This window comes from Apium graveolens, chromosome 1 (assembly GCF_009905375.1).
Source record: "Apium graveolens cultivar Ventura chromosome 1, ASM990537v1, whole genome shotgun sequence".
NCBI classification, from domain to species: domain Eukaryota; kingdom Viridiplantae; phylum Streptophyta; class Magnoliopsida; order Apiales; family Apiaceae; genus Apium; species Apium graveolens.
This window is the reverse complement of record NC_133647.1, coordinates 184,185,073-184,257,161: the sequence shown is the minus strand read 5'-3', so window position 1 is coordinate 184,257,161 and position 72,089 is coordinate 184,185,073. Positions and strand designations below refer to the sequence as shown.

General features: G+C 34.8%; 6 protein-coding genes across 8 annotated transcripts; 4 read left to right on the top strand and 2 right to left on the bottom strand.

The window, feature by feature from the left end:
- Positions 1–16,969: 16,969 nt before the first annotated feature.
- Positions 16,970–17,995, top strand: LOC141713150 (uncharacterized). Its single transcript, XM_074516442.1, has one exon. It carries the CDS (start codon positions 16,970–16,972, stop codon positions 17,993–17,995), a length of 1,026 nt encoding a protein of 341 aa, XP_074372543.1.
- A 27-nt stretch (positions 17,996–18,022) lies between these two features.
- LOC141713140 (uncharacterized) lies at positions 18,023–20,796 on the top strand. Its single transcript, XM_074516430.1, has 7 exons — positions 18,023–18,430; positions 18,575–18,620; positions 18,932–19,088; positions 19,205–19,583; positions 19,695–19,993; positions 20,457–20,595; positions 20,689–20,796. The coding sequence occupies exons 1-7, from the start codon at positions 18,023–18,025 to the stop codon at positions 20,794–20,796; spliced, it is 1,536 nt and encodes a 511-aa protein (XP_074372531.1).
- An 8,406-nt stretch (positions 20,797–29,202) lies between these two features.
- Positions 29,203–31,324, top strand: LOC141673175 (expansin-A1). Its single transcript, XM_074479909.1, has 4 exons — positions 29,203–29,360; positions 29,500–29,633; positions 29,757–30,069; positions 30,596–31,324. The coding sequence occupies exons 2-4, from the start codon at positions 29,504–29,506 to the stop codon at positions 30,900–30,902; spliced, it is 750 nt and encodes a 249-aa protein (XP_074336010.1). The 5' UTR covers positions 29,203–29,360; positions 29,500–29,503; the 3' UTR covers positions 30,903–31,324.
- A 3,605-nt stretch (positions 31,325–34,929) lies between these two features.
- LOC141713136 (uncharacterized) lies at positions 34,930–35,665 on the bottom strand. Its single transcript, XM_074516417.1, has 2 exons — positions 35,210–35,665; positions 34,930–35,109 (listed from the first exon to the last, which is right to left on the bottom strand). The coding sequence occupies exons 1-2, from the start codon at positions 35,663–35,665 to the stop codon at positions 34,930–34,932; spliced, it is 636 nt and encodes a 211-aa protein (XP_074372518.1).
- A 1,068-nt stretch (positions 35,666–36,733) lies between these two features.
- LOC141673155 (uncharacterized) lies at positions 36,734–40,084 on the top strand. 3 transcript variants are annotated; one of them, XM_074479902.1, is made up of 5 exons: positions 36,740–36,911; positions 37,140–38,649; positions 38,763–38,916; positions 39,447–39,859; positions 39,949–40,084. In XM_074479902.1, the coding sequence occupies exon 2, from the start codon at positions 37,147–37,149 to the stop codon at positions 37,813–37,815; it is 669 nt and encodes a 222-aa protein (XP_074336003.1). In that variant the 5' UTR covers positions 36,740–36,911; positions 37,140–37,146; the 3' UTR covers positions 37,816–38,649; positions 38,763–38,916; positions 39,447–39,859; positions 39,949–40,084. The 3 variants fall into 3 exon arrangements, with proteins under 3 accessions (XP_074335998.1, XP_074336003.1, XP_074335991.1); XM_074479890.1 differs by having other exon boundaries at positions 38,763–39,859; XM_074479897.1 differs by having other exon boundaries at positions 36,734–38,649; positions 38,763–39,859.
- Positions 40,085–56,655: 16,571 nt separating this feature from the next.
- Positions 56,656–57,660, bottom strand: LOC141713121 (carboxylesterase 1-like). Its single transcript, XM_074516393.1, has one exon. It carries the CDS (start codon positions 57,658–57,660, stop codon positions 56,656–56,658), a length of 1,005 nt encoding a protein of 334 aa, XP_074372494.1.
- Positions 57,661–72,089: the final 14,429 nt, after the last annotated feature.

Below are 72,089 nucleotides of genomic sequence, written 5' to 3'. Positions count from 1 at the left end.
CCCCAGGTAGGTGAGATAATTGCTTCTACAACTCCTACTTCTTCCAACCCCTCTATTTCTTTATCTTCTAGTGTGGCCATGAAATCTGTGTCAATGCCCCAACAGATTTCTACCAAGGTCACCAAATCTAAACTTTCAAAATCCAAGACAAAGAAAACCACCTCTGTTGTTTCTCAAAAGACAACAGTTGTAACAACAACCATTAACCCTGAGGGAAGTGAACAGGGTGTGAGTGGTGAGGGGAGGGGTGAACATCAAAGAAACCCCCAGGATAAGGAAGGAGAGTTGAGTGCTTCCCAAGCTAGCCAAGCCCCAGTTTCTCAAAAAGCTGTGGTGGTTGAAAAGGTTTCTAGCACATCCCTAGTAGCATCCTCCCAAAAGGATGTTACTATTGAAAAGAGTTCCCAACCAGGAACACAGAACAAAAGAGGGAGGGACACTAAAGCCAAACACTCACCTACAAAAGCTTTTATTAGAAGGAAGAAGGCTAGAACCCAATCTTCTACACAGGGTGCACACACTGCACAGATACATCCATCTGTCTCTGTGCCTTCTCAAACTCAGTTTGATGTGACTCCAATAAATGTGGAGTCACAGCCCCATTCTCTCACAATAACTACACATCAATCACCAAATACTTCTTCACCATCTCTGGATGTGGATATGTTATTCCCATCAATTCCTGATTCTCCCTCTTTACAACTCAGGGAGGAGCCCCACTCAAATACAGGTGATCATCATCTTTTAGATGATTTGTTGGATCACCCGCAAATTCTTTCAGATATAATTGAAGGATCTGTATCAACACATATCAAATCAATCTATACAGATTCAACAATTATATCACTTTCAATTTCATCTTCTTTTCCTTCTTCAACGGATATCACTCATCCGTTGACAAGTGGTTGCTCTTCAACGGATAAGCTTAACAGCAGTTATCCGTTGATAACAACAGTTTCAACTTCAACGGATATTCCACATCCGTTGATAGTCTCTACACAAATAACTGAAATGATTCCAAGTGTAGAAGACATGAATACTGTGCAATCACTTTTAGGATTGAGGGCAGGGAGTGAAAATTTGAGTGAGAGGCTGGGTTGCTCCCAGGCAAAAGGAGAGATTGAGAGCACAAAAATGCATGCTATTTCTTCCAGCATGGCAAAAGTCAGTGAGTGGAGTACCACCTTAGAAGGTGAAGGTGAGGGAGTGAGATGTGTGAGCCAGGGGGAGCCCCTGATGCAAGAACATAGAGAAAAAGAGAGAAAAGCAGGTACAGTTGATACAAGGGTGGAACCAGCCATTGCTCATGAGTCAATGATTGTGGATGATGCTGAAAAGGAAAGACAATTTCAGCAACATTACAAAGCTGTAATTGATAACATTTCCTTGGATGCTGACACTTTTACTCATCCTGTGACAGCCTATCAACTGTTGGCTGCTCAGGGCAATGAGGAGGCAGAGAGGACACTACATCTAGTGCACTCAACAGAATCTCTTCAAAGGGATAAAGCTGCTATTAACAGGATGCCTTCTACAGCTGGTGAGCCATCTGAGGAATTTGGAGTAAATTCTGATGATGATGACTCTATTTCTTCTGATGGAAGCATGAACATAGGGGGAGATGAAGACCCTAATTCCATTCCTAATCTACCTGAATGGGCCTTGACTAAGGAGCATAGAACAGGTGAATTCAATGTCCACTTGGTCAAACAAATCATCACTATTCAACAGGCCATTCAGAACACTTCAAATGCAAATATCAAGGCTATCCTCCAAGCTCACCTGGACTCACTGCATCTCATAAAGTTGCAGAAAGTAAAGCAAGATATGAGTCTAGATGATCTCAGGAAAGATATTGCTGACTTGAAATCCTTCACTTCAGAAAAATTGGATTCAGTCATGCCCTATGGTACTTTGCAGGACTTGGTTTCGAGATTGAAAAAGGAATCAGTTACTGAACAAAGGCTGGCCAAGTTGGAAGACAGAGTTCAAGGAATTGAAGATTCTGTGGCCACCCTTCTTCTCAACCAACAATCTCAAACCAATCTCCTAATGCAGCTGGCAAAAGCACAAGGCTTGACCCCTCTCCTTGATGATAACAAAAAGGGGGAGAATAAAAGGGAAGGGGAAGGAGAGCCCTCTACAAAGATTCAGATATCTAAAGTGCTAGTTCCTGCCATCACTACCTCTCCAATCATTCAAATCAAGGGAAAACCTGATGGAATTGATTTGATTCAGCTAGCAGCAGCTGAAATACAAATGAAAGAACAATGGAGGAGAATTGATGAAAGGTTGCAATTGGTGTTTGGTTCTACACAAAATAAATCAACATCTGTGAAATTTAGCACAAAGATTGAACCAATCAACATGGAGCTCAAGCCAGTAGGGAGAAATAAGGTTGGAGAGACTTCTTTCAAGAATTTAAAACCTATGGTTCTAAAGCCTAACACTAGATCCAGTATGGACTCCACAAAGAATCCCCTAGACTTTGCTCAGATGCAGGAAGTAGACTTTCCTCTTCCAAAACCTGATGGAGACAAAGTTCTAAGTGCAAGCATCATAAAGAAGAAGGAGACCAAGGACAAGGGTGAGAGAATGGACATGGCCTTTATCTATAGAGAGGGAAAGAGTATCTGTGTGATGCAAGGACATCCCAAATTTCTAAAGGCCAAAAGGGAAGAAACCAGAAGGTTGAAGAAAGAAGCTGTAAAACTCAAGGCTGACAAAAGAGCACAAGCAAAGCTTGAAAAACAGCTAAAGTCAAGCCAAGTTGAAGAAATGAAAGGAATTGAAGTCAGGGGTGAAGAAAAGATTGCTAACTTAGATGAGGTTCTTGGGAGCATATTTGGTGAAAATATGGAAGAAAGAGAGGAATGGCAGAAGGGAAACAGAAGAAAGGCCAAGGCACACAGAAGGAGTGAAGATAACCCTGAAGATACCAAATCTATATCTAAACCACTACCTTCCATACCTAAACCTTTTGTTGCTGATCCCTCTATAAATATCCATGGTGAACCAATCATTCCAAAAGAGGAACCTATTGATTGGGACAACATCACATTGCCTACCTTTTTAACCACTCTACCACTACCAAAGAAACAGAAAAGAAAATCTAAATCTACACCTCCCCTAACCTCTAAGAAATTCACTCAAAAACAAAAACCTAACCCTAAGCCACCCATTTCTAAAGATGATTATGTTCACATCTGTGACATAAAAGAAGCTTCAGACATTAATCTCTATCTGGATGAGCTGGAGGAAGTAAGGGGAATAGCTGCCTACAGACAGCTACCAGAGAGATTGGTTTTCAGATATAAGGGAGCTGGGGAAAGAACATGGCCTCTCTACAGGATTCTAAATGAAGGCTACTCTACCTTGATCAGAGTCTTTTCAGCCATCAAAAAGGATTCTGGCTTTACCAGAACAGCCAAGACTGAAATTCTCAACAAGATTGCCAACATAAGGAAGACTTGGAGGGAACCAAATGCTTTGCCCAGAACCTTACTCATACAAGAAAGGGGAACTAAAATTCACAAATCACCTCATTGGTTGATGGAATTTAGAGATGACAAAGGAGTCAGAAGATTTTTCAGACTTGAAGACCAACTCAAGATTGCCAGCAATGAAACTCTCAAAGAAATGCAATCTAAGTTGGATATCAGTGATGAAGATGAAGCTGAATTCTTCAGACAACTCCAACTCCAATTTGAGGAAAATGACAAAGGGCTAGGAAAGAAAACCAGGGAACAAAGAAGAAAATAATGATTTGCTCAGGCTAGAGGAGCACCCTTGGAAATACTGTAAATCTTCAATTACCTCCTAGTACATACACTTTTGCAGCACTTTTATATTTCTACTTAGTTTCAATTCAAATATTTGTTAAGTGTTTTGTTATCATCAAGTTAACCCTGAATTTATGCCTACAATTCTTATAAACATAAATAGGGGGAGATTGTTAGGAATATATGTGCATTAGTTTGATGATATGTTTAACAAAATACTTAAGTAGAAATTTAGTGTCAGTAGCCTCAACGGATAAGACCACTTTGGCTATCCGTTGATGGTGTAGCTTTACTTAGAAATAAGTCTAGTATTGTAGCATATTTCAGTCTCTGTATTTAAAATGTAATTCTTAGAAGTTGAGAGAAACTATAAGTCATGTTGACTACTAGATGATATGCAGATAGGAAGGCCAATTGTAAATATTTCATGCCTTGTAATTTTGTATAAATGAAGTGGTATCAACGGATGACTTAAAGACCTTCAACGGATGAGAAGCTAAGCTTCAACGGATGTCTCTAAAGCTTCAACGGATAACATCCTTCAACGGATGAGAGCATCAACGGATAAATGCATCAACGGATGAAAGCTTCAACGGATAACATCCTTCAACGGATGAAGTCATTAACGGATGAAAGCTTCAACGGATGTTCTGCTAATTAGCCGTTGATAAGTGGTAGTTGTACCTACAGACAGAGGCACATGGGTTGACAGAGAAAACTGAGATGTGGTAGCCGAATTTCAGGATCAACAGAAAAAGCAGCCGTTCTTCTTTAGTACAAAGATGCAATAGTCAACAAAGTACTGGAGTGAACAGGAAAAGAAGCAAGTGAAGAACTTATTTTACTATTGTAATTTTATATTGTTTTTCACTTGTACACTTGGTAATATATAAACCAAGAAGAAGCTAGTAATTAGAGAGAGATTTTCCAGAGCTGTTAAGAAATATCTTGAGAGAAAATTCATCTAGTTTGTACTAGGATGCAGCTGTGATCAACATTGTTGAACACAGATTTTCTAATATACCATCTCTGGTGGAACAACAAATCCACCAGAAAAGTTTTTAAAGTTTGTTGTGTTCTTTACATTTTGTGTTTGAATATATATCTGTCTGCATTAGCTCAAAGCAATTCATACACTTGTTCATCTAGAACACACTGCTTTAATAAACTTCTCAAAACCTGAAAAAGTTTTGAGATTTACATTCAACCCCCCTTCTGTAAATCTCATTGTTAGTCCTCTAGGAATAACATTTTCAAATCGATTATGTGCAAACCCTAGATTCTTTAATTCCTTGTTTCGAATCTTTAATCCTAGATTAGTAGATTTCGTGTTCGATACTTTTTAGTTGTTAGTTACGACTTACAACTTACTTTATTTGGATCTTTGTTATTTACTATCTTGTATTCATCAGAAATCTTAAAATGTTGTATTTTTGTTAAATATCATTCCGTATATAGTTATTCTGTATGAACTAATTATGATTCCATTGTTGTTACTTGTTAGTTCGTAGTTGTTCTTTTTTCCGGTATTTAATATCATAATATGAGTCTGTGTGTGACAAATCGATATCTTTTCTATATTGTGCAACCATGTCTTCACAATCAATTCCTAATTCCCAGTTTGTATCCGATGAAAATTCTCAACCTTCGTCAAATGAGTTGCAATCTGCCAACAAAGACAGTAACTCAACCCCTGATCCAGATGTTATATTAATCGATAATAATGATGCTACTGCCGAGTGTAAAAAAATTGTAGAAGGAGGTTCAGGAAGGGAAAGGAGTAATGTTTGGAACCACTTTACTAAGCAGGTAATTGACGGTAGTTTGAAAGCTATTTGTAAATATTGTAAGAAGCAAATGAAAGGTGATTCGGGCAGCGGGACATCGCATCTGAATAATCACTATGTCAAGAAACATAACAAGAAGTCTCAAGAGAGTATAAGGCAAAAGCTTTTGGAAAGCAATTTCAATAAAGATCATCCGGAATTAGCTGCTTATAGCTTCAATCATGACGCAGCAAAATAAGAGCTTGCAAAGATGATTATCATGCATGAATATCCTCTATGCATCGTTGATCACATTAGATTCAAAAGATATTCAGCACGGCTTCAACCACTCTTCAAAGTGCCTAGTAGAAATACAATAAAAAATGAGATTTTTCAGATTTATGAATATGAAAAGGTGAAGACCTCGAGTTTGTTGGACAGTATTTCGAGTCGAGTAGCAATTACAACTGACATGTGGACTGCGAGTGATCAAAAAAAGGGATATATGACGGTCACATCACATTTTATTGATGATTCCTGGACTTTACAAAGTCGCATAATGAGGTATATAATATTATATATAATATAATGTAGTACTTTGCTTCACATAAAATTGATATATGGCTGAGTTTGCTAAGACACGTTTTATTTTATTTTTTTAGGTTTATATATATGGATTGGAATATGGATACCAAAATTTCTGCTCTCACTGTAGATAATTGTTCCATGAATGATGCCATGGTTGAGACTTTATTGGAGAAGCTGGATAGTTCATCCCTAATTGCAGGTGGTAGTTTGTTTCATATGCGATGTTTGGCTCACATTCTGAATTTGATTGTTAAAGACGGATTAGATGTCATAAAAATTGGAGTTGAAAAAATACGAGATTCGGTAGCTTATTGGACAGTAACTCCAAAAAGGGAGGAGAAATTTGAAGAAGCAGCCCGACAATTACGCAATACAAGTACAAAGAAAATAGGACTCGATTGTGCTACAAGGTGGAACTCACCGTATTTGATGCTCGAAACAGCTTTGGGTTATAAGGATATTTTTGGTCGATTAGGTCAACGGGAGTCTCAATACAAATCTATGCCTTCAAGGGAAGAGTGGGAATTTGCTCAGAGTGTGTGTGACAGACTGGAATGTTTTTATATGGCGACCGAAGTTTTTTCTGGGACAAAATATCCAACTGCTAATCTGTGTTTTATAAACATTTGTGAGATTCATCTAGCAATTACAGGATGGCGTAGAAGTTCAGAATTCGTGATTAAGACTATGGCAGAAAAAATGTTGATTAAATTTGACAAGTATTGGCACGTAATGCATGGTGTTGTTGGAGTTGCAGCAGTGCTAGATCCAAGATACAAGATGGAGGTACTAGAATTTTATTTTGAGAAAATTTATGGAGAACGATCTAGTAATAAGGTTGAAGTTGTTCGTGATCTTTGCTATTCTTTGTTGAAAGAGTACCATGAGAGACAAGTTGTAAGTAAGGAGGGAAATGGCGAGTCCAATTCAATAATATCTGATTCTACTTCTGAAAAAGTGTCTCAATATGATGTGTTCATCAGCAAAAAGAAGCGTAAAAGAGTTGATTTTATAAAATCTGAATTGGATCATTACTTGGACGGGGATGTCTTGCCCAAAACCGAAGGTTTCGATGTCTTAACATGGTGGAAAGCAAATGCACCTAAATATCCAACCTTGCAATACATGGCTCGCGATTTCCTAGCCATTCCGGCATCTACCGTCGCATCTGAGTCAGCATTTAGTTCTAGTGGTAGGTTATTGAGTCCACATCGTAATAGGCTACACCCCAAAACAATAGAAGCACTAATGTGTGCTCAGAGTTGGCTATGGGCTGCTGAAATGAAAGGTATAAGCTTTAAATTCTGTAATTTATATCATATTATGCATTTAATAATTTTATAATAATTGTTTAACGTATAGGTGAGTCATCCGTGGGATATGCAACTATATACAACGACATGGAAGTAGAAGATTCTTGTCTGACTCGACATGTATATTTTAGTTTTTGTTTCTAAATTAATGAGGACTGCATAAACTGACTGACTGACTTGTTATTGGTTTTCATGATTTCATGTAGTTCTGATCATATGATGATCTGATCAATGTAGGCTTTAGACTCTGTTCCCAGAATCCCATGTGACTAGACCTGCAGCTTGGAGCAATTCCCACGTGATCACGTCCCCTTTTAAGCATGGCAGATTTTTAGTTTCTTATTAATGATTATAAATCTCATTGTCTGAACTACTTGTAATTTCATATTGTGAACTACAGACTAGTGTTTACAAGTCCAGCTGGTGATTTACTATGTTTTGAAGTGTTAAACTAATGTGTCATATTGGTTGGATTTAATTTTTTTTAATTAAAATGCTAGCATCATGTTTACAAGTTAAACTAACAGTGGTATTGAGATGATATCATGGAGTACGAGCAGGTTCACTAGATTTTCGGGTTTGGATAAACCCGAACCCGGTCCAAAATCCGTGAATCGGATTTGAATTTTGGATTTTGAAATTCAACTGGGTTTGGATCGGGTTCGGGTTTGGTAGAAAAATTCGGGTTTGGATTTGGATATCTTAAAAATCTAACCCGTTGCCATCCCTATGAATGAGTTTCAGTATACACATTATAAACAAAATCACTGCAAAACTTAAACCAAAAGCAGTGTAACCGGAGTTTTTTTCTAAAGAAATACGTTGAGATAAGGCATGTGCTCATGAGTTCCATCATTTTAATTCATTTTTAACTAAATCAGAGTAATTAGAAGAAGCACTTGTCTGGCTACTAACACTAGCAATATGAATAATTAATAGATCGAAGAAGTACTGTTCATTGCGAGCTGTCACTATAACGAAAAATTTTGCAAGTAACTTTATGACGGAAGGTAAAAATCGTCGTAAGCATTTGTGACGGAACAAAACTTAGTATTTTATTAATAAACAGGTTCTGAACAATTTAAAAAAAAAAGAAAAAAAAACAGCATAAAGGGAAACGATATAGTATTAGTTAATGCAGTAATTAATCAGCAGATTCAAAAAGTACCTGTCTACTCCCAGTACGAGAATAAAAGAACATGTGTTAGGTGCCCACATCTATAATCCAACCTGTACATATATAGTATTCGATTTTTAAAGGATCTTAGATCTGTAATCCCCGAATTTTATGTTAAAAACGACAAGATATATTTGTCATCGAGCATAGTTGCGTATTAAAAAAATGTGTATAGTCAATGCCTAAATAGGTTATAATTGACCCCTCAATGGCCATGAATTTTGCCCAACTCCTGCTTAAGCTGAACTGAACTAATAGGTAAAAATTCTTTCAACGGTGAGATATTCTTTTTGAAACTTGATTAATTAATATTTTGTTTTCGATTATCATATCATCAATGAATTATACATAACTTAACCTTTCAATTTTTCCTTTCTTGTTTAGAGCCTGAATGCAATGATCGATGGAAAGAGGTACAAATATGACAGACATGCACACTGCAAACTACGATTTTATAGAAAAGCCCCGAGGCCTTACAAATGCTATGGTTGTAAGATGCCAGGATTTGGTCCATGTCTCAAGTGCACAGATCAAAAATGTCAATTCTATCTCCACCAAGTGTGCTACAGATTACAACACTTACCTGATCTCCGTCATCCTTTCTTTAGCCACTGCGTGTTTAAACACAATATTAGTTCCGCTAGGGCTTCTGATCAATGTGACGATGTTCCTTATTGTGATGCATGCGGATTAGATGTGTTAGGGTACAGATATCGCTGCAGTCCCGACATTTCTCATTGCCATGATAATCATGATCTACATCCGACTTGCGCGCATCTCAATCTCAAGAAAAATATTATTCTGAATGGCCTCGAATTAGAGCTTCGAGACAAAGTGAAATCCAAGTGCCTGCATTGCGGAAAGAGGGATCCTGTTGAAGAATGTGTACAGTTTACGGGTTGGAAATGGGTTCCCAAAAGAAGTGTTTGGGATTTTCTCCATTGTTTTACTGGTAAGAAAACTTGCTATCATCTCAAATGCATGAACACAGTTATAAAGGGCTCTCGCTAAATATCTTCGTTCTTTTTTGTGTTTGACAATTGAATGTTGATGACGAAGGCCTACAATTTCGATCTGGCACTAACAAAGATGGGCTGCAATATCTTATTATTGGGCCAGTCTTTCCTCAATTAAGAATGTTATCAAATGGGTCGATAAGCATCTACACAAGATTACATATTTAGGAGTCCAAACCCTTGATTTTTTTTTAAAACATCTCATGTCATTTTCCATGCATTTTCATGTTTAATACTTTTGTTGACATCCCCAACTGTATATATCTTAAAAGCATGCAAAGTTGCAATAGAAAGTGGGAACTGGGAACATCACACAAAAATTATCTATAATCCATTCAATATTTATCCATCTATCCTTAATCAACTTGTCATGCAACTTAACTATCCATAGCAAGGTGCCCACTTATCTAAAACATAGTATTTCATGGTCCATTGAATTTGAATATCAAGAGTGCCCTAGCCTAGTGCATGAATGTGTAAACTTAGATGAAGAATAAATTCTTCAAAATTCTTATATGCATTGTTCTTTATTTCAAGATAAACAGAAAACAACTTAAATAATTGCTTACGAATTTTAACCAAAACTTGAAAGTTGACGTTTAAGCTGAAACTTGGACATTCGACCTCTTTTGCGTGTTAATCTCAAAACAAGATATGATTTTGGAATTCACAAACGTGGAGGAATAGTAGCAAGAAATAGTAAAATTGAACAAGAGTGTCCTTTGTGGCGTGGCTATTGTTAAGTCTGCTAAACTAGATTTGCATGTGGTGCTGGGACCAAATATATGTAATGCAGGTGCTTTCACTGTAACTGTAGTATAGAATGGACACGCCCATCATTTTTGAAACTCCGAGGGGTAAGTACCTAAACATGTTGTTGGGCCTTCCATGTGAGGTTTGTTCCCCCAGTTGTATCTTTCATTTTCACAATATTTACAATGTGGCAGAATTATAGCCAACTGACTGGGTTATAAATTTATAATTCATAATCAAAATTCCGAATAGCTTACTATGATACAAATGAATCACTGCAGTGAACTCGAATCCAATTTGAACACGACTAAATAGCAAGTATGGAAGCAATGAATGTTAATCTAGTGTAAAGACGAAAGGCATGTAAAAGACAAGTACAACAGTAATATATAATTGACCATAATTAAATTGATTGACAACTGACAAGCGATGAACGGGAAAGCTGAGAATAACCTTTCACAAATATGGGTCATAGGCAGTAGCTTACAAAGATACATTTTTCAAAGTTCATTTAAAATATAATTTCATAATATTTTTTTAAAATTTTTTTAAATTAAAATTTTATGTTTAAACTTGTATTCAAAAAAAAAAATTTAACAAAAACATTATAAAACTGTATTTTATAGAATTCTCGAAATACGTGCAAATAGTGAACGTATAGAATCTACGGAGGTAGTATTGTAATGACGTAAAAATCATATTTCTGATATAAAAAATTAAAAAAATAATATTTTTAATGAGATTTTATAGTAAAATCAACAACTATTTCCTGCATTGTTTGCCGCAAAAGTTTAAAATCAGTTTTTTAAAAAAAATATGCGGGGACTTATTATTTCTAACAATAATTTTTGAGTCAAAAACATTTTTCGGAAAATCAGTTTTTAAAATTTATCAAATAATTTTAACTATTTTTAACCAAAAATTATTACTATTATTATATGAAATAACAATACCAAGCAAACCCAAAGTAAAACAAAATGAAATTTGCACTTTCTGACCAAGCTTGCTCTAACGAGTCACGGTGCACAAATTTAAATCTCAAAAGCGTGAATCACTAGTGAGATGACTACCAAAAGTTATTTAGAAGCATCGGCTAATTAGTGGATCCTAATCACACAATTATCACTAAATCATCCAAATAACTTTAATTATACTTTGTCCCCCTTAGTGAAATGTATAAAGGTAAAACCTTTAATATTCTATAGGAAATTTGGGATCCTCCATAACTTACTAATAAATCTTCAACACTTCATAAAAGCTGCCTCCAAATCTCATTAGGTGGTTGAACCTGCTTTTAAAAAAGCTTAGGCAACTGTTTAAATTTAGAAAACGCTAAAGTGCAAAACAGAAATGAAAAGTAAAAGCATCAAATATCTGTATTAGTGAAAATTAGGTTACCTACATGAGGCAGTTACTAGAAAATGTATACTTTCAACATTTCCACTCTTTTGTTTGTCGGAGGCAAGTATTCCACTAATTACGGGGACTTGGTTTTAAATAATACCGTTATTTTAATTACTATATTTGTAAGTAGACTTTAATTTTATGGGCTTAGAATAAACTATAAAGTGTATAAAGGGGTTGAGCACGTTATCATCGTTTACGAGGGGGCAGTGGATTCAAATGTGATGCTCAATTTCACCTCAAGATTAAATCTAGTGTGTGGAAAAGCACTCACTTGACAAAGCTGGTTGTACAATGTTCTGATTCTTTGCTTCTCTTTTAATTTATTCTCCAAAGGATTAGTCAACTCAGTGCATGTTCTCTCTTGATGAAATCATGCATGGTTAATGGTTTAGTTATTAAAAAAGTCATTACCAACCTTGTTCGGTCATATGTAATCTAGACACTATTATACCGGTTGCATTTTTCGGTCAAAATGATCATAAATCTGTATTTTATGTTGACCGGCATTCAATATACAAAAAAATTATTGGTATAGTCCCTCCGTTTCTAAAAATATTTTATGTTTGTGTTGAACATATTTGACAATGCATACTTTTGATTATTAATATTTTTAATTTCGTATTAGTATTAAATATAAAATATTCATTGTATTAAAATACTCATAAATACAAATTTAACAAAATCACTTATTACTATGTTTGGTCTTATAAATTAGACGTAAATTGGTAGTTAATCGTTTACCATAAACAGTACAAAAAATCAAATTATGAACAATATTTTGGGACGGAGGGAGTAGTATTTTTTATGTATAAATATTAAAATTTATTTAAAATAATTTAGCTATTAATTAGTGGAAAAACTATAAAATAAATTTATTTAAAACCAAAAATTCATTCGTGACCTTGGTTAATCCTACTCTACATATAATAATTACTAGCCTATAACTCGCGCGATGCACGGATTGCTTTTAATATTCGACAGTTTTTAATAATATATTTTATAATATAATTTTCAATAATTAAAAAATATAATAAATTATAACAATATATGTTTGATAATAACGAAATCACAAAACAAACGAATATAGATACATAGTATAGATAGATAGATATCGTTCTACATTAAACCCTACCCTATCCGTACACATAAACACCCACTCATATTCATCCAACTTTTTTTCGGAATATAAAATATTTGATATTGGCATTTGACCTCGCTAAAGATGTGAAGAATCAGATATACAAATGGGAGTAAAATCTAACTAAAATCTGACGAGGGAAAATTTGCAGAGACAAAGTAAAAAGAGAGAAAGCTAAAAAGAATCAAACACCTGACATTGCGTTGCAAATCAAAACAAGGAATATCACAAGTATTTAGTTTGTGGATAAATGGCGATTTAGATGATATGCGAAATCCGAATAAAACTATTATGCGCCGCTCAAAGGATGTCAGTACATTGTGAAACCGTTATTGGCCGTTAGATGATTGAAACGGACATTTTCTTAGCTACTAAGTGTTACTTCCTCTCTTCCATTGAGTTTTTCCATTGAATTTTATACGTTATTTTTCGGCACGCTTTTCAATGTTTCTTTAAAATATAATTCCATAATATTTTTTTAATTTTTTTTTTAAATAAAAGTTTTATATTTAAATTTTTATTCAAAAAAAAAAAAATTTAAAAAAACATTATGAAATTATACTTTATAAAAATCTCGAAATACGTGTAAATACTAAACGTAGAGCACCCGATGGGACGGAGGTAGTATAGTTTTCTTTGTACATATACTACTTATATTTGGACTCGAACTTACTCTGTAGTCTGTACTTGCCGGCTGATGCTGATTGTCATGCCCACCTAGAACTGTTCACGAACTGAACCGAGCCGAAACGAGTTTTGAGATAAACGAGTCGAGCTTTTATTTTTTTCTAACGAACCAAGCCGAGTCGAGCTTCTTTATCGAACAAAAAATCGTGTTCTAACGAGCCGAACTCGAGTTTGTTCGCGAACATATACGAGCCGGGTCGAGCCCGAGCCGAGCCGAGCAGCTCGTTAATGAATTAAAAAAATAGCGTTATTGGCCCAATTAACTAGTTCAAACCCAACCTAATTATAAAATCTTTTATCAAAGCCCAGCTACTAGCCCTGTATTACCAAAACCAATTCATGCCTCAGACAAATAAAATTATATGTTCCTCTGTTTGTTCCTTTCTTCTTCTTCTCATCTCTCTGTTTACCTTCCCGCTAAATCTCAATACCCTCTAAATATTTATTATGTTTTAACTCACACGCAATACACACAATTGTATTAATAAAGTGCGACTTCAGATTCAAGATTTTATCAACAAAGTACAGATCCAGATTGGGGGTTTTATCGATCCAGATTGGGGGTTTTATTGAGAAGTTACAGGGGTATGTAAGCGGATGTTTTGAAGAGATTGTTCGATTTGGTTGTGTTTTACATTTAGTTTTGATTTAAATTTGGTTTTGATTTATCTGTGCTTTGAATTTGATTTGGGTTGTGCTTTTCTCTGTACATCTCTTTGATATATGCGTATATTTACCTAAACTAAACCAAACTAACTGTTGCAAGTATAACTCAAAATATTCTGAAAATGTTGTTTTTCCAAGCTTTAACGAGCCGAGCTCGAGCCGAACAAGTTCGAGCCGAGTTCGAGCCAAGCTCTAGCCGAACATACTAAAACTCGGCTCGAGCTCTTTTACCTTATCGAACATATTTTTGTGTTCGAGCTCGAGTTCGAGTTTTTAAACAAGCCGAGCCGAACGAGTCCTTACCGAGCCGAGCTCGAACTTGTTCGAGAACAGCTCGGTTTGTGAACAGCCCTATGCCCACCTGACCTCAACTTACATTTACATTCAAAATATACAAATACGTAGTAAAACAGTACAATTTTTATTGGGCGATAATATGCTAAGAAACTGGGACACCGAAGTTGCATGTATAATTCTCGTGTCAGAATATTCTAACACACGTATTCCCGTATAGGATATGCAGATTCTTTCACGGTATCAATCAAATTATTTTTTTCCAAAATTGTGGTCAAAATATATTTTACAAACTACATTAACAAAATTAAGTATTTATATCTATTAGTTAGTACGAAGTTACCGAACGTCGTATTCATTTTGTATAAATTAAATAATTTTACTTGTATTTTTATAGTTTAGATTACTAAATGAAACATTCGATTCATTTTTCATGCAATTTTTTATTTTTAGTAGCACTACTTCAAAATTAAACTTGGGAAACACAGCTTCAATAGCGTTTATTCTATGTGCTATAGGAGATAGGTACTTACATATCATTTTTAAAATAACTGCTATAAAAGAGGTTATAATAAACTAAAAAATAAATAGAAAATAAATAGAAAATACTAATATAGCGTTGAATAAAGGAGTGTTATGTAAGTGACAACTTGGATAACGCTTGAGCACGAGCTATGCAAGATATAGAGAGTGTATTTTAAGTCCTTTTTATATTTTAAAATTGAACTCGTTAAACAATTCTAAGTAATACATATAGTATCCCTACACATACACTTAAAAACACATATTATACGACTCATCACATCCTCCAAATTCCACGTTCCTAATTCTACTCAACAAATCATCACGAAAATTATTATAAGTGCTGGGTTTTGATATATCTTCTTTGACAAACTCAATTTAATTTGTTTGCGCTTCTTGGAGAGTTATAAGTGTTAGGTTCTCAGGTATCTTAATTTGTAGGTCTTGAAATTTCAGAAACCACATTTCAACCATCTCTGCCTTTATCTCAATTTGTGAGTATTCAGTTGTTCAATTATTAGTTTTAGAGTTTTTAATTTTTCGGTTTCATTATCTAGGGTTCTTAATGTTGGGTATTGACACCTGGAGATCTTTTGTGTAATTATAGTACTTAATTAAGTTTTGTGATGAATTTAATTTGATAAATTAATTGAATTATTAATATTGATACTTACATACCTTTGTATGTAGGAGGTTTTAAAACTCTGTAGTAAAAATAATTATCTCAATTTGTGAGTATTCGGTTGTTCAATTATTAGTTTTAGAGTTTTCAATTTTTTTGGTTTCATTATCTAGGGTTCTTAATGTTAGGTATTGATATTCCTGATTAATGGAGACCTTTTGTGTAATTATAGTACTTACTTGAGTTTTGTGATGAATTTAATTTGATAAATTAATTAAATTATTAATATTGATACTTACACAACTTTGTATATAGGAGGTTGTAAGGCTCTGTAGTAAAAAATAAATTTATTTTTACTACAGAGCTTTAGTCAAGGTGCCAGATTATTTAATTTTCCTGTAATGATAAATTTGATATATTGCTATTAGTGGTTGGTCTAGAACTAATTTTTCCTCGGCAGTACTTTAACCCTCTAGTTGATTAGGCTTCCAAATTGCTTAATTATGAAGGTGTTTGCTCTGCCTCCATGGTCAACAAACACAAATATGCAGGCCACCTAATAGAATATTGTTGTATTAGATACCAAGCACATAGACTTCTACACACTGAATTTTATTTGACATGAACATCATTGATGACACCCCACAATATTTATTAATAATGTATTTGCTTGAATTAATTATTATAAAATTGCTTCTACAATATTTTGTTAGGTCAGTTTTGATTAGTTTATAAGTCAATTAATATATATGTAGTCTATATTAGTTTTAGAATAAATTGGAATTTTTTTGGTAAGAGACACAAATTTAAGTTGCTTCTACTGAATTTAAGTGTATGCATATATATTATCCAAATTGTGTGCTCCAATTAATATGTATTTTAAATAATTATAATAAAGAAAATTTATTTATCTTCCAAAGCTTGTATATGTGTAATTTTTAAAATTTCTTTGCATCACGTCCTAGAGAAAATGTCATAAGTTAAACTTTTCTGGTTTTACATTCTTTAAATTTATTTATAAAATATCAAAGCCAAAATAAATAACTACTAAGCATTGACCCGGTAACAGTTCAAGATGTAACACTTTTTGTGATTTTTACATTCTATTAGCTCATTTTTAAATTTTTTGGTTATGATTATTCCTTATTATTTGTTGTGCAAATTAATGTGCGGAACATAATTTAAATATAAATGACCTAATCATGCTCATCTTCAGGTTATATATTGTTGGTAATTTAATGGACCGTAATTGGGTTAAAGCAGATCGTATGTCAAAAGAATATAAACATGGCGTGAATGACTTCTGTAAGCATGTAGGTAAACATGCTAATGATATTCGGTTTATCAAGTGTCCATGTTTGAAATGTTTGAATATTATAGAAGTTGACGGCATGGACAAGTTGAAGGAACACTTGATGTGTGAAGGTATTGACAAAACTTATACATGTTGGACATATCACGGTAAAAATAAAGGAGAACGCCGATCAAGTAAGTTTGATTCGAATTATCAGTTCGGAAATAAAGAAAATATAAATTTTATGGAAGACATTGAAAGTAGCAATTCTAGTGATAAAATTGACATCGGGAACATGATTAATTCAGAGTTACGGGATCATCCTGATATGAATGAGAGACTAAAGGATGATGTCGCATTACCGTTATGGCTCGGGTGTACCAAGGCTTCTAAATTCTCGGTCGTGTTGACTTTGTATAACTTAAAAGCTGGACATCAAGTTTCTGATGTGTTCTTCACGGAGCTACTCACAGCTGTTAGTGAACTATTGCCAGATGGAAATGTCATGCCTCGTAGAACTTATGAGGCTAAACAAATGCTCAAATCTATTGGATTAGTACTTAATAGGATTCATTCTTGCCCCAATGACTGTATTTTATATCGAAAAGAGTATACAGAGCTTAAAGTTTGTCCGAAGTGCGGTTTAGAACGTTATAAGAATGATAATTCTCCCTCCAAGGTCATGTGGTACTTTCCCATAATACCCAGACTTAAGCGATTGTATGCTAATATGGAAGATGCTAAAAATTTGACATGGCATCATGATGGGAGAGTTAAAGATGGGATGTTAAGACACCCTGCCGATTCACCACAATGGAAAACATTTGACGATAAATATAAGGATTTCGGGAAAGAACCAAGGAATCTTCGTTTAGCACTTTCAACAGATGGAATAAATCCTTATAATCTTCAAAATTGTTCTCATAGTACGTGGCCTGTAATTTTGATGATTTATAACTTGGCACCATGACTTTGCATGAAGCGCAAATATATGATGATGTCTGTTTTAATATCGGGGCCTGTACAACCTGGTAATGACATTGATGTGTACCTTGTACCTTTAATAGAGGACTTGAAGCTACTATGGAAAGAGGGCATTGAAGTACAAGATGCATACATAAAAGATCATTTCAAGTTGAAAGCCATGTTATTCGGAACAATAAGTGACTTTCGAGCTTATAACAATCTTTCAGGATATAGTGTGAAAGGCTATTATGCATGTCCTTTGTGTGGTGAAGAGACTGATCATATTCGATTAAAAAATTGTAAGAAGTGTGTTTACATGGGGCATAAGAGGTGGTTGAGATCAAACCATCCCTATAGAAATATGCCATTAGCATTTAATGGTGAAGTGGAAGAACGAGGTGCTCCTCCTATACCATCAGGTGATGAAGTATTTAGTGAGGTTGAAAATCTAAACATATAGTTTGGTAAAAAATTCGCAAAGGATGTTCTTAGCAGGGGTTGGAAGAAGCGTTCAATATTTTTTGAATTAAGTTATTGGAAAGACCTTTATGTTAGGCATTTTATCGATCTTATGCATGTGCAGAAAAATGTTTTCGATGGCCTAATTGGTACAATGCTTGGTGTCAAAGGTAAAACTAAAAAGATGGTCTTAGTGCAAGACAAGACATGGTGGAGATGGGAATAAGAGACAAACTAGCCCCTTTCCAAAAACATGGAAAATCAACACCCTATTTATCTCCTGCTGCTCATACTCTATCTAAGGATGAGAAGAGAGTATTACTACAAACTCTCCATTATGTCAAGGTGCCAGAAGGATACTCATCCAATATGAAGAGACTTGTTTCCTTGAGCGATTTAAATTTAAAGAATTTGAAATCACATGATTGTCATGTTATCATGGAAAATTTGCTTCCAATTGCTATTCGTTCTATTTTTCCAGATAAAGTGCGGGTGACGATCACAAAGTTGTGTTGGTTCTTTAAATCAATGAGTAGCAAAGTCATTGATCCAAGAAGATTGTTGTATCTACAACGACAAATTGTTGAAACACTTTGTGAGGTTGAGATGTACTTTCCGCCATCATTTTTGACATCATGGTTCATCTAACTATACACTTAATTTATGAGACTAGAATGTGTGGTCCTGCTCGTATGAGATGGATGTACCCAGTTGAACGTTATTTGAAAATTTTGAAAGAATATGTGATGAACAGGTCTCGACCAGAGGGTTGCATCGCTGAACGCTATTTAATACAAGAAGCAATAGAGTTTTGGCCAGAATTTATCCCAAACGTCGAAGCAGTTGGTTTGCCAATTGATCGTCATAGTGGTAGGATTGATGGTGAAGGTGTAACTGGAGGTCAACAAGTTGAGATCGATAGTGCGCAATGGCATCGGGTGCACCTTTGTGTTCTACACAACTTTGTTGATGTTGTTCCTTTTGTAGATTTGCATAAGGAAACTATTAGTTCAGAACATCCGGAAAAAAGTGCCAGTTGGATAGAGTTAGAGCATAATCGCACATTTATTGAATGGTTCAAAAGTCACACCACGAATGAGTTACTGCAAAATAGTGGATCAATATCAGATAGAGTAAAATGGTTGGCAAGAGGCCCTGATCCATTCGTATATTCTTACAAATGATATCTAATAAATGGATATACTTTTTACACTCTAGAACATGACGCAACGAGCACAATGCAGAATAGAGGAGTCGCAGTTATTGCAGCATCATTACACCAATCATCGAATAATAAAGATCCAGTGTTGTCTGATACGACATACTTCAGATGGATTGCGAATATTTGGGAGCTGGATTATGTAGGATTTAAGGTGCCAGTGTTTGATTGCAATTGGGTTAACAATGTTGATGGTGTATATGTTGAGCAATCAGGGTTTGTACGGGTTGATCTTGCTAAGGTTGGGTACAAAGATGATTCATTCATAATGGCAACACAGACCCAACAAGTTTTCTATGTTACAGATCTTGTCGATAAAAAATGGTCCATCGTTGTCTTGTCAAACAAGTTAAACAATAGTTATCAAGTAAATGATGGTGTAGATGAATAAATTGATAATATAGACGATCCTTTTTTTGGAGTAAATATTTCTACGGGTGTGGACAACCCTGATGATTATGAATTCTCTTATTCTAGAAATGATCATGATGAGGGAGAATATGTGAATCCGGAATTCTATAATGTGCGTGGACACGAAAGATCAAAGCTTACTAAAAACGTAAAAGAAAAAGTAAAGCAAAGAAATGTATGTTGCTTTCTCATTACCTTCATATCTTATAAATATCATATGTTATTTCTTGTTGTATTTATTTTTATATATAAACATGTTGTATCTCGTAGTATAAATTTATGTATGCTTACTTAAATATTGTACCAAGTGTCGTGCTTATTTCTTTCTAGATTTTTACTGATCTTATGTTAAATATTGTTTTGTTTGCTTGTTTAGGATTATGACTTCCAGATCCAACGGCACGAGTGACACTAATGGCACCAATGGTAGTGGTATTATGGAGAAAAGTTCTAAACGGGGTATAGTAAATATGCTCAAGGTCAAGAAAGCTAGGACTAAAGGGATGGTACAGAAGGTAATTGAAGAGCTAATAAAAATAACCAGCAATACTTGTGTATATGCACGATACTGTCAATTTATAAACCAAATTTCTTTTATAAATTTGTAGGTCATTTGGAATGAGATAGGGCAACCAATTGGCAAAGAGTCAGTGACTCTAACATTTTTCATCGGCTCTTATGCAAGAAGAAATATTCCAATCACTTGCAATGATTAGCGCAAAAAAGAATGTAATATTGTAAAACAAAATTTGTGGGATAAAATTAAGGTACGTTGTTTTGTGAACAAAAAACTCTGTATAATCACTCTGTAGCTTTACTATTTCCATTACTATTCTGAATAGATAACTGTTATCATGCTTCATTATTATGAGATTCCGTCATACGATCATATCGACCTTCTTAGTTTCTTGGTAGAAAAATATGACAGACCTTGAGCTATTCTATTAATTTTAATATTCGATATAGTGCTTAGAAAGCTGCTGATATATTGTTATATTATTCTGCTACTCATCAATATATAAGTTTTTTCTTTCAATTGTAAATGAAATTCTTATCATACAAAGGCCATCGCTTCTTTTCTGGTTAAAAAATGATTTTATTTTGGTTATATCTTCTTAATATAACCAATCAAATTGACAGATGTCACCGTTCTTTAGATGGCCGAAGTACTGTTTTTCTAAGTACCTGCTTAAAAAGACAGAAGGTAAAATTTTACTATTATTAGCATTACAAATTCGGAAGGAAGCTAAAAGCGTCCCCCTTCAAAATTTAATGATGAAGTTAGTATATTTAACCCATATGCAGTGGGGTTGTTTGAACTTTTAAGTAGTACAGTACTGTATTTAGTAGTATCATTAATATTGAATCTGAATGCACTGATAAGTTACTTTTGACATTTCTGTGTAAACAGACAATTGTCGTATACTATAAATGTTAAATAATTAACAGGGTAGCAGTTGCTCATCTTGAATCAACAAAAGTCACTGTTGGGTATTTATTTACATTATGGTGCCTTCGTAGTAGTAAAATTAAGTTTGTCATTTTAATAAAATAAAGAAACGCTATGCAGGTACTCTGTATATATAGAGAGAGAGGGGGGGGTGAGAGAGAGAGAGAGTTAAGTTCTATGGAGTCCTCATTTTTTGTGGAATCCTGAAGTCCACTTACGTTCTGCAAATAAAATATTACGTAAAATATTGCTAAACATATTATTTTGTGATTAATCTTGCATAACATCACTATTTTGATGAAAATTATGCAAAACACATATAATTTATGAGTAGAAAATTGCAAAACATATTATTACACAAAACATGTTTAGTTTACAGAACATACATCTTTACATTGCAGAAGATACGTATTCTACTTATAAAATATATATGAGATTTGCAAGTTTTTTATTTGAATAAAGATATTTATATAAAATTATTCGCAAAATAACATGTTTTGCATTATTTTACGTAATGTTTTAATCGTAGAATGTAAATGGACTCCAGGACTCCACAAAAAATAAGGACTCCATAGAACTTCTCTCTCTCTCTCTCTATATATATATATATATGATATTTTTGTTTATTTTTTTTGTATTTTCTCGCACCCGAATCCCCATATTATTATATTAGTCAAATTTTCTTATTACCGCACTACACACTCGTACTTTCATGCCAGATTCACACTCCCACGTCTGTGTTGTAGGGGTGATCACGGGTTGGGTCGGTCGTGTTTAAGGTAAAAATTGACCCAACCCAATATAGTCGGTTTGTAAAAAATTCAACCCATTATCTCAAAATTAGTTGTCGAATCCAACCCTATTATTTATATGTCGGGTTGGGTCGGATATGATCGGGTCGAATGGGTTTATTATCCTGTCAAAATTTAAATTCAAAACAGAAGTACAATAAATTTTATCAAGTCAATATAACATAAGTTCAACAAAATATTAAATAAAATAGTGTCAATCCACAAATCCATCATCCATGTTCCATGCCATGGAAGAATATTACATCAATAAGTTCTTACAACAAAAACTAGTTCAAAGTTCTAAATTCTAATACCATTAACATCAGTTTCATAGCTCTAAGCATTATGACGTTTGATGTAGCAGGATCTTTTCCCTTGTCCATGTTATTTGCAAATTGAAAAAACAAAATACATAAGCAAAGGAAAGGAAAGGAAAAAAGTTCATTTTAAATCAGATTTATTAAATATGTTTATCTTCTTCCAGAAACGCGTAAGAATGAATATCATCTAAAATATTTAGATTTCATCCCATCATAACGCCCCTTCAACTAAGTCTGCGTGCACACTAGCACCATCTTCGGACTCAAAGAACTTTGAAAAGGATCCAATATTCGACCACTTGTACTGAAGGCAGATTCAAATGCCACAATTGATACCGGAACAACAAGAACGTCTCTAGCAATCAAAAATAAAGTTTTATACTTGTTCCCATTATCTTTCCATCAAAGTAATATGTCAAACGAGAACGCCATTGGATTGATAGAATCTTCAATTATATATTTATCGACATCAGTTTTGCTCTCAGCCGTATCCAGTTGTTGCTGCATATAATTTTCCAACAATTGCCTCCTACGACTTTCTTTCGGTGCAGCAGACTTTGGCAGAGAATCAGTTCCAGCATCCTGCTAGATATTAAAATTTGAAATCATGTCTAATTCAACAATACTACTTGCATCATGTATTAACAATGAAGCAAACAGAGGCATCACATGATATTAAAATATATGTAATATGACCTACACTTAATAACAAGTGCTGTGAGCAAATTAAGATGGCACTTATATAACATCAATCATTTACTTGTCATGACCAATTTTTTGCAAATGCTTTTTGCCTAAATATACTGGTTACTATTTGAGATTTAGATAGATCTTATATACCAACAAAGAAACAGTGCCTAAAATTATACTTAGATATCAGAAAAACCTTTAGACACAGCACCTCGAAATTGCATAATAATCTTCCATTGTAGTTTCTTTAATCAGGTTCCTAGCTACATGCCCCCAAATTCGTTGCGATTTGATTAATAAATTATTAGATGTTTCCCATGCCATATAGTCTAGAACTCAACATTTTCAAACTCTAAAATTTAACAAATACAATTTAACCAAAAATTATAAATTACATACGAACCATTATTTACAAATTACATACCAATCATTTATAAATTACAAACTAAAAATAAAAATGGCATCATGGTGTCATAGATAACGCAAACTTTTCCAAGGCATTGCGACATCGAATTTTATTAAATGTTATTGCCAACAAGTTCGACCCACCATCAGCTGCTTTATGAAAGCTCAACACCTTCTGCCTTTTATCAGCTGCCCTATAAGAATTCTTCTTGCTTTTCTTCAAATGATGACATAGGCTACTCGTTCCAACTCGTCTACAATGACACACATAGTCTGCACCACATTATTTACAAGTGCATCTTGGGTCAGCCGAATCTCCGCCTACAATTTTAGTAAAATGATCCCATATATTCGAGGTTCGAGTAGGTTTTTTCTTGGAAATGCGTACTTTATCATCAGCTTCTTTTTTAGGTGACTTAAGTTCTCTAGGAGCAACATCATCTTGGATAATCATTGATTCATTATTTACGGCTGTTTGATCAGTGTTTGGGACTTTTTGGATAATGTTTGGGGATGTTGGGTTAGTGACTGGGGTCGGGCTATTGAATCAGTGTTTAGGGTAATGTTGGGATCAGTAATTGGGGAATTAATGACGGTAGTGGTATTTGGGAAGTAGTTTTTCATAGCTTGATTCCTGAAATTTAAATCAAAATCGTAACCGAGTTACATAAACAATATAGAAGCTAGAACTTACTACTTAGAACACATATCTTAGACAATTTTACACAAACAAAAATGTAAATTTCGAGACATATGACACTAACAATAAAATGATACACAAGAAATAATCAAGTCATACAAGAAATCTAAATATCATATTAATTAAATCTAAACATCTTACAAGTCTCTAAAATCTAAATTTCTAAAGAAATGTCTAATTAAATTCTACACATACAATAAATGAAATGAAACCGAAGAAAGTGTTAATCTAAAGTAAGAAATTACAAAGACAAAGATTTACTTACAGTCTAGAAAAATGATATTAGAGCTGAGATAGAGAGAAGATAGAGGAAGTCGACTCTGTTATTTTGTTAAAGTGGAAAGAGTGAGTGGCGAGGCCAGTCGAGTGTAAAACCTAGGTTAAAATTTTAATGGGCTGGACTAATAGTATTAGTACATGGGCTGGCCTGATGCCTGATGGTATATACTATATACAACTATATTTAACACAATTGGGTTGGATTGGGTGACGGTTAAAATTTACAAAACCCTGACCCAACCCAACTTAATCGGGTTTTTTAAAAATTGACACGTTCAATATTCGATTTGAAATGGGTCGGATTATTCAGCTCGAAAAAGGATTGGGTTTATTCGGGTTTTGCCGGTCAACCGGGTTTCGTTCACGCCTATCGTCAGGGCTGCATATGAGTCGGGTTGGCCGAGTTGGAGACGATTTTACAACCCGACTCAATTAACTCGGTTTGAAATTTTTTAACCCAACCCGTAAAATATAAGTTCGTAAATCAAACCTACCCGTCCTAAATCGGTTTAGGTTGGGTTAGGTCGGTTTGGTTTGGATGAGTTGAATGATTCGATAAAAAAAAGTTTCAATACTATTTATTATCGCTCATTTTAAAAATTTAAATAAAAAAGAAATGTGTATAACTTATAATTATAGTACTAATATTTAAATTTGATTAAAATAATAATTTTAGGAATGTATATCATATCGTAAATCATATGCATACCCAAATAAATTAACCATACATCTGTAAACGAAAATGAATATGTAAACATAAATTGAACAAATAAAAATTCTATAATATTTAATAGAAATCTTTATATGATATTAGAGATGAAAAAATTACACAACTCATTTAAGATATTGTAGTAATAGCGTGAAAATATGAGAAGAGGTGTAAATACATGTCAAACTCAAAAAATTAAGATATTGAAATAGTTATGTGAAATATCTATGAGAAGATGTGTAAATACATGTGAAACTTAAAAAATTATATAAAATTATGGATGATATAATAATGAACCGGGTTGGTTTGGGTTAGGGTAAAAATATTTGTATGCCATACTCAGCCTATTTATGTTGGGTTGACAAAAAATAAATCATATATAATTCGGTTTATGTTGGGTCGAATTTTTTGGATTGAAAAAAAATTAAGTTGGGTCAGTTTGGTCAGTTTATTTAACCCATATGCAGCCCTATCTGATAGAGCTGAGCAAAAAAACCGATTTAAAAGCGAAACCGAACCGAAATCGAAGATAACCGGAAAAAACCGAACCGAAAAAACCGATCCGAGACCGAAAATTAAAAAACCGAACCGATTTAAATGGTTCGGTTTCGGTTATATATTCTAACCGAACCAATAAAAATAGAACTGAACTGGTTACTAACATTAATAAATAAATATTATATTATATATATAATACTTATATTATTTATGAATTTTCTAATAATTATAATAGTATTATCATATTATAAAATTAATTTGTAATTTTTGTTAAGACTTACAATGAAACAAAAAAATATATATATATATAGATAAAAAATATGTGAAAATCGTACAAAATCTTACTATTAAAATAAAATTTAATTTTTTATATTAATTGGTCAAACTTGAGTAAAGAATACTTCGAAATTCCATTTTAAAATTAGAATCAAACTAGTAATTAATTAAAGTAATTATTAATTAATCTGTTAAAAGATACACGTTTTGTTAAAAAAATATTTGTGATTTTGTTATTAAACTTAATTTTATTTTATTTTACCCCTTTTGATAATTACCCCCTTTTTAAATTATATATAAAATGTTAAATATTATAACGTTTCCTAGAAATGGGCTTGAGCCTAGACCAAATTAAAATCAGCCATCTTCCATTGCGATTAGTCGATTACTGTTCATTTAGGATTAGGTCATTCACTGGTGGGCGGTGGCAGTCTCTCACTCTCTCAGTCCGACAGGCGACAACCACGAAATGTCCGGGAATGAAATATCTGAAGAAGGAGCTCATCAGCAAGAAGAAGCTTAATATCAAACAGTTGGAGAGGTTTTTATATTTGAATATATGTTGATATATACGTGCGAATTAGATATTATATATACCTGTGTTTCGTGTATATATGTATGTTTGTGTATAAATCAAATTTTATTTTGTACCACTTTGATTTTATCTACTTAGTCTTATGGATTGTGCTCAATTGCTTTTTTTTTTTAAACTGAAACCGAACCGGCAGTTGCGGTTTTCAATTTTAGAATCCGAATAATTATGATTGCGGTTCCGATTTTATCCAAAAATCGAGCCGAACCGACCCATGCTCTCCCCTACTATAACGTGTGGTCCTTGCTTCCTGGATAATACTTCCCGGAGTATATAAACATTTCTACCAAGTCAAATAGCATTTATATCAACAATGCTAGTCGTCTTCGATTAAATGACACCTAACTATTTTTTGGTTAGGTCTAAAAATCCCGAAAATCTCGCCCCAAGAATTCTGCAAATTAGGAAGAAACTAAGACTCACAAAAATACATCTAGATTTCGTATGGTTTACACTTAAATCTCAATACATGACCTTGCATGACAGTTCTTTTGTTTATACATCAGTAAAAAGTTGCATGCATTTATTGAAAAATGTAATTAATTTATATTTATCACCAAAATGCACGCAACATCATAATTTATTTGTAAGAGTTGCTTGAGAAGGTTTTTTTTTAGATTAATGATTAATGAATGCACGTAACACTGCAGAAGAACTGACGCTTGCTGCCGGAAGTGGGAAGATCTAAATTTCAAGTTCCAACTATCCCCGAATTAGAGGTCTCTAACCATAAAATATGTTGTAGTTAACGATTCATTTCACCTTAAAATCGGTGCGTATTGTAATTCGAGCAAACCTTGTACTCAGTTTATTTGAGCTCGGTTCGGCTCGGGCGTGTATAAAAGCCGAGTAAAATATAAGTCCGAACTCGTTTAGCTAAATGAATTAAGTCGAATCTATGTCAAATCCGATTAAATCCGGTTTAAAACTAGAAAATTCAGCTCGACTTCAAGCTCAATATTTATAATTACATTAAATTATTACAAAACTATATATTTATCATTTATAACTTATTTTCTTATTTGTTTCAAATTAATGGCCTCATATATATATATATATATATATCCAGCCGGACTCTTTTAAACTCAATTTAACTAACTCGTGAGTAACTCGACTCAACACGACCCGTTAATTATACAAGTTGAGTTTTGTCAAGATTTAAACTCGTTAATGTTAGATAAACTGCTAGTCTTGTTTAAAAATACCCATTCTTGTATTTGTTTATTAATTTGTTGGTTGGGTTTGACTCGAATTACGAATCTAAAGACAAGCAATTAGTTAACTAAAGACTCGTGCAATTAGCGCATTATGTGTAAATTATTTGAATTCAATTTATCGTTTAATATTTTTTATAAAAATTAATTTATTCGTAAATATATTTTTAGATGAATTGGTAAATATACATTAAATTAATTCATGAACGAGAAAGGACAAATTATATAAAAACAAAAGGGGAAGAAAAAGGAAGCAACTGAAACAACGGTCGTTGTAAGTTGCATGTGCATTTTCACGATTTCTAACTTTCACCAAAGATTACTTGGTCCCCTCCCTAGATTTACTTTGGATTTTTGCTAGAAAGGACCATGTCATAGCTATTTGTTTATCCTGTTTTTTTTTCTGTCATATTTTCCATCGTTTATATGCATCGTCTTTATGTCATATCATGTACCTCTTCTGCCAACGACCCCTTGAAATATATTATACTAATTCGTCTTTAAAAACACATTATAACTATAAATTCATCTTATCACTCTATATCTTTGTCTTGTTAACCGTACTAGAAAGCTCATCAATTTCATATTTAGATTTCACTTATTTATTATTTTATTATAATATGTTAGAGTCCCAATATTCCTCTTTAAAAATAAAACACACGAAATTCAAAATTTGTCAAATTTACTTTTCCTTAATTTTTTATTACGAATATAATATTTTGTAGGTGTAGCCTAGACACCTAGCATTAACTCTATGAAAATATGTACACATTTGGTATCCTTTTGTTTTATATATCAAAAAGGATTAAATTAAGTCAAACTTAACCTTCTAACATCTTGATTCTCAACTGGATTTGTAAGCTGGATATTAGAAATTTATCTGCATATTGTTTTTACTACATGTTAAATCCTCGTTTGTGTGGACTGTGGAGAAGTTATCTTAATCCCGAATCTGACTAAAATTCATACAAATGAAATTTAAATTCTGAATAATCTCCGAAAACAGTTATAATTTTAAAATCAACATGGAGTAACTGTTTACGCAAGACAATACATCATTCAACCAAAACCAAAACGAGACAGCCAGTAAGAATCACTGAAACGGAGTGGCCTCCATGTCTGCCTCCCTTTTTCCCCAGGCCGGCATTAGCATTTTGCTCAATGCTCACACTGTGCCTTTATTATTACTATACTTAAATATTTTACATTTTTCTAAAATACTGTGCCTTAAAGAAAACGACCTCAAAGCCTAACACTTTTTCTATTTATATGCAACATATCTTCCTACATTTTCCTCATCACATTCCTTCCTTCAAGCCTTCAATTACTTCTCTCTCCTTTCTTCTATATCACTCAGTAATCATCTCTGTTTCCTTTTTCCTTTTTTCCTAGCATCTATTTTTTTCCTACTTTTTTAATATTTAAATAGCTAAAAATGTTACATTTTTTAGTGTCAAATGATCAAGAAATGTGCTAAATGTGTTGTTTTGTGCAGGAAAATGGATTTGTGTGGGATTTTCTTGCTGGGACTTCTTTCAATGGCATCCTCTGTTCATGGATATGGTGGTGGTGGTTGGACCAATGCTCATGCAACCTTTTATGGTGGTGGTGATGCCTCGGGGACAATGGGTATGTATTAGTCTCTCTCTCTCTCTCTCTCTCTCTCTCTCTCTCTCTCTCAATTCCCTGATTTTCTCCATTTTTACTAGAATTAAATGTTCTTAACTCAATATGCATGTTGTTCAATTGCAGGAGGGGCTTGTGGTTATGGAAATCTTTACAGCCAAGGGTATGGTACTAACACTGCAGCTTTAAGTACAGCTCTGTTCAACAATGGTTTGAGCTGTGGTTCTTGCTATGAGATTAAGTGTGTGGATGACCCAAGATGGTGCTTGCCCGGTTCCATTTTAATCACAGCAACTAACTTCTGCCCACCAAACAATGCCTTACCAAACAATGCAGGAGGGTGGTGCAATCCTCCTCAGCAACATTTTGACCTTTCTCAGCCTGTTTTTCAACATATTGCTCAGTACAGAGCTGGCATAGTCCCTGTTTCTTACAGAAGGTATTAATTTAACTCTATACTCTAAATTAAGGAAAATTTTATACACAGAGCAGTATTTTTAGTTCCAGAGCAGAATCTTTTGAAAAGACAAAACTGCCCCCATGTTAGCACAAAAATAAAAAGCAAATAAAAAAAATAATGAGAGCATTTTGGTCTTTTCAGTAACTTTTTGCTCAGGAAATAACCCTACCCTAAATTAATACCAAGATATCTTCTTTAAAGAAAATACATATGTTCTGTCACTCATGCAGAGCAATAGTGTTACCTTTTCTTTTCTTTGTTCATGCATACTAATTATCCTCTCAATTGTATAGTCAAAATATCCAGTAGTATATTTTATTTGTTTTTAACTACTCAAACCATCACTTGGTAGATTTTATAAAAACCCCATGTTCTCAAGATGAGATTTTTTCCTCAAAAATGTCTTTTGAAGTGTGAATAGACCAATTTTTACAACAAAATGTCCTCTTTTTTCTGTTAGGCATATGAAAATAATCTTGTGTTTTGTGTTCTTTTTGTTTGGTAGGGTACCCTGCAGAAGGAGAGGTGGCATAAGGTTTCAAATCAATGGACACTCCTACTTCAACTTGGTACTAATTACAAATGTTGGAGGTGCTGGAGATGTGCATGCAGTTTCAGTCAAAGGTTCCAGGACAGGATGGCAAGCAATGTCAAGAAACTGGGGACAGAACTGGCAAAGTAACAACTATCTTAATGGCCAATCTTTGTCTTTCAAGGTGACAACAAGTGATGGTAGAACTGTGGTCTCAAACAATGTTGCCCCGGCTGGTTGGTCCTTTGGTCAAACATTCAGTGGTGCACAGCTCAACTAGCCATAACTGCTTCACTTATTTAGAAGCAACAGGCAATCTGGCTTAAATTATGTGGCTTTTATATATTCTTACCACTATTATAGTCACTAGTATTAGTATTGTGACTTGTGGTGGTACTTTTGGTTAGTATTGGCCTATTGGGTGAGTAGTATATAGTAGTAGCTAGGGGCTATGTGAGAACTGAGAAGGGCTTATTTTAAAATGGTCCTTCTTCATGTTTTCAATATTTGTAATAGGGTACCCTAAGAAATGATCTGGGGACCCTTAAAAAAATGTGGTCTTGTTTTGTTTTGTGTGTTTTGAGGCAGAAAATGGCAGTGGTGGACTTGCTTTTGACCACCCGCCTGCTGTGAGTGTTACCTTATGGGGACGGTGTTGTAATCTGAATTACTATGAATTGAGAATGGTTATATTTAATTAAATTTATCAAAGTTGAAAACACTTTTTGTTTGTAATGGAAAATTAAGTCCCTTGTGGGCTACTTGCTAAAGCCCAAAATCTAACATGGGTTGGCTCAGCCCATAGACTAATTTCTTAGTACGGTTCATAAATACATTTCTGTAGTTAGCAACGCTTTTACAAGTGTAATATTTTGCAAGAATAACTATTACGAGGATAATTTGTATAAGAGAATAGGTTGAACTTTTATAACTCTTGCGGGGGACTCTTGTAATCTTGATTATTGTGAATAAAAGAAATTTAATTACAATCTTTTGTCACCCGGAGACTTTTGTGAAAATACTTATTGTTTTGATCACCAACCTTCGACCAGTAAATTTTAAAACCAAAATTATAATAAAAAATATTAAATATTAATACTTGTTAACACAGTAATTTGCTTAACAAAAAATTGAGATTCGCGGTCGGAATCAACATCTGCATGGATTGTCCTTCTCCGTAAAAGTCATCGGAGTGTGGTAATTTCAATGAATCGGGGGCTGAGATCGTAAGGGTATTTGATGGGGCTGTATAAAACTCTTGCTTCCAATCCCCAAAAATGTGCCCACGTAACTCCTTTTATAAAGGATCAAACTCTACGTAGTTTTTGGAGAATATGAACAAGAAACCTATATGGATTTGACTTCTTATTCCATAGCCTAATAAGAGTAATCGAACCAACTTCCAATTATAACTCAAATATTGAATTATTTTAGAAGTGCCCAGCGATGCGACCTAGTCATAAATTTTCTTATTTTGAATAAAAATATAAATATCAAATAATAATTTATTTATTTTTTGAAAAATAATATAACATAACTACATTTATACACGTGGAAAAAATCCGCAAATATTTAAAGTTTATACAAGTAGAGGCCCTAAATGATATGAATATCGTAATTTATTTAGGTGTTTGAATAATTTTTTGTATAAATTATTTATAAGTTGATAATATGTTTGGTAAGTCGTAACTTATAAGTTTTAATATTTTTAACACAGCTAAATTGTAAGTTACAAATTACATTAATTAATAATTTTGATAGATGAATATAAAATAAAAAAGAGAAAATTTAAAAACATAGATAATGACCCTGAGATGAAATTATATAATACACACTATTATCTTGACAAAAATAAAATTATATTATTGATTCGAACTAAAAAAATCAAAATGAAATATAATTAGATTGTTTTTTTGTCGGTATATTGATCTCGGGTTAAAATTAAATTATACGATTAAAATAAGTTAAAACAAAATTAAAATTATAAGATAATTAATAGTCATTTAAAAAATTTAAATAAACACATTTTATATGTTAAATTAATAATTGTATTTTTTCGAAAAATCAAGAATACTTTAGAACACTTTTATATGTTAAAATATTTTTGGAAGAACAAATGAATGAATTGATTTGAAAATGAATCTAGTTTCTAAAAAAAAATTAAAAACGGGATAGCAAATGTACGTGAATCCCCTCGAGGGCCCAAACAGGCTCTGACTTTTTCGGAAAACCCGGCCCGGCCCGGTTAAAATCAAAGCCCGAAAAGCCCGGTCCGATCAAAACCCGGGCCTTTTGTGAATCTCTAATCCCAAGTCCCAACCTTCACGTTATAAACACATAAGCTATTATTATGGTCATTCAAAATTGTTGCCAAACAGTCAATGAAAAATGATAAACGTGCTTTTCTCCATTTAAGTGGTCTTATTTCCGTCCCCCAAACAGGCACTTAGTTTAACCTATTAAAACTTCAATATCCTTTTTACTGTTTTACACGGTACAATTTTTTAATAAATGGTATAATCTTTTAAGTTTTGGTAAGAGTATATCCAACAACCTCTTTAAACAAGTTTTTAATTGGAAAAATTAAAAGCATTAATAAAATTGAAACTCAAGAGACTCTTAGAGGCTTTTAAAAAATTTAAGAGTTTCTTCTCTCTTCTCTCTTTTAGAACATATGCAGCGCGTAAAAAAAAAGTTGATTCACGGGCTTTTTCAATTCTCTCATATTAAAAGTAGTATGCACCGCTGAATGGTTTACTCCATCAGTTATTGATACTACGCCAATTCAGCAAGCAAACCATTGATTTTTGATGGACTTGCTAATGAGTTTCAATTACCGAGCCCTACTAACTAAAGTAAACTGTATTCACTTTTCACACTGTATAACGACTATAATTTTGTAGCAGCTATAATTTTAATTAGTAACGGTCATTTTTTGTTGATTATAAATAACATACTCAATATTCATTTGTAACAAAAGAATTTACACACCCCTGTTTTATTACAAGTTCTGTGATATATATATATATATTATTTATCTCTCACACAAAATTTTATAACACCCACATTTCTACTTTCTATATCTTATTTTTTCTTTCAAATTTTATATGTATAATTATATAATGGATACTAATTGGCTCCCTTCCGAGAAATTACAATTATGTACTTCATGGGCTCGACAATCTGTTGATCCGATCACCGGTCGATATTCGAACAAGAATAATTTATGGGGGCGAATTCATGAGGATTATGCAAAAAATTGGTGTGGCACTCCGGAAAATCCCTATGTCGAGCCTCGTTAAAAAGTTGCTCTTAACTCACATTGGGCACCATTGAAGAGAGCACTAAAAAATGGCAATGTGCAAAGAATCAAGCTAGTCGATATAGTGCAAGCGGAACCAACTTGGTAGATGAGGTAAAATATATATGTATATATATTTCAAATACGCTTTTATATTATTCATGTGCTAACTTAGTTTCCAATTTTTTAGATAACTCAAGCTCAAGGATTATATTTCAAGGAAATGAATAAGACACTTGACAAATGGGAATGTTATGAAGCAGTTACAACACATCCTTAACTTGTAGACGTTCCCACTACTTCTCCACCATTTCAACGAAATTTTCAAACACAAACTGAATCACCAATCAATTTAAATAATGATGATTGTGTTGATAAAGAAGGTTTCACAACTCCAGAGTCAAACCGAGAAACAGAAAGTCCTTCTAGTCCAGTTAGACCGATGGGAGTGAAGGCATCCAAATATGCAAAAAAGAAAGGAAAGCAACGGATGACCGAAAAAGAAGAGATGTCTATGGCTATCTTCAATAATATGCAATGTCACCAAAAATAACTAGTGGATGCCAACATCAAAAGAGACGAGGAAACCCTTCAAATGTCGAGGGAGATGCCAAAACTTGAGAAACGAAAAGAAACAAGGCAGGCAAGACTTGATGCACTTGAGGAACGGAAAGAAGCAAAATTGGCAAAACACGAGTCTATTGAAGAATTAAGGGAGCAAACAAAGATCATGACAATGGATACTAGCCAAATGACCCCTAACACGATAAAATGGTTTAAAAGAAAGAAGGCTGAGATCATGGAACAAGTGAATGAGACTACTACTGGCAATGCTTATGTTCCTCGCTTTGATGATGATTTTTATGATTAGATTTAGTTATTATGTTTTTAATTCAATTATGTCCTATGTTTTTTAATTTTAACTATGTTGTCTACTTTTAAATTCAATAAAATTTATTTATTTAAATTTCCAAGTCGAACATTTTAAGAGATAATAAATTGACAACTATTGATTAGCTTCTATTGCCCAGTTATGCTCCACCAAATTATTTTGAAGCATTGTATGAATATAAGCTGATTCCAAATTCTCAATACGATCCCAAAATGCTTGTTGATTTGTTCCATTTCTTTGTACTGGGGCAAAAGGAATTCGAACTCCATTACTATCTACTGGGCCATCATAAACCTGTGATGCTAATGGATTCATTAAATCTTCTTCTACCGGCTCTACAAACTCTTCTTAGCAAACAATTTCTGTGAATGACAGGATTTGATATAGTTCTTACAAATGTTGAATACCTCGGATAAATTCCATCAGTAAGATAATACGCATTATTGTATCTTTTCCCATTAACGTGAAACACCACAGTTGGACTATTTCCTGCGATGACTATATCAAATACAGGAGACTGGCCTACAACATTAATATCATTTTGAGCTCCAGGCACACCAAAAAAAGCGTGCCAAATCCAAGTGTCATAGGAAGCGACTGCCTCTAGAATAATAGTATGTCGTCCTTTTCGACCACTATAACCCCATCCCCACCCGCTTGGACAATTCTTCCACTTCCAATACATACAATCGATACTTCCAATCATACCTGGAAATCCCCTTTGTTCCCCCCTTGTTAGAAGCCTTCGTAAATCTGTTGGTGTCGGAGCACGGAGGTACTCTACACCAAATAGCCCTTCCACTTGTTGACAAAATTTTTTCATACACTCAAGTGTGGTTGATTTTCCCATTCGATATATTTCAGCACACTAATCAGCTGCTGCACCGTAAGCTAACATTCGTAGTGCGGTAGTCATTTTTTGTTGTGGTAACAACCCCATTAATCCAATTGCATCTGTTTTTTGATGCCAATAGGAATCTTGAGTGCAAAGAGCTGTCATGATGCGGTTGAAAACATGAAGTCGCATTCTATACCTCCGACGAAAATCATTTTCATTGAATATTGGACAATCAACGAAATAATCTTTCATGAGATTTTTCCCTCTCGATAGCCTTTCTCTAGGATGATTAGAAGATTTTCCAGGTCGTGAGCCCCGTCTTTGTGCTTCATCTGGAGTATCGATGAACTCCATCATCATCGCTGCTTCATTCACCATGGTATTCAAAATTTCAGTCTCTTCTTGACTGTGTATTTGTCTCTGACTCAGTAATTTTTTTAATGAATTCATTATGCAAAGATTTTTAGTGTTTGAGATGACTATAACATGAAGATCATGATATTATTTATAGACAATTTTCAATCTGTAAATCTAGATCAAGACACGTGTCATAATGTGATTCAACAAAAATCTTATCAAAAATATAAATTTATCCACAATCTTATCAAAAATCTAAAATTATCCAACAATATATAATTGGATACTATTTGTAGGGCCATTAAATAATAGAGATGAAATTAAATTTATGACATATAATATAATTATTTATTCAATGAATAGTAATTGATGAATTGATGGAGCTACATGAGTGTAAAAAAAACTAAGGAAAAAAGTGTATTTAGCATGAATAGTAACCAACTCCATTGATTGAATTGATGAATTGATGCTATGAATGGGTGCATATGCTCTTAAGAGCCAATCACTTGTAACTTTTAATTTATTATAGAGCTTACTGCCAAAAAACCCAACAACCTTTTTGCTAGTTTGCAAAATAACCAATATGGTTTTTAATTGACAAGTTTAACCAATAAACTTTGTTAAATTATGCAAACGATAATCATGGTTAAGTTAAAATCTGACATGTTCACTTTTTTCCAAATCATTGTTAACGTGGATGCTGACTAAATAATAAAATTAAAAAAGAAATTCTAAAATATAATTCTAATTACATAAATCTAAAACAATAATTACATTCCCCAAAATCTCCCGGATGAAGCAGCAAACATCGGTCTAATTCCCTCTTCTCCTTCGCTATCGATGCTCTCTCTCCCTGTATCTTTCATCGCTCACATCACTCTCATCTCATCACTCTCCATAGGCACCATCCCATCTTCTCATACTCTACTACTAATTTTTATAATCAGAGTTTACAATCTAGAGTTACTGAGTTATATTGTAATTAGGTTTTAATATTTGGATTGTTTGGGTTTATATTGTAATTAGGGTTTATTAGTTCAATTTTATGAGATTATATTATAATTAGGGTTTACGGTTTGGGCTTACTAAATTTGTATTGTAATTACGGTTTATGATTTATTATATGCAGGTTAAGTATGGGCATGGAGGATGAAAGGTTAAGCTTCTTGTGGATGCAATGTGAAGTCGTTCTTAAGGTGGATGAAGATAGATGTAATATGCTAGATTTGGTGATTGAATTTGAAGATGAAGATAAGAAATCTGGTGCTAAGCTTGACTACAAATATCTAGAGTTTTCATATGTTTACAATATGAAACATGTGAAATTATTGAATGACAATGATTTAATGAAGATGTTTTCTAGGTTAAGTAAAAAGAAAGTGATAGATATATATGTAGGTGTACAGGATAATCCTAATCCCCTGTATGAGTTTGTTTTACGGTTGAGAGAACAGAATAATGAGGAGGTAGGAAATATGGTGGATAATCATGTTGATGATATGCTGGAGAATGAAAATGAAGGGGTGGATAGTGACGAGGATAGTGAATATATCCCAGGAGAAAGTGAGTATGGTGAGGAAAATGTGTATAGTGAAGAAAGTGATGATGATGAAGCAAGTGTGCATAGTGCCGGAAGTGATCATGATGATGACTCAATGTTATTTGATAGGAATAATAATGGTGAAGAAATTGTGGGGAAATACGGGAGAGGTGGAAATAAAATAATTATTTTTGAAGAAGACAAATATGCAAGTGATGATAATGATAGAGTTCTGTTGGAGGAAATTGAGGAGGGGGGGGGGTGAAAATATCAATGTTCAGCCATACTACAAAGAAAATACTAGTTTTAAAGATGTGGAACTAACAGTTGGGATGAAATTCGTTGATCATCTACAACTAAAACATGCAATCAAATGTCATGCAGTTGCCAATGGGTTGGTGATAAAGTATTTGAAAAGTGAGAGCAATAGGTTGTTGGCTGTTTGTGGACAATCAGATACTTGCAGTTGGAGATTGTGGGCTACACAAATGTCCACAGAAGAAAGTTTTCAAATTAAAATACTAAGAAACAAGCATACTTGTGTTAGGGACTACAATGCTAAAATTGTTACTAGCAGCTGGCTAGCGAAAGAGTATGCAAGGAAACTGAGTGATAACCCCACTATGAAACTTAAGGAAATGATGGCTGATGTAAAGGAGATATATGGCATAACTGTGACATTGAATCAGTGTTATAGAACAAAAGAAAAAGCAGTTGGAGAGATTGGGAAAGACTTAGAAAAGCACTATGGCTTGTTGTTCAACTATGCAGAAGAAATACAATCAAAAAAATCTTGGAAGCAGGGTGGTTGGTGATGTTAATGATCAAGATGGTGCTATAAAATTTAAAAGATTTTATGTCTGTTTTGCTGGGATCAAGAGGGGGTGGAAAGAAAATTGCAGAATGATCATTGGTCTTGATGGTTGCTGGTTAAAGGGTAAGTGTAAGGGGGAACTATTATCAACAATAGGGAGAGATGCAAATGATCAAATGTTTCCAATATGTTGGGCTGTTGTGGAGGGAGAATCATACGACAGTTGGAGTTGGTTCCTTAAACTATTGGTGTTGGATTTAGGGCCTGATGGACCTTTTAGTAAGGGTACAGGGTGGACTATTCTCTCAGATCAACAAAAGATACACTTCTATACTTGTATTATGTATTTTTTATTAACTACATTGTTACTCACTTATATTCTAAATTTTTTTATATAGGGTTTGATAAAGGCAGTGGGAGAGATTATGCTAGAAGCTGAACATAGAAACTGTGCTAGGCACATCTATGCTAACTTTAAGAAGAAGTGGAATGGAGCTCAATATAGGAAGTGGTTTTGGGTTGCGGCCAAGAGTAGCACCAAGGGAGAATTTGGTAAGGCCATGTCTTCTATCCTGACACTGTCTAAGAATGCACATAAATGGCTGATGGAACATGATCCTAATGTTTGGAGTAGAGCATTTTTTAGTTATACTACAAAGTGCACAAATATTGAGAATAATATGTGTGAGGTATTTAATGGTTCAATTTTAAGTGCTAGGGATAAACTAATTATTCATTTGCTAGAGGATATTATGAGGGCTTTGATGGATAGGAGGGAGAGAAATTCGGCAATGGTGTTTGCAAATGATTCAGACCCTATTTGCCCTAGAATCCGAAAAAAAATTAAAGAATCATAAACAAGTCTATAGATACTGGAATCTAAAGTATAACGGTGAAAGCATGTTTGAAGTTTATATTGGGCCAACTTGTGGTTATGTAGTGAATATGAAAGAGTGTACATGCACTTGTAACATGTGGAAACTTAGTGGTATACCATGTGTGTACGCTATCAGCGCTATATACTATGGAAATGAGAATCCAGATGATTATGTAAATGCATGTTATATGAACGAAACATATAGGCATATAGTGGTTATTTGCAACCAATGGAAGGCTCCAACATGTGGCCTGAGAGCAGTATAAAGCCTGTGCTACCACCTGTTGAAAGAAGAATGCCAGGAAAGCCAAAAAAAGCTAGGAGAAAGGAATTTGGTGAAGACGTTGGCAGCGGTTCGAAACAATGTGAAGAAACAATGAGAGTTAGCAGGAAGAAGTTACAAATGATATGTAGTAATTGTGGAGGGCCTGGACATAATAAAAAGACCTGTAAGAATCCAACTAAAGTTGTGAACTCTCAACCAAAGAAGAAACCTGGCAGGCCAAGGGTGGAGAAGCCGACGATATCTGTTGCTCCAAAAAAAGGCAGGTGAAAAAATACACGAACATGGGAGCTGGTTTGTACATTGATCCCAAGACTGGAAAAACCTATTTAAATGTAAGTTTATATGATTTTCCTGAGTTGCTAACTCCCGCAAAACCTTATGATTTTAGTATTCTGATTTTTTTGACATGAATAATCACAAGGTTTCTTGATACAAAGTAGACAAGCACTAAGTCATGGTGGTGAATCTTCGACTCCTGCTACTATTATCATTTTATCCCAGGATGGTCCTCCTACCACACAATCCAATGAAATGGAATAAATTTGATATTATGATGATGTAATTATTTTCAAGATCTGAATGATATTTGAATCATATTTTATGATACTTTTGTGAACTTCCTGGTACTAATTTTATGAATTTCAGAATTTATTTGCTGAATTTAAAGCACTTAAGTCATGTTAATTTTTTCTATTTAAAAAAAAACCTCCTGTTAAAATAATTATAGCCCTAATTTTGATAATTTATAGGACTCCAAACCTTTGAAACAAAAATTAAAATGAAATTACAAAATTTCAAATTGTAAACTAATACCAGATGGTTATTTTGGAAAATTTATAAATTATATATATATATATTTATGCCTGCCATGTGGACTAAGTTGGGTGTGCCACATCAGCCTTTGTTAACCATGGTTACTTTTGTAATCCTTTTTCCGCATAATTTAACAAAGTTTATTGATTAAACTTGTCAATTAAAAACCATATTGGTTATTTTGCAAACTAGCAAAAAGGTTGTTGGTTTTTTTGGCAGTAAGCTCTTTATTATAAAGTAATTTAACTATCTACTCTCTCTCTCCACTTTGGATTGTACTTTTATTATATAAAGATATTTTAATATTAAAATATTATTTAAAAGTGGATATAAAGAGTGTTGTTGGAGTTGAATGTATATCAAGTTGTTAAGAGTCAAAATTTTATAATATATTTGAAAAGTGGCTTAAGAGACTGTTGGAGATCTGTAAAGATTATTAATTTGGCTGTCACCCCATTTGCTCTTCCATGGCATGCCCTCCGCTGTTTTATTGTTATGTGTGATGGATAAATCCTCCACCATGGAAATCAATTTCTCTGTATTATTTTGTCTAGTTGAGATGATAAGAGAACGTGTAAATTATAACAGAAATACTTTGACAAAATGAATAAAAAGCCTGTTATTCTTGCCGTCACATATATTTAGATGTTTTGTAATGTAATTTTCATGTACAGTGCACAATAACCCGTCATTTCTGACAACATGATGTAATAGATCCAATTTTGAAATTTCGCTAATCATTTCCGGCTATTCCAAGTGTCTTTGAAAATAATTTAATTTAAATCAGTTAGAAACATTCCATTGATCTTAAAAAGAAGAAGAGAAAATGGTAACTCCGTATCAAGATCGTGAATGTTCATCAGGCTTTCGGTTGCTATAGTACTACAAGTATAACTAAATTGATCCTTGCCATATAACAAATTCTGTAAATAATTCCTTCATTTTGATATATGGGATGAGACCATGAAGGTCCATGTTTAAAAATTTCAAGCCGTGCTTGATCAAACCTCAGAAGGCCTGGATGTTCTGTTAGAACGACAGAGTATGATAAGAGAATCTCAATAAGAATTCATGATGATATGCATCTGAAATTCAGGACTGGCTTGTCTCTTTAGGATCCTGATGTAGGAGATAAACAAATTGCAGTATAATTGCTTCGACTGAGAACTTCTACCTTTGTGTAAAAAGTTGGGAAGTTACAATACACGCTTGACCTGGAGTTCAAAACTCAATGTAAGTTCTTAGGAATTAGAAATGATTTGGCTGTCCAAAGGAGCTAATGCTAATGCATAATTTACTGTAGAACTCTATATTACTAGCTACCAACAAATTATACAGAAAATTAGAAAGTCGAAGTTCATGTTAATCTTGCTTTTTCACTGATTTGACCCAAAGATAGATTAGCTAGATAACTTTACCTGCTTCTCATATTTATCCAATAAAAATGTGCATTGTTTTTATTTATCTGTTAATTACAAAGTAATGATTAACATGTTTAAGGAATAACAAGTTTCATATCTTCATTTAAGTACATCATATAATCAGCACCTGTTCCATTTACAATATACACTCTATTGCCTTGATAGTTGATGAGTGACCATTGATCACACTAGCCCTGTATTATGACTATCAAGTTATCTAATTAGCGAGGTACTTATTCTTAAAGAAGACAACACCACTGAGGTCACATTTCGTGTCGATTACCAGCATCATATTTTGACTATAAGAACGCCATGCTATACTGAAATTACAAGATCACAAAATGCTATTCATTTCCCAGAAGTATAAGCAGGGGCGGACCGTGGGCTGGGCTGGGGTTGGCTCCAGCCCAGGTCAAATTTTCCAGCCCATTAATTTTTAGTATTAATTGATGCCTGTTTTACTTCTAGCCCGGGGTAAAATTCTTGTAAGCCCAGTTAATATATATATATTTAGCCCAATAAATTTTCACGCCCTGTAGAATTATGTTATATATGGTAAACGAGCGTTTCATCTTTTAACCGACTGTTTGGGTAACACTTTGTGTGAGCTGAAATCGGTCTTATATTGTGCCTGTTTGGGGGAAGCCATTTTCATAACTTATATGGGCAAAAACTCATTCTAACAAAACCCATGCTGTTTGGCAAATTTGGAAAATTATCATATATTCCCCTTAATAAATGTAGCAGTGGTACAAATGTCAGCTAGTTCACAGGTCTCAGAGAGTGGGCTTAGGAGCAGAAGACAGAAAATTCGTAATAGCCAAACACAGAGCCTTGGCATTGGATGGATCAATCAAATCTATAATAGGACAACCACCCTTATCAAAACCTACTTACAATTCCTTTTTATTGCATCAACTTAACCAATTCCATCTTACGCCTTAAAAGTAATATCTTCAGTCGTTTAAAGTGCAAAGATACCAAATTCTGACAAAAATTGTCCTCTTTAATCTATTAGGCATTTTAAAATAATCTTGCGTCTTGTGTTCTTTTCCTTTGGTTAGGGTACCCTGCATAAGGAGAGTCAGAGACGGAGGCAGGGGGTAAACTCCGGTATAAACGTAAAATTAATATTCAAATTTATGAAAAAAGGCTATATATTTATATATTTAGTAGTGAAAAAAATTTATTTTCAATTTTCGCCCCCTCAAAAATATATAAATTTTATGAATTTAGTATCAATATCAATGATATTTACGATAGTTATGAATTTAGATATACGAATTCAAGTATATTTTATACATTGGAATTATTAAAAATAATATTTATGAATGTATTTAATATATTATAAATTAAAAATATATATTAGTTACTCCGAACAAAATTTCACCACCCCATTACTCAGGTTTCTGGCTCCTGGGCATAATGTTTCAAATTAATGGACACTACTACTTCAACAGTCAACTTGGTTCTAATTACAAATGTTGGGGGTGAGGGAGATGTTCATGAAGTTTCAATCAAAGGCTCCTAAACAGGATGGCAATTGGCAAGCAATGTCAAGAATCTGGGGACAAAACTGGCAAAACAACAACTATCTTAATGGCCAATCTCATTAACCAGATATATTCTGTATGCAAATATTATTAGATATTAACCTTATTAATTGATATATTATCTTTTTTATTTATATGTAAATTATAAATAATTAGCATATTTTATATGGCCAATTTCGATTCTTACTCATCCCAAATTGATTTGTTAGAGTTGCTCATTTGTAATGTTTAAAAGCATAATTTTTTTAATGATAAGTACACAAATTTATTACTATGCCCCTGACGACCAAATCATCTCAATTTTTAAGAACTTTACTCACTTATAAGGTATATAAATTTAATTATCCAAAATAAAAATACATAACTCCAATTATACTGTGATTATCGATTTATTTAACTATATTAGGCTAATTATATATGTGTAATCTTTATTAATAAAGCAAAGAGTACCAATTTAATTTCACCACTTTGATTTACTCAATTAGTAATATATTTATTTTAATAAAATATTTTGTTTTTACCCTTCTTATCCATATATGTCTTACTATTGAAATTATATATATATATATATAATATTACAAATACTGAAATCTTATTTTAATTCCTACATGGTACACAACTATGCACCCACAAATATAGTTTTACGAAATTATCGTAAACTAATTATAAAAGGTTGTAATAGACTTCTCATACACATAGCTGAAATATGTTTTTATAATTTATACGGGTTTAAAAATTAATGACCGTAATAGGAAATTCCCTATTAGCTGCGATAGGCACTTAAAATTTGTATTTCTTCTAAAAGTATATACATTTACTGAATGTTTACTTACTTTTTAATTAGGAACTAGATAAATGGTAAATTGAATTTAAAATTTTTCAAGTAAAAGCAAATATTTTAATATATAGGAACTTCTTGAAAACACGCTGCAATTGAAAAATTAAGATCCTAGTGGTTTCTTTTATAAGCCAGACTCGATCCAAATTTGTAAGTACGACAAATTTGGAATACTTTTCCATTGCAGCAGATCCCTTGTTCTCTCTGCTGGACATGGTGAGATAATGATTAAAATGGCACAAAAATAGAGTTAATTGTTCGAAATAGCACTATATTGAAGTCCGGCCCTCCGCTTGCACATGCAACAACGATCATAATATCTTCGGGAGAAACTCGGTCTTTAGAGCAAGTGCACTGCTGTGCCCAACTTGCCCATGTGGAAGAGAGAGAGAATGTAGCTGGCCAACATCACATGCGTTGGAGTGTAAATAAAAATTTGGGCCGTCCCAAGTTAGAGACTCCATACCCTCTGTCCACTTTAAGCAGCTTTATGTTATATTTTTTAATTTTTTACAAATCATTTATTTCAATCAACGGTCATGTTACCGTTCTGAAAAAAAATCAGTGAACGTTGTATATTAAACGTTCATATTTTCTCCTATAAATATAAAATTTTCACACATAAAATTTTCAAACTTCTCATTTTATTTTCCTAATAATTTATTTTTAGAGAAAAATGAATCCCCATCAATATCCATCTTCAAATCCTCAAAACAAAAACCCGAATTCTCAATCTTTGAACACCCAATTTCCGTATCCATTTCAAAATCCTTATTTTCCGTTTGCCCAAAATACAAATATCGATAATTCTCAATTTTCCAACCCACAAAATCCGTGTTATAATCCTCAAATGCCAAATTCTCAATTCCCGTTTCCTAATCCTTTTTACCCCTATGCTCAAAATTCACAATTTCCATACGGTTCAAAATTTTCACATCCAAATTTAGGAAATCCACAAACCCCTACCAATAATCAAAATTCTCCGTACTCACAAAATTCTTTTTTTGATACTACGAATATTATTGATCTAAACGATGATGTCAATGAATTGGATGACCCACGAGGAGGTGCAACCCAGTGGACTTGGACTGAAGATAAACTCTTAATTAGCGCATAGTTGAATGTGTCGATTGATTCCTTGATTGGGGCGGATAAAAAAGGTGAAGTATTTTGGGATCGAATTCATAATTATTGTGAAGAAAGTAATCCCGGTCTTATTAAAAGAGGGGTAATAGCTATCAAAAAAGGTGGCAACAAATAAATGAAGGGGCTCAGCAATATGGAGCGTGTTATGAGGAAGCTGTCCGAAAAATGGGGAGTGGTACAAATATGGAGAACATAATTGCGGCAGCTCATGATTTTCATAAAACTAAATACAATAAGAAGTCTAATTTTGAAAAGCATTGGAATGATCTAAAGAGACATCCTAAGTGGAGACAGCCTAAAGAGACAAACATTGGAACAAATAGTGGAAGTGCAAAGAGAACTAAATTAAGTGATTCTTGGAACTACTCATCATCGATGAATGAAACACCAACATACGAGAATGTTATTGAATCACCGGTTCGTCCTAAGGGTACAAAAGTAGCTAAGAGGAAGGGGAAAGGAAAGGCAGAGTTTAATGATCTTAAGAAAAAAGAGTATGAAGAAATAAAAGCTAGTACATGCCGGAGTTAAATGTGTTAGACCGGTCACCGATATTTGATGATGTACTAGAAGGTCGTGCTCCTGAGGTAAATTATAATATTAATGGTAACAATTATAACACGGGGTACTATCTAACCGATGGAATATATCCTGAATGGGCTACGTTCGTGAAAGCAATTTCACGCCCACAGAGTGAGAAGAGAAAATTGTTCTCCAAATATCAAGAAGGTCAACAAAAAGACGTAGAAAGGGCATTTGGCGTGTTACAATCTTGATTTGCAATTGTACGCGGTCCAACACGATTCTGGGATAAAGAAGATCTCGCTAAGATAATGAGAGCGTGTATTATACTACATAATATGATCGTTGAGGATGAGAGAGACACATACGCTACTCCCTTTGTCCCTTTACCATATTACGATGATGCAATATATGGCTTACCACCTCCAAACATAGGCGAAAAACCTTTAGCCTCTTATGAAGTGTATATCGGAAGGACTATCCAACTTCGTGACAAGCAGAAACATCGGCAATTACAATCCGATCTGGTTGAGCATATCACAATGTTCCATAATAGTCGTTAATTTGTTTCGGATGTCATATTTTAAATTGTCATGTTCTTGTAATATTTCTTTTTAATTAAGCAATGTATTTTAATAAAAAGTATTTTTTATTTTCAATCTTATTTTCATTTTTTTAATCTTTTCATTTCTTATTAAATTATTTCATTATTAATTAAATCAAGATTATATATATATATATATCTTAATTATATATAATCTTGATTATATTACAAATTAAAAATTATATAAAACTAATTAAATAATAATTAAATGGGACCTACTAAAAGTTGTACTTGGGCTTTGCATTGGAGCTAGTTGGCCACTTAACTTGTCAAGCCCATGTTTTGCTTACATGGCTTCAAAATAGAGAAAATGGCAGTGGACTTGGGACTGTCCACTGCACTTGCTCTTAGCAAGTAGAAGCACATGTGTGGGTCCCATTTCCAACGCAAGCCTATCATGCACGCATTCCTTTTACGCGTTAGTGCATATAAACGTAATTAATTCATCCGTTAGTATTTGCAACGTGATATGTACATGCGTTGATTTTGTTGATCTTGGTGTAATTGCACCAGGAACGCAACCTTGTTTTGCATTACAATGGTAACACATAACCTGACTTCATTTTAGAGGTACTTGTGCAGTCCAATATTTCTTAGGTGCTATTTTGGACATTATTTTCAGAAATTTCATTATTTTAGACCAATACCCGAACACGGTTCAAGAGGATCTGTGTTGTTGGAGGAGCCTGAATATTAAAACTAACAGATTCAAGTAAAATTGTTTTGTTGTATTCAAGCTAGAGCTCTTTCATTGATGATATGCTTAGAGAGTAAGCAAAGAATATTTCAAGTAAGTATATAAAATGAATTACAAATAGCTATATATATCTAACTAAGTCTATAACAAACTAGCTGACATGGCACTACTAAACAGCTCAGCACACACTGTGGATAATTTCTTGACAGCTTGCAACTCAGCCTGCACTACACTGCTCAATGTTGTTATCCTGTTCTATTATATTCTCAACAGCCCCCCTCAAGTTGGGAGATGAAAAAACAGAAGTAGTCATTCCCAACTTGAACAACAAAGAAGAAAATTGAGGAGAAGGTGCAACCTTTGTAAAAACATCAGCCAACTGAGATCTGGTAGGGAGATATGTTAACTGAATTAATCCCTCAAGAACCTTATCATGAGTGAAGTGACAATCAAGCTTAATGTGCTTAGTACGCACATAAAATACCAGATTTTTAGCTATATATAAAGCAGATTGATTATCACAATGCAAAGTAACCGGTTTAAGGTCAGTGACACCTAATTCAGATAGCAAACGAACAACCCAAGTAACTTCACTAGATGCAGAAGTCATAACACGATACTCTGCTTCTGCAGAAGAACGAGAAACAGTGTTTTGTTTCTTTGATTTCCAAGTAATTGGCGAATTTCCAAACAATAGGATATATCCTGTAACCGAGCGACAAGAATCGATACAAGAGGCCCAATCTGCATCCGAGAAAGTTTAAAGTTTGAGATGATCAGATGCCTGTAAGAGAATGCCTTGGGACACAGTACAAGACAAGTAACACAGGGTACGATGCAAAGCTGACAAATATGAAGTACGTGGAGAATGCATAAACTGACTAAGAGTTTGTATAGTATAGGACAAATCTGGTCTAGTATTAGTAAGGTAATTCAATTTACCCACCAAGGAACGATAAAGATCAGGATTCGAAATAAGATCACCATCAGATTTAGATAACTTCAAATGAACAAAAAGAGGTGTCAAAGCCTTATGAGTAAGAGAGAAACCAGACTCAAGAAGCAATTCTCTAGCAAATTTGTGCTGACTTAAAATGATGCCATCAGCAGAATGATTGACTTCAATACCCAAAAAATAATGAAGTATACCTAGGTCTTTAATACCAAATTTGTTGTCCAGATGGATTTTAAGATCAGAAATACCATCAGTATCATTACAAGTTAAAATCACATCATTGACATAAACAACAGCCACACAAATTTTGTCCTTGCACTTCTTTGATAATAAACTATAATCATTTCGAGATTGAGCAAAACCTTGAGACATCAATTCTTCAACTAGCTTGGCATGCCATTCTCGAGAAGCTTGTTTAAGGCCATAAATGGATTTATGTAACAAACAAACTAAGTTCAAAGGGTTAGGGATACCCTCAGGAACTTTCATGTAGACCTCCTCCTTTAAATTCCCATGTACGAAAGCATTATTACCATCAAGTTGATGAAGAGTCCAGTTTCGACTTGTTGCTAACAATAACAAAATTCTGACAGTCCCCATTTTGACAACAGGAGAAAAAGTCTCCTCATAATCTATTCCAGACCTCTGATTGTAACCCTTGGCTACAATCCTAGCTTTAAAACGTTCTAAACTACCATCAGATTTCAACTTAACCTTGAAGACCCATTTCAAACCTATAGGTTTCTTTCCAGGAGGCAAAGGTACCAAGTCCCAAGTGGGATTATCATGCAAAGCCCGTAATTCTGATTGCATAGCATTAATCCACAAAGGATGAGTAGCTGCTTCTTGATAAGAATGTGGTTCTGTAAGTTGACATTTAGGAAAAAACAGAGGTTTGCACTAGATTGCACTAGTGTTTAAGAGAAGTTATACTAGTAACTGTATTGCATTTGTAATCACTCAAATAAGAAGGTGTTTTATTAATCCTTGTAAAATGTCTGATAGGAACAGAAGATACAGATGGAGAGGTAGTATAATAATTACAAGAAGTATGAATATTGGAAGAAGATGCAACAGGAAGAAAATCAGACAGATCAACTGAAGTATTATCTGTTGGAATAGAATCATTCACGGGTTCGTCAGGATTCCCCATTGAATAGTCAGGATTTCCCATTATATTGTCAGGATTTCCTACTGTACTGTCAGGAGTTCCCATCACATCATCAAGATTTTCCACTTCTTTAGGAGAAGTGGTTATGGATGAAAGATAAATGTCAGAAGGGAACAATGTAGCCTGATTATGAGTATGAAAAGGAAAATGAAATTCATGGAATACCACATCCCTAGAAATAAACAATTGATTATCAGAGAGATTCAAAACCTTGTATCCCTTCTACACTACATAATATCCCATAAAAGCACAAGCAATAGCTTTGACATAAAACTTGGTTCTATGATTTAGACTAGAAGAAGCAAAACAAAGACATCCAAGAACTTTTAAGTGTTCTAGAGAAGCTGGCTTACCAGTGAGTCAAAAGTAAAGAGTCTCATTATTATTCCCAGTGGACTAACAATGAGATTTACAGAAGGGGGGTTGAATGTAAATCTCAAAACTTTTTCAAGTTTTGAGCAGTTTCTAAGGCTAAGTGTTTGAGTGATCAAATGTGTGTGAATTGCTTGAAGCTGATGCAGACAGATATATATTCAAACACAAATGTAATGAACACAAAGAACTTAAAAAAACTTTTCTGGTGGATTTGTTGTTCCACCAGAGATGTGTTATTTCAGAAAATCTGTGATTAAATCACAGCTGCTTCCTAGTACAAACTAGATGATTTTCTCTTTTGATATTTCTAAACAGCTCAAGGAAAATTCATATCTAATTACTAGCTGCTACTTGGTTTATATATCACCAAGTTTACAAGTGAAGACAAACTGTAAAATACAATTGAAAAGAATCTTCACATGTTTCTTCTTCATTTCTCTATCCAATGCAATCTAGAGTAATCTGTAAATCTTTGAATACTTCCTTGTTTGCATCAGAATGGAAATGCTGCATTTTCTTGATTCCTCCTAGAGGCTTCCACATTCCAGTATGTCTCTGTCAATCCATGTGCCTCTGTCAGCTTATGAATTGTCACTATCAACTGCTAATGAACTAAGCATCCGTTGAAGCTTTCATCCGTTGATGCCTTATCTGTTGAGGCTTTATCCGTTGAAGCTTTATCCGTTGATGCATTATCAGTTGAAGTCTTTATCCGTTGAAGCACTTATCCGTTGATGGATATTATCCGTTGAAGCATTTATCCGTTGATGGATATTATCCGTTGAAGCATTGTTTCTTATCCGCTGAAGGTCTTCAATATCCGTTGACACTTCTTCACTTATACAAAATTACAAGGCATGAAATATTTACAATTAGCCCTCCTATTTGTACATCCATTAGTAGTCAACATGACTGATTATTTCCTAACAACATCTAAGAATTACAGCTTGATACCAGAGAGTGAAATGTGCTACAATACTAAACTTATTGCTAAGTAAAGCTACTCCTTCAACGGATAGCCAAGATGGTCTTATCCGTTGAGGCTACAAACACTAGATTTCTACTTAAGTGTTTTGCTTAACTTATCATCAAACTAATACACATATTCCTAACACTCATCATTAATACTCTGCAAAGGACTTCTATTTATCAAATAAGTAGCACATAAAACACATTCACTCCAGAATTGGGCAGGAACTTTAGATTGGAAAAGAAGTGACCTAGCATTCTCAAGTAAATGTCGATGCTTCCTCTCCACAACACCATTTTGTTGTGGAGTATAGCTATAACTAGTCCGGTGAACTATACCTTTCTGCAAGAACAAAGTCTTCATAGGACCTTGACAAAGTTCAGGAGCATTGTCTGATCTTAATATTTGAACTCTAGATTTATACTGAGTTTCCACATGATTTAGAAAACCCATCATAACTGGCACACAATCAGTTCGACTTTTAAGCATATGTACCCAAGTAACTCTACTATAATCATCTACTATGGTAAGAAATTGATTGCATCCATTATGAGTTTTAAGTTTATCAGGACCCCATACATCAATGCGCAGTAACTCAAAAGGACTAGTAGTTTTAATACTACTATGAGGAAAAGATGGTCTTGTTTGCTTTGCTAAAGGACATATTTGACAGATATAGTTAGAAGAAGAATCAGAGATGCCTGAAAGACCTGGAACCAGCTTTATTCTTTTACAATGTATGTGTCCAAGTTTGAGATACCAAACATTAATATCCTCTTTAACAACAAGTAATCCTTTCTTGAAATGCAATTTTGATAAGGCTGCAGTACTGTATAAACCTCCATTAAATCTATCAAGAAGAGTTGGTGGCCCTTTCTTCAAATGGTCCCGAAGAAAACATTCATTAACAGTGAAAAACACTGATGACTACCTATCAGCACATAACTTGGGAACATAAATCAGATTATACTGGAAATTTTGGTATATGCAACACATTGTGAAGAATTAAATTGTCAAGAATTTGAACAAATCCAGTATGAACAATCTTGATTTGTCTAACATCAGGAACCACAATGAACTCATTAGAATTAGTGACTGGTTGGTGAGAAAGAAAAACACTTAAATCTGAACTTATGTGGTCTGTAGCACCACTGTTAATTAACCATTCTGATTTTGAAAAATTATTAGCCAGCAAGCATAGCTTACCAGCCAAGAGAGCATCATGAGTATGACAAGAAATAGTCCCTGTAGAATTGAGGTTTTGCTTATTCAGTAAATCCATCAACTTCTGATATTGTGCAACTGAAATTGTAGCTGTAGAGTTCTCAGCATAATCTAACTGATCTTCATTAGTGACTGCTGCAACCACCTTTCTGTCTCTGAAACCTTTGAAATTTGAAGGGTAACCATGAAGTTTAAAACATCTATCAGTACTATGACCAGATATTTTACAATGTGTGCAAAAATAGTTGGCCCCTTTCTTATTTCCAATATGAGTAAAACTTTTGTTAAAAGGTTGCTTATGAGAAAATCCTGGTTTAAATGACCTTTGTGCAGAATTATCAATATTGCTCCTTCTGTTTTCTGCTACAAAAGCCAGTGAATTAGAGTGTGCTATCAAATGAGACAGTTCTTGATGCCTTTCCTCTTGGGAAAACAATCCGAAGACATTAGAAAGAGTAGGCATAGGCTGCTGCATCAAGATATTTCCCCTTACGGTAGCATATTTCTCATTTAATTTCATCATGAACTGTAGAAGTCTATGATCTTGCTGCATCTGATGAATTCCCTGTGAAACATTATAGGTACACTTGTGGCAAGTACAACAAGGAAGAGGATCAATATCAGTCATTGAATCCCAAATAGTTTTTATCTCAGTAAAAAACTCTGACACAGACATAGAGCCTTGGCTTAATTCAACAAGTCATTGTTCTGGTGAGAAAATATGTTTCATAGATGCATAGCCGAAACAATCTTGAAGATCAAACCATATCTCATGGGTTGTTTTAAAAAACAATACACTTTTGGAGATATTATCATCCAAATTAGACAGCAGCCAAGAACAAAATAAGTCATTAAAACGTTCTCATACCTTGAAGTCTGGATGATTAAAAGCAGGTCTAGAAATAGTTCCATCCACAAATCCAATCTTGTTTTTAGCAGAAAGACTCAACAAAATTGAACGTTTCCAATTGCTATATCCATTTCCATTAAATTTGATTGAAACTAGCTGTGATGTACTCGCATCTGAAGGATGAATATTGAAAATGCTACTTGGACCATGAAATACTTGTACAAGTGATCTATTCCAGGCATTAGCGGTGCTAGAACCGGATCCAAAATTCTCAGTCATTATCACGAATTTCAGGAGATTGAATCAGTCGAGAAAGAGATTTAGTAAACTATATACGAATTGAGAGAGATTTGAGTGTTTCGAGAAAGATTTAGGAAATTGAAAACACATTTCTATATGAATTCAACATAATTTGAGCATAAACAGCTTTGATTAATCAATATTCTCAATAAACAAGATGATGAGATATAGATCTAAAATTGCAGAAAATTGCAGAAAAAATTAAAGAGTAAACAACACAAGATTAGAACGAAACACCTGAATTGACATGATCGATTGATTCAGGAAAGCTTCGTCATGATCGATCTATAAACATTCTTCAATTTCTGCTCTGATACTATATTAAAACTAACAGATTCAAGTAAAATTGTTTTGTTGTATTCAAGCTGGAGCTCTTACATTGATGATATGCTTAGAGAGTAAGCAAAGAATATTTCAAGTAAGTGCAAAAAATGAATTACGGATAGCTATATATATATATCTAACTAAGTCTATAACAAACTAGCTGACATGGCACTACTAAATAACTCAGCACACACCGTGGACAGCTTGCAACTCAGCCTGCACTATATTGCTCAATGTTGTTATCCTGTTCTATTATATTCTCAACACGGAGCTTTATTTAGATCGATGGCCAATTGGGTGGTAGATAAACGAATCAAGGATGCTAAAAAAATATCCAAATTATTAAGGAAGAAATTAATAATCAACCGGAGTTAAATGAATTTCATACAGTAGAGATTCTCAAGAAGTAAACTGTCATTAATGTTCATGAAGAGCACATTGAGTATTGAAAAACAGAGAAGAGGAAGAAGATGACTTTTATTGTATAAACTATATATTGAATCTTGTTGATTACAATGTGACCTATTTATCTAATTTATACAGAGGTGATCTGTGTGTAACAACAATAACATAATTGATGAGTTGTTAGTGAGCTGTCTAACTAACTTGTAGGTGTCTTAATAACATTGAGTTCCTTTCTCTGTAGTTTCGCCAACATGACATTTAGTAGGGTTAGTATCTGTAACAACCCCCCTCAAGGTGGGAGGTTGAAACAGATTGCAAACTCCCAATTTGGAGCAAAATTGAGATTGTTGAGCCGAAGATAATGCTTTTGTGAACATATCAGCAGGTTGAAGAGTAGTGGAAATATGAGCTGGTTGTATCATCCCAAGTTATAGTTTTTCTCGTACAAGATGACAGTCGAGTTCAATGTGTTTCGTCCTTTCATGAAAGACAGAGTTAGAGGCTATGTGTAGAGCAGATTTATTATCACAAAATAGAGAAATGGGAGTTAGATTATGTATACCAAATGCTTGAAAAATGTGAAGCAACCACGTAAGTTCACAACATGTATCTGCCATGCTCCTGTACTCAGCTTCAGCGGAGGATCTGGACACTGAATATTGTTTCTTGGACCTCCAAGAAACAGGATAGTTACCTAGTTTGATACAGTAACATGTGATGGAATGTCTGGTTTTTCTGTCACCACCTCAGTCGAGTCACAATATGTAGTAAGCTGAAGAGGACTAGAAGCAGACATTAAAATACCTTGACCAGGAGAATTCTTGAGGTATCTGAGTACTTTTTAGCAGCTGAAAGATGATCACTCTTTGGATTAGCAAGAAATTGTGAAAGCACTTGAACTGCATAGTTGATATCAGGCTTAGTGACAGTGAGGTAAATCAATCGACCTACAATTATTCGATATTGAGTAGCTTGCTCAACAGATAGAACTTGACTGAGATTATCATGAAGAGAGTGATTTTGATCAATTGGTATCTTGGGAGGTTTGGCTCCTAGAAGGCCAGTATCTTTGTGAATATCAAGAGTATATTTCCTCTGATGTAGATAGATTCCAGCAGAAGACCTAGCAACCTTTATACCCAGAAAGTACTTAAGTAGTCCTAAATTCTTGATTTTGAACCGAGTAGCTAAGAAAGAGATAACTGTTTGAATAGGAGACTGACTAGAACCAGTGACTAAAATGTCATCTACATATACTAACACAGCCACAAACATAGATCCAAAATTTAAGGTGAATAAGCTATTTTCAGCATGTGACAGAATAAAACCATAATCTTGCATAGTAGTAGTTAATTTGGAAAACCAGCACCTATGAGCCTTTTTAAGACCGTATAGAGACTTCCTTAATTTGCAGACAAAGGCAGTAGGATCAGTGATGCTTGGCAGACTGGAACAGGTGGACATGTGTAAGTATACAGGAGGTAATTTCATAAACACTTCTTTACTGAGGTCACCATGCAGAAATGCATTGGTGATATCGAGTTATGAAATTGACCCGTTCTGAGCAGCTGCAATAGCAATTAGAACTCGAACATTGGTTATTTTGGCCACTGGGGCAAAGGTTTCAAAATAATCTAACCCGTAGGTTTGAGTAAATCTTTTTGCTACTAACCTATATTTGTATCTTTCTATAGAGCCATCATGTTTGTATTTAATTTTGAATAATCATTTGCAATAAACAATATGCTTGTTCATAAGTTTAGGAACAATATCCCAAGTGCTATTGCTTTCAAGAGCATTGAGCTCAATTTTCATGGCTGTCAACCAATTATGATCAGTTGCAACCTGTTTATATGTATATGGAAGAAGTTGAATAATTTTTGCTAAGTATTTGGAAGAAGGAGTGAATGCATCATAGGTCATGTAATTTTCAATAGAATAAGTACAGGATGAGGAATTACCTGTTAGGAGACCAACATGTAAAGCAGCAAGAGAAGAGACTAGATGAGAGGGCAGACCTGTGTAATTTTTCAATCTGGAAGGAATGATTTTGTGTCTGACAGGCGTAGTGATAAGTAGTGAAGGAGTCCCTTCAGACAACCTTAATCGATTCACAAAGGAGGTCTTAAAGATCTCGGATCTTGATGATAAAAGTGGTAATGATAGTCCTATAATAAGGAACTAAAAATGAATTCCCCAAAATATCTTTAGCCAAGTACGTCCTTGAGAGCATGATACCGTTCCAAGAGAGGGCAGAAATATATATTAAGATCGAGGAAAACATGAAAAATACAACTGTAAGCAATAAATTCACGGGTAATAAGAAGCGAAAGACGGAATAAGAATACGATGTCAAGACAAATGTCGTACACGTCCAGCTAAATTTATTGAAAATTTTATAATTTTTACGATGGAGAAATTTGTAGGATGGTACTAAAAAATATAGTTGCACATGTGGCAACAGATTGAACACACGCATATAACAAAGTTTGCCAGCCTGATGTTCAGACCATAGGAGTGCCATGTACTGAATCAGTCAATCACAAGTTAATATTTTGACGGGAATTTATGTGCTCCGATGTTACACACTGAACGGATATAATCAAGGTATTATTTTTACTTAATCTATACAGGAAATTTGGAATATTGCAACAAACATATATGAAATTATTCGGTACAAACATATGTAGTCTCACAAAAAATCAATATCCAACAAGATTACAGATTCAACAAAATATGTATTTTATTGGTAAATGGAGTTTTAAAGAGATTTATACTCTTTATTCAAACACGCGTTTAAGGTATACAATTTGAACTCTCAAGGAGTGACAATGACAATATTAGTATAAACATTAGCCAACTTGTTCGAACTCTTGGAATCTCTGTCACAGGAGACAATAATGGGAATATTAGTTTATTTAGTACAGAGTTTAGCTAATTTACAAGTCTGAAAGAGTAGACTAAGCAACAGGAGATATGAAATCTTTGATGGCCAAACACAGAGCCTTGGCATTGGATGGATCAAGCACTTCAATAGCATGACAGCCAACCTCATCAAACTTGCTCACAACTTCAATTCCTTTGTCTTGCATCAACTTAACCATCTCCATCTCACGGTCCAGCAATGGGTCACCATTACACCCTTGCACCATAACTCCCCACCCCAGCTTCTTTATCCAATCACATGCACCTAGCTCACTCTCAACCATCACATTACAATACTCGTGATCGCGATCAGCCCCAACAGGCAATGACAGGTCCCACATTATATCACTCACATTTAATGGCAACACCTTATCATTAACAAGTTTTAACTCTGATTCACTTCTCTTAGTCCCACCAAAAAAAGGTTGAATCAATATCATCCCTTTGATTTTCAGCGGGCTAGTATCAACGTCTTTTAAGAATGCAGGTATATGATAAGCTATGTTTCCCCCTGCACTAGCACCCATAATGTAACAGTTGGATAAGTCACCAAACTTTGCTAGCCATTCATGTGGGAGAGTTTTGATCCACTGCAGAGCTTCTACACAATCAAGGTAAGCTGCAGGCAGGCGATGCTCGGGTCCAAGACGATAATCAACTGATACGATTAGAACAGGGACATCAACAGCCATAAGTGAGCAAAAATCATGATAGACAGGTGAGGCTGGACTGCCTACGATAAATCCGCCACCATGGAAGTAAATAAAGACAGGCAATAGCTCATTGGAGGCCGTGGATTCCAGGGCTTTGCGGTGTATGTATAAACGGACTCCTGTATTGTTTGATGTGTTAAAAGTAATATCTTCTATGAAGACCGGAGAGAGGCTGGGATCGAATGTGGTACGGGTGGATAGCAGTCCGTGTTCACGTGTAATGGAGCCATCGACATTAAAGACCATACCAAGGTAGGAAAAGGGATCGATAGCCGGATTGATAGCTGCAGCAGGCTTTGTGTCCTCTGCTGAAGTATTTGTTGCCATTTTGTAAAGCAGAGTTAGCTAGTAATTTCTTTGTATGCAATCAGTAGTATATTGTACCTAGTACATATTTGGGTACTCTAATGTAGACCAGTTGCTTGGGCCTTGGGGCTAACTCAGTGTTCATTGGCTAATCTAACTAATCTAAATAATAGCAACTTACCTATCAAAATAATTGAGAGAAATTTGTTGGCTAGCTAGCCATTGCAGACTAATTCAGAAAAAACAAAATCGATCTCTGTGTATTATTTTGTATGATTGAGATGATAAGAGCACGTGAAAATAATAACAGAAATATTTTGCGCAAGTGAATTGAAAACCTGTTATTCTTGGCTTTATATTCAGATATTTGGTACTTTGCACATACAGTACACGTCAACCAGTCATTTCCGACTCAACATGATGTGATAGATCATATCCTGAAATAATCAGTTAGAAACATTCAATGGATCTAAGAAAGATGAAGAGAAAATGGTTTGTTCTTGCCTATTATGAATGGTCATTGGACCTTCAGTTGCTATGCAACCGGAGCATATTGTCGCGCTCCGGCAAAATCCAATCTCTTTAAACACGGAAGATTTTAGAAAAAATCGGAATGGTCCGGATGATTCCAAAATATAACGAAAATTTTTAGAAGGCGCTTGAAAATTTAAGAAGGATCTAAAAGATGGCAGAATTTGGTGAAACCTTCTGAAACTTTCAAGACTTGGGAGCTTTCTAGATATTTATATGTATACTTATGTATATTCTAGATAAGTAGGTTCTAGAATAATAATGTATAGATATTAGTGGAATATCTAGAAGCATGTGTGATGTACATGTTCTAAAATTCTCTCCAAGTGGTGGCGGAGCCTGTAAATAGGTGATACCCCTCATTTGGAGAGGCATAAAGGGAAAATAGTGGGAAATAGAAGAATTGAGAGTAAAGTGTGAGCATTCAAGTGGAAGGCAAGTGAGCTTGTCTACTGAGAGTGAGTGCTAAGCTTTGTAATACTAGCAAAGGGCTAGTGTGCGGATCAAGGGGATCCAACTTTGTAATATTGGGCTTCTAATAAAGAAAGGATCTATGTTAGTAAGTGTGTGTGTCACTAATATTACATTTCTCTCATATCCACTGCATAAATGTTAGGGCGACACTTGGGGGTAAGGCTGGTCTAGTAGTTCATTTGGTAGGCGACAAAAGCTAGATGTCAACACAGTTGAACTTAGAAGGGGTCGAACTCCAAGGCCGTGACAACTTGGTATTAGAGCCAAAGGTTACAGAGGGCTTAATCTTGACATGAAGTATGGTGAAAAAGGTTGATAAAGTTTTCGTGGCGTTCGGCGCGGGCTTGAAGAAGCTGGAGGCGCGCATGGAGCAAAGCGAGAGCCATTTCAAGACCTTGGAAGATCCTGTATTTGAGGAGCTTGGACGTGTAAAAGAGGAGGTCCAAGACTTGCAAATGAAGGAGGTGGCATGAGAGGAGCGGGTCATCAATTTGGATAAAATGGTCACCGAGGCATGCAATGTCTTCAAGGCACAATTGGCTAAAATTGAGGCGAGCATGTATAGAGGTGGCTATAAAGGGATCGAGGTGCAAAGGTTTGAGGCGCCAAAACCCAAGGAGTTCAGCGGCGTAAGGGACGCCAAGGTTACGGAGAACTTCCTTTGGGATGTGGAGAATTATTTTGAGGTGGTCGACATTGTTGACGAGGTGACAAAGGTACGTACGGCTGCCCGATATCTTTGTGATAGTGCTACTTTGTGGTGGCGTTGGAAGCACATCGATACGAATAAGGTATGACGACTGAGAATTTTGCGACATAATTAAGTCAATAAAGAATGTGATATGTGATGTGATTATAATTATGAGACTAAGTGATGATTAATTGTCTTATCTGTATACTAGAGTTTAGGAGCGTGGATAAAAACGTTCCAATTTAAAGGGTCAGCTTAAAAGATAAGCTGTGGTGTCGGGCCGTCAGGTAGAACATAACCCGTCCTAATATGGAATTAAAGAATATAAAATATGAATTATGTGCGATTGAATGAAATAGATGAGTAAATAAAGTATTTCGTCCTAAGTGACGTATTGCTTGGTAAAGATAATGAGAAGCGTAATCGAAACGCTGAGCGTCGGGCCGTCAGGCTGAACGCGACCCGGTACGCGTAAAAGAGGATAAAGAATAAAGAAGGATAAATTCTATGATCAGACCTAAGTCGTTATGTGACTGTATATGTATGATTGATTGACTATGTGCATGACTATGTGTTCTATGTCAATTTTGTGAATTTTAAAGGAATCACGTGATTTAAATAAAGGTTTAATTAACCTTCATGCATTTTTATAAAATCATCCGAGAAAGATAAAAACATGGGATTTGTTCTGTGATCTTCGTAATGGTCCTAGAGACTTTTTAAAAATGATGAGTGAATTTAATTATTGGTCTTTGCATTTCTAAATTGATTTTATTAGAAAAATGTATTTATTAAAGCAAGTTTGTGAAATTCATATAAAATCAACCGTTCGCTCAAAAATTCATTATGAGTAATGGTTAAAAAGCTAATTTCGAGGCCTACGTGTTAAAATTGTCATTTTTAATAATTCTCGACTTCCCGAGAGAGATATATTTTATATTTGAATTTTGTTGCATTTGAGTAAAAAGAAAATGAATGAGTGAGTTAAAAAGAGAGTTAGTAAATTACCAAATTGCCCTTGTTTCTAAGTGGTATATATAACCCACTTTCCTTTCTTTTCTTTCTTTTGTGCACTCACTTTCTCTTCTCTCCTTTCTCTCCCGAACTCTCTCTCTCTCGGCAACTCTCTCTCTTATTCCTCTCGGTATATTGTCTCTCCCTCTCTAATTCTTTGAAACACTCCATGAATCTTCATCCTTATTCCATACAAGAGCTTTAATTTGTGTGCATGTGTGTGATTAAGCTTGCATGTCGATGTGTGTGTGTTGTGTGTGCTCGGTGTGTGTTCACCCGAGAACCACATGGTTCTTCTTGTTGTTGATTAATGTCATCTTGTTTAAGCTTGATTCTTTGCAAACAAATGATAGAAAAGATGTGCATGTTAGTTATTTTGCGTAATTGACGGAAATCGGGGGTTTCGTGGTTGGACACCCTCAAATGAGGGCACCACCGTGAAGCCACCGCCACCGGTGATGAACTCCGGTGAACCAGTGGTGAGTTATGATGTGTAAACTAAACTCTAGACTAAATACACTCTAATTTTAGTGGTTGTATGTGGTGTTTTTCTATATAGCCGAATGGGTTTTTGTCTTTAAAGAGATCAAGTTGATTTTTGACAATGAAATCGATGATGGATAGTTGTTAATAGAAAGTATAGAATAATTACAATTGATTTGTGATTTATAAACTTGAGATGATGCATGCATGTTATGATTTAGGTGAAATTCGAATTCTTGGATTTGTGTTAAGAGATTTAGTTGGTTTAATCTATGAAAATGAGTGTTTGATATAGTGAAAAGTTGAATTTGGATTGTATGTGAGCATGTATGTATGTGTTGGTTCGAATGGTTGTTGATAAGAAAAGGAATTTGATTTTTGTGAGTTAATCTTGGTAAAAACTAAGTTTATAAGGCCTAAAAGTGATTGCATGCTAGTTTTAAAGAAGATCAAGATGTGCATGTCATTGATTTGTCCTTGAGTTGTAAATTTGAGTCTTGCCGAATGGAAATTGGTTTAAAAAAGGGATAAGTTTAAGTGCTAAATGACCCTTGTGAATTGCATTAGTTGTGTTTGATTATATGAGGTTGAAATTGAGTATACTTGGTTATGTTTTGTATGTATGGTTCGAATTAAGGAATTAAGGAAAAAGGAAATTAAATCGTTTATTATTAAGAGTTATAAGTGATAGCTATGGTCGTAAAAAGAGCTATATTAGTGTAATTGAAAAATAGCCAAGGTTGAGCGAATACGCTTTGGTTGTTAAGTGTATAAGGATATAAAAGTTACGAAAAAGAGATATGCTATGTGCTATGTGCTTACATGTATAAGCTATATTCGTATGCTCGAGTCAAAGATATAGTCGAGTTATCGTTTAGAGTGATCGTTCCGGGAACGAGAGTTGAGAATCTGATAAAGATTTTGGTTTTATTGTAGATTCGGAGCGTGAGGGCATTCAGGCTAGGAAAGGAAAGGATTTACTAGGTGGCCGTAGCTCAACCTTCAGGAAAGCAAATTCAGGCATGTAACTCTGATTACTTGTGTAAATGGTTATAAAGAGAATGTTGTTCATACCATGTAGAGTATTGAACTGTTTAAGTATAAAACCCTTGCTTTATGAAACCCTCATATTGATTTAAAGTACCCTTGTTCTTAAATCTATTATTGACGAGCCTATTGATTTCACCCTTTGATTATCTGTCCTTTATGTTCAAGTTACCTATTAAGCCATGAATTATATTGAACCTTTTGATTATCCTTATTAACCCTGTTTAATGATACCCTGTTTCTCTTGATCACCCTATTGATCCCTAAACAAATGTTGATCCTTCTAATTTAGTACCTTGTTATCCCTGATACAAAATTCTTATGAATTGTTCCTTGCGTATCCTTGAATCACTCCCTGAACTTTGTTTCCTTAAAATCTGATTTAAGAATGAGTTTCGACTTGAAAGAGTCCGAATGATTTCAAATGCTTGGTAATGATAAAAATGGATTTTAGAAAACCTATTTGTTTTTCCAACTCAAGATTTTTCAAATGAATTCCTGATGGATTGGATTTGGACGTAAGAGGCTAGTGGGACTAGTCCAGTCATGGTAAGAGGCTAGCGGGGCTAGTCCAACTTAAGGCTGAAATTATGCCGATTGGTACCTTAAAGACCGGAATGGAGGTCGATACGGGCTGATCACCCGTATATAATGAAATGGAAAGATAAAGTGATCTAATCAAGGGTTCTAAGTCATTATTTAAAAAGGGGAACTGAAACTTTTGTTCAGTAAATTGATTTTGAAAATGAAAAATGGTTTATATTGCTTTGAAAAGAGTTGATTATGTTATTGTGGAGCTTAAAGCTCGAGAACCCTGATTTTTGAAATTGCTGATCATATAACTGATTCTATATCTTGAAATATTGTTGCTTTCCTCTATCGAAAGATCTATTTTGATCCTTTAATGATTTGTGATGAATGTCGGCTTTCGTCATGCTTTGAGCCTTGTTCCTTGAAAGCCCCATACTTTTCTTCAGAAACCTTTGCTTAACCCAAAAGATGGAAATCTGCCACCTAGATTAAATAAAGTAGAATGCCCTGAGTTTGGTAAAGCATATTGTGATTTGATATTGTAGAACTGATGTATAGTTACTTGCTGAGTTTTATACTCATTTGTTTTGTTTTAATCTAACCATGGCAGTTAAGCAAGAAGATGGCCAGGCTTAGGCGCACTGCTCGTAAGAGCGTACCTGGTGGTCCCTACCGTGTTGAGGGCTTCCGGTTGCCAGAGCAGGTAGTGGTATTTATGAGTGAGCTCGCGCCTAGAAAGAAGTGTATAAAGATACAATGGGTTATCTGTCGGTTCCCAGCCGGAATCGATGATGGTTATTTAATAATATTTTGGGTTTGGAAGTTATATTTTGTGATTGGTAGTTGTAATCTTGTCTCATACTTTATCATGTTGATCCTGTTAGTAGTTAATCGGGGTTTATGCATATTTAATTATTATATTAGAGGTGTGTGAGTCCTCATTTCCTAACCCCGAGAATGAGGGCGTCACAAGTTGGTATCAGAGCTACATGATCTAGTCCCTGAGACAAGTTAGGATTCAAAGGGGTATTTTGGGAATATATCTATATCGCGAGAGAGTTCGACTCATATAGAGTTGAGTTAGACTATTAGGTATAGTCTAAGGAAAGTGTTTATTGGTAAAGCGGAAACTAGAGTTAGGGTGTGAGTTAGCTGGAAGCTTTATTTAACCGTAACATTGTTTCTTGGTTGATGTTTTATGTTTTCTCTCAGGATCCTAGTAGTGGTAATGACTCAGACTAAGAGATTAGTTTGACTGGTACCCCTGTGGACCCCATTCCACCCTCTCCAGAGGAGCCTGTGTATGTTAGTTCAGACCCAGAGGAGGACCCTTCTGAGAGTAGTGAGATCCCCATGCAGATTTCACCCTTGAGGCCTGATTCAGAGACCCCTGCCCCTGAGCCAGAGTCGGAGATGCCTAAGACTGTTCCTGTCAGTGTTGGTGGCAAGTTAGCCCAGGATCGAGACTTTGTGTACTCCCGCATTCCTGAGTTGGGAGCTTTGGTAGATAGATTGATTCGAGATTCTAGGCAGAGTGCTTCTGTTATGGATGATGAGTGGCGAGTTCGGGTGAAGATGGTGGAGCAGGTTACCAGGAGGAGATTAGATGAGGGACCATCCACTAGTGATGCTGATGTTGAGGCCCAAAGGCTGCATAAGATCATTCGCTGGATGTTGGTTGTGTTGAGAGAGATTCTAGATGATTAGACGGGACTGTTGGTTGAGCCCGTAGATTGTTATTGTTTTTCAGCGCCGGTAGGCTTTGGGATACTTGGTCAGATGCCGGGATCCCTTTTCATTTATCTTGTTGTAATTTCAGACCAGTGTAATAGTAGTAGTAGTTGGAAGTTAGGGGTAGATAGGGGATGTTTTCCAGTTTTTCCTCTGTTTAACCCTGCTATTTATTGTACCTTATTTCAGAACCTTAAGATCCAGAATATTCTCTATGTAACCTTTGTTTAAATAATTCTATTATCTTGCTTTCCATTGTGCACCTTGATTATCTTACAAACTGTTCACAATACCATGCTTTCATACAACCATGTTTTAAAGTTCATAAAACCATGTTTTGTGCCATGATAAAACAACACTGATATGAGAATTATGTAGTAATAGGATTGCATGTGCAAATTGGGTAAAACTTAAAACCCACAAAAGAGATTTCATAAAAACTGTTATTATACATGCCATGCCATCGTATTGCTAAATAATTGCCCAATCAGGTTTCTAAGAAATGGCCAACTCACCAGATCACCAAGAAGAAGAAATTCCCACTCAAGACCCAGAAATAAACCCAGAAACCACTATGATGAGCAGACTTGCTCAGCTTTTGCAACAACCTGTGGCCCCTAAAGTTGGAAACTTTAAGCACTTTCAATCTATTCATCCTCCAGAGTTCTTAGGTTTGCCAGACCTGATTAAAGCGCAGTCGTGGTTGAGAGAGATGGAAAAAGCCTTCGAGTTAGCAGAAGTTAAGGATGATAAGAAAGCTCAGTACGCAAGTTATTATCTGAAAGATGAAGCAAGTTTCTGGTGGGAGTCTTCTAAGGCGTTGTTGGAAAGCAAATACTTATCTTGGGAGAAGTTTACTGAGATGTTTCTAGAAAAGTATTTGCCAAGCTATATGCAAGATCAATTGGAGATGAAATTTCTAGATCTTAGACAGGAGGAAATGTCAGTAGCGGAATATGAGGTGAAGTTTTCAGAATTGTCTAGATTCGTACCCGAGTATGTGAATACGGAAGCGAAGAAGGCTAAGAGGTTCCAACAGGGACTTAAGCTGTGGATTAGGAGTCAGGTAGCAATGTTGGAAATTAAGAATTATGCTGCTTTGGTTCAGAAAGCAATGATAGTAGAAGGTGAGCGGGAAGCTGCCCGAAGGGAAAATGAAGGAAGGAAGAGGAAGTTTGAAAGCTCTGAGCAAGAGCAAGGAAGCTCAAAGTTCAGAGGGAAGTTTGGGAAGAATGGTGAAGGTCAGAACCAAAAGTTCCAGAAGTTTAGACCCGATAATGGAGCTCAGAAGAACCGTTTCCAGAAAGTTGGACAATCAGGGAAGGATAGCAGACCCCAGATGCAAGAATGCAGGAACTGTGGAAAGAGACACCCGGGGAGGTGTAATAAGCTGGATATAACGTGTTTTAAGTGCAACCAGAAGGGGCATTATTCTTCAGAATGTTCAAATGGAGTAAGGAAGCCTGATTTGGCATGTTTCAAGTGTGGCAAAGTGGGCCATATGGCCAGAAATTGCAAGAAGCCTGTGCAGAAGGCTAATGTTCTCAGAATTACTGGACCACCATCTCTCCCAGCACCATTAGCTCAACCCAGAGCTAGAACCTTTAACATGACAATGAAAGATGCGGTGCAAGATGTGGACGTGGTAGCAGGTATGCTTATTATAAACTCAGTAGAAGTAAAAGTTTTGATGGATTCTGGAGCAACTAGATCTTTTATCTCTGAAAGTATTCTTGATAAGTTAAATTGTGTTGCGTACCCTCTAGAGCCTAATTTGATTATAGAGGTAGCAAATCAAGAGAAAGTTGTTGTTAATAAGATTTGTCCTGATTGTGATGTGTCTATAGAAGGTCGGCACTTTTCTAGCTGACTTAATTCCTTTTAAGTTAGGAGAATTTGAGATTATACTAGGAATGGATTGGTTGTCAAACCATGAGGCGCAAATAGAATGTAAAAGTAAGAAGGTGAAGTTAAGAACCAAGGATGGTGAGGAAGTGATATTTAAAGGAAAGAGGCAAGAGAAGAAATTTCTAACGGCTATTGAGGCAAGAAGATTAATATGTCAAGGATGCGAAGTTTATTTGGCTCATGTCGTGGACGTGGAGAAAGAATCTGTGAAGATCGAGGATATTCCGGTAGTAAGAGATTTTCCGGATGTGTTTCCTGATGAATTGCCTGGACTACCTCCAGACAGAGAGATCGAGTTTACGATTGATTTGGCTCCTGGTACGGAACCAGTGTCGAAAGCTCCCTATCGCATGGCGCCGGTCGAGATGAAGGAATTGGCAGCTCAACTTCAAGAGTTGTTGGACAAAAGAGTGATCCGACCGAGTGTATCCCCATGGGGCGCACCGGTGTTATTTGTAAAGAAAAAGGATGGAAGTATGCGGTTGTGCATTGATTACCGTGAGCTGAATAAGTTGACGATCAAGAATAAGTATCCTCTACCGCGGATCGATGATTTGTTTGACCAGTTAAAAGGAGCTTTGTGTTTCTTAAAGATTGATTTAAGATCTGGGTATCATCAGTTAAAGATTAAAGCAGAAGATATACCCAAGACAGCGTTCCGAACGAGATACGGACATTATAAGTTTTTGGTAATGGCATTTGGCATGACGAATGTGCCAGCTGCATTTATGGATCTTATGAACAGAGTATTCAAGCAGTATTTGGATAAGTTCGTTATTGTGTTTATCGACGATATACTGATTAACTCCAAGACAGAAGAAGATCATAATGAGCATTTGAGGATTTCCTTGGAAATTCTGCGAAAAGAGAAGCTGTATGCGAAGTTTTCAAAGTGTGAATTTTGGCTAAAGGAAGTGCAATTTCTCGGTCATGTAGTGAATAAAGAAGGAATTAAAGTGGACCCAGCCAAGATAGAAGCCGTAATGAATTGGGAAAGATCCAAGACTCCGATGAAAGTCAGAAGTTTTCTGGGATTAGCCGGATACTATAGAAGATTTGTGAAAGATTCCTCTAAGATTGCCGTTCCGTTGCCAAAGTTGACGAGAAAGAACGAGAAGTTCATTTGGACAGAAAAGTGCGAGGATAGTTTTCAAGAGTTAAAGAAGAGATTGGTAACCGCCCCAGTGTTGGTATTACCAGATGATAAAGGGGAATTTGTGATATTCAGTGATGCTTCATATAAAGGACTTGGATGCGTGTTAATGCAACACGGGAAGGTAATAGCATATGCGTCAAGGCAACTCAAGCCGCATGAGCAAAAGTATCCAACGCACGATTTGGAATTGGCAGCAATTGTGTTTGCCCTTAAGATTTGGAGGCATTATTTGTACGGGGAAAAGTGCGAGATTTACACGGATCATAAAAGCTTAAAGTATATCTTTACTCAGAAAAAATTGAATATGCGACAAAGAAGGTGGTTGGAATTGATTAGAGATTATGATTGTGCGATAAACTATCATCCTGGAAAGGCAAATGTGGTAGCTGATGCTTTTAGTCGAAAAGAAAGATTGAATATGTTAACGTCATTGGAAGAATTAATCAAAGATTTTGAAAAGATGGAAATAGAAGTGCAGACTCCAGAATGTGGAGGTGAAGCTATACATGCAATGCTGTTTCAACCCGAGATTTTGGAAAAGATTCGATGCTGTCAAGAGCAAGTGATGAATAGCGAAAAGGATAAGTTGACGGGAGAAGAAATTAAAGCTCAAAAGGATGGAAAAGGGATATACCGTGTTAACTCACGTATTTGGATACCTAATGTGGTGGAACTAAAACACGAGGTTTTGCAAGAAGCGCATAACTCGAGATTTCAATTCACCCTGGAAGCACGAAGATGTACCAGGATTTAAAGGAAAGATATTGGTGGCCGAACATGAAGAAGGAAATTGCGGAATGGATAAGTAAGTGTTACACGTGCCAAAGAGTTAAAGCGGAACATCAAAGGCCAAGCGGATTGCTTCAGCCACTGGACATACCCGAATGGAAATGGGAACATATAGCGATGGATTTCGTGGTAGGATTACCTAAAATCAAGTCAAATCACGATGTGATTTGGGTGGTAATCGATCGGTTGACAAAGTCCGCATATTTCTTGCCGATAAACGAAAATTTTTCATTGGAAAAGTTGATCAAATTGTATCTGGATGAGATTGTGATGCGTCATGGAGTTCTTGTATCTATCGTGTCTGATAGAGATCCAAGGTTTAATTCGAGATTTTGGCGACAATTCCATGATCATTTGGGAACGAAATTGAAAATGAGTACGACATATCATCCGCAGATAGACGAACAAAGTGAAAGAACAATTCAGACGATTGAAGACATATTGCGAACCTGTGCAATAGATTTTAAAGGAAATTGGGACGATCATTTGCCCTTAATTGAGCCTACAACAACAGTTATCACGCGAGTATTGACATGCCGCCTTATGAAGCGTTGTATAGAAGAAAGTGTAGATCCCCTACTTATTGGGACGAAGTTGGTGAGCGCAAGTTAATTGGCCCAGAGCTAGTGCAGCAAACGAAAGAAAAGGTTGAAATGATTCGAAAGAGATTAATTGCAGCTCAAGATCGACAGGCAAAGTACGCAAATCAAGAACGGAAAGATGTGCAATTCAAAACTGGAGACAAAGTCTTGTTGAAGATATCTCTTGGAAAGGTTTAACTCGATTTGGAAAGAAAGGAAAGCTGAGTCCAAGGTACATTGGACCATTTGAAGTATTGCGATAAGTTGGGAAAGTGGCGTATGAATTGGCGCTACCTCCGTAAATGCAACATCTGCACAATGTGTTTCATGTATCTCTTCTAAAGAAGTATAATGCTGATGCGAGCCATGTGATCGAGTTCGAACCAGTGGAAATCCAACCAGATTTGTCCTATGTGGAACAACCAGTGCGAGTTTTGGATCGAAAAGAAAGGACGCTTAGAAATAAAGTTGTACCTCTAGTTAGAGTATTGTGGAGAAATCCAATAGTCGAAGAATCGATTTGGGAACTAGAAAGCGAAATGAAAGAAAAGTATCCCCATTTATTTGCTTAGATAAGATTCTGGGGACAGAATCCTTTTAAGGAGGGTATATTGTGACGACTGAGAATTTTGCGACGTAATTAAGTCAATAAAGAATGTGATATGTGATGTGATTATAATTATGAGACTAGGTGATGATTAATTGTCTTATCTGTATACTAGAGTTTAGGAGTGTAGATAAAAACGTTCCAATTTAAAGGGTCAGCTTAAAAGATAAGCTGTGGTGTCGGGCCGTCAGGTAGAACGAAACCCGTCCTAATATGGAATTAAAGAATATAAAATGTGAATTATGTGCGATTGAATGAAATGAATGAGTAAATAAAGTATTTCGTCCTAAGTGACGTGTTGCTTGGTAAAGATAATGAGAAGCGTAATCGAAACGCTGAGCGTCGGGCCGTCAGGCTGAACGCGACCCAGTACGCGTAAAAGAGGATAAAGAATAAAGAAGGATAAATTCTATGATCAGACCTAAGTTGTTATGTGACTGTATATGTGTGATTGCTTGACTATGTGCATGACTATGTGTTCTGTGTCAATTTTGTGAATTTTAAAGGAATTACGTGATTTAAATAAAGGTTTAATTAACCTTCATGCATTTTTATAAAATCATCCGAGAAAGATAAAAACATGGGATTTGTTCTGTGATCTTCATAATGGTCCTAGAGACTTTTTAAAAATGATGAGTGAATTTAATTGTTGGTCTTTGCATTTCTAAATTGATTTTATTAGAAAAATGTATTTATTAAAGCAAGTTTGTGAAATTCATATAAAATCAACCGTTCGCTCAAAGATTCATTATGAATAATGGTTAAAAAGCTAATTTCGAGGCCTACGTGTTAAAATTATCATTTTCAATAATCCTCGACTTCCCGAGAGAGATATATTTTATATTTGAATTTTGTTGTATTTGAGTAAAAAGAAAAGGAATGAGTGAGTTAAAAAGAGAGTTAGTAAATTACCAAATTGCCCTTGTTTCTAAGTGGTATATATAACCCACTTTCCTTTCTTTTCTTTCTTTTGTGCACTCACTTTCTCTTCTCTCCTTTCTCTCTTTCTCTCCCGAACTCTCTCTCACTCTCTCTCTCGGCAACTCTCTCTCTCTCTCTCTCTCTCTCTCTCTCTCTCTCTCTCTCTCTCTCTCTCTCTCTCTCTCTCTCTCTCTCTCTCTCTCTCTCTCTCTCTCTCTTTCCTCTCGGTATATTGTCTCTCCCTCTCTAATTCATTGAAACACTCCATGAATCTTCATCCTTATTCCATACAAGAGCTTTAATTCGTGTGCATGTGTGTGATTAAGCTTGCATGTCGATGTGTGTGTGTTGTGTGTGCTCGGTGTGTGTTCACCCGAGAACCACATGGTTCTTCTTGTTGTTGATTAATGTCATCTTGTTTAAGCTTGATTCTTTCCAAACAAATGATAGAAAAGATGTGCATGTTAGTTATTTTGCGTAATTGACGGAAATCGGGGGTTTCGTGGTTGGACACCCTCGAATGAGGGCACCACCGTGAAGCCACCGCCACCGGTGATGAAGTCCGGTGAACCGGTGGTGAGTTATGATGTGTAAACTGAACTCTAGACTAAATACACTCTAATTTTAGTGGTTGCATGTGGTGTTTTTCTATATAGTTGAATGGGTTTTTGTCTTTAAAGAGATCAAGTTGATTTTTGACAATGAAATCGATGATGGATAGTTGTTAATAGAAAGTATAGAATAATTATAATTGATTTGTGATTTATAAACTTGAGATGATGCATGCATGTTGTGATTTAGGTGAAATTCAAATTCTTGGATTTGTCTTAAGAGATTTAGTTGGTTTAATCTATGAAAATGAGTGTTTGATATAGTGAAGAGTTGAATTTGGATTGTATGTGAGCATGTATGTATGTGTTGGTTCGAATGGTTGTTGATAAGAAAAGGAATTTGATTTTTGTGAGTTAATCTTGGTAAAAACTAAGTTTATAAGGCCTAAAAGTGATTGCATGCTAGTTTTAAAGAAGATCAAGATGTGCATGTCATTGATTTGTCCTTGAGTTGTAAATTTGAGTCTTGCCGAATGGAAATTGGTTTAAAAAAGGGATAAGTTTAAGTGCTAAATGACCCTTGTGAATTGCATTAGTTGTGTTTGATTATATGAGGTTGAAATTGAGTATACTTGGTTGTGTTTTGTATGTATGGTTCGAATTAAGGAATGAAGGAAAAAGGAAATTAAATCGTTTTTATTAAGAGTTATAAGTGATAGCTATGGTCGTAAAAAGAGCTATATTAGTGTAATTGAAAAATAGCCAAGGTTGAGCGAATACGCTTTGGTTGTTAATTGTATAAGTATAAAAGTTACGAAAAAGAGATATGCTATGTGCTATGTGCTATGTGCTTACATGTATAAGCTATATTCGTATGCTCGAGTCAAAGATATAGTCGAGTTATCGTTTAGAGTGATCGTTCCGGGAACGAGAGTTGAGAATCTGATTAAGATTTTGGTTTTATTGTAGATTCGGAGCGTGAGGGCATTCAGGCTAGGAAAGGAAAGGATTTACTAGGTGGCAGTAGTTCAACCTTCAGGAAAGCAAATTCAGGCAAGTAACTCTGATTACTTGTGTAAATGGTTATAAAGAGAATGTTGTTCATACCATGTAGAGTATTGAGTTGTTTAAGTATGAAACCTTTGCTTTATGAAACCCTGATATTGATTTAAAGCACCCTTGTTCTTGATAATATGTTATTGACGAGCCTATTGATTTCACCCTTTGATAATCTGTCCTTTCTGTTCAAGTTACCTATTAAGCCATGAATTATATTGAACCTTTTGATTATCCTTGTTAACCCTGTTTAATGATACCCTGTTTCTCTTGATCACCCTATTGATCCCTAAACAAGTTGATCCTTCTAATTTAGTACCTTGTTATCCCTAATACAGAATTCTTATGAATTGTTCCTTGCGTATCCTTGAATCACTCC

Coding starts and splice junctions, on each gene's coding strand:
- LOC141713121 (XM_074516393.1), bottom strand. CDS start 57,660: ATGGCAACAAATACTTCAGCAGAGGACACAAAGCCTGCTGCAGCTATC.
- LOC141673155 (XM_074479897.1), top strand. CDS start 37,147: ATGGGCATGGAGGATGAAAGGTTAAGCTTCTTGTGGATGCAATGTGAA.
- LOC141713136 (XM_074516417.1), bottom strand. CDS start 35,665: ATGGGAAAATCAACCACACTTGAGTGTATGAAAAAATTTTGTCAACAA. Junction 35,110..35,209: donor ATCCGAGGTATTCAACATTT/GTAAGAACTATA, acceptor TTAGCATCACAG/GTTTATGATGGCCCAGTAGA.
- LOC141673175 (XM_074479909.1), top strand. CDS start 29,504: ATGGATTTGTGTGGGATTTTCTTGCTGGGACTTCTTTCAATGGCATCC. Junction 29,634..29,756: donor TGATGCCTCGGGGACAATGG/GTATGTATTAGT, acceptor GTTCAATTGCAG/GAGGGGCTTGTGGTTATGGA. Junction 30,070..30,595: donor GTCCCTGTTTCTTACAGAAG/GTATTAATTTAA, acceptor TTTGTTTGGTAG/GGTACCCTGCAGAAGGAGAG.
- LOC141713140 (XM_074516430.1), top strand. CDS start 18,023: ATGTCTGTTTTAATATCGGGGCCTGTACAACCTGGTAATGACATTGAT. Junction 19,089..19,204: donor CCATCATTTTTGACATCATG/GTTCATCTAACT, acceptor TGTGATGAACAG/GTCTCGACCAGAGGGTTGCA. Junction 19,994..20,456: donor GATCTTGTCGATAAAAAATG/GTCCATCGTTGT, acceptor TTGCTTGTTTAG/GATTATGACTTCCAGATCCA.
- LOC141713150 (XM_074516442.1), top strand. CDS start 16,970: ATGGACCGTAATTGGGTTAAAGCAGATCGTATGTCAAAAGAATATAAA.